The sequence below is a fragment of the Vanacampus margaritifer genome, chromosome 11, assembly GCF_051991255.1.
Source record: "Vanacampus margaritifer isolate UIUO_Vmar chromosome 11, RoL_Vmar_1.0, whole genome shotgun sequence".
NCBI classification, from domain to species: Eukaryota; Metazoa; Chordata; class Actinopteri; order Syngnathiformes; family Syngnathidae; genus Vanacampus; species Vanacampus margaritifer.
The window spans coordinates 18,203,291-18,264,238 of record NC_135442.1 but is presented as its reverse complement, the minus strand read 5'-3'; the positions used below and the strand labels follow the sequence as shown (position 1 = coordinate 18,264,238).

Here is a 60,948-nt window from a genome sequence, read left to right as displayed (position 1 = left end):
CTCACCGACCTCACTTCTAGCAAAACGGTCTACTGCCACTTCCTTCCAGCTTGAGTTGTGCAGCGCTGACACACTGCCACTTTCACTTAGAATCTGCATGCACGTGTGTGATTTGGTTCTCCGTGCAAAGTGCAAAACATATAACATAGCTATAACATAACACCGAAGTTGAATTTCCTCTCGTGAGATCAGAACGGAAAAAACATGACACATCAACTGGTGGCGGGAATGAGCTATTACAATTCGAAAACTTCTGAATAACACAAACGAAGAAGAATGCGCCACTGCGCCTGCGCGTACGTGGAACAACAAGAAGGCACGTCTGTCGATTTCACAAAATGATGCCCTGCTAATTTACAACAAAACAGGTTTGTCTAGCTTCAAATATTTTTTATACATATATTATTTGTTCTAACTAATCTCATACCAACTAATCAGAAATGTACCCGTTCAATATGTACTATCATCATGATCGGATTGAATGCTAAGAAGCCGAATCGATAGTGTCTGTTATTTGGTTTATTACTGCAGAATTGACACATTTTATACTCTTACACAAGAACGAGACTTCCGTGTTTTGCTGGTTACTTACCTGGCATTGAATTTACAATTATGAGTTTTTAGAGACTGTGCAAGACTGTGCAGTTAAAAGCTCAAATTAGTCGATTTTTTTTTTTTTAAACAGCCATGAATGTTTTGCTATACAATACTTTGGTAAAATTGCATTTTGTCCCAATGTTCTTTGTACAGATGAGAAAGGACTGTTACTTTTTGGCAAGGCACGTCAACTTCACAGAACATTGTTCACAGATACAAAAATGAAGCATACCAAGAAATGGAAGGTTGTTTTCCGGGGCTGCTTTGTTAAAGCTGACACAAGGTGTCATGAATGTGTGCAGAGTACAATAAAATCTCAAGCCTATCAAGCCATTCAAGAAAAAAAATGGTGCCGCCTGTGAGAAACTCTGGTCTCACCCAATGGCTAAGAGCAAAACATTGACCATTCTGATTCGTCCTTCTACGAGCCCTGATCTAAATCCTACTGAACTTTTCAGTGACCAACTATTAAATGCTCCGAGTTTTCCAATGGATGGCAGAAGATACATATAGCAGGTTCATACAACAGTCAGAATATCTTTGTGTTAATTGAACCTGGCTTAGATTCCATACTATGTAAAGTTTGAGATTTTAAAAATGTAAAGTATTTATAATAAACACAGTGTTAGGATTTGTAATGTTATGGCAATACCTGATTTATTTTGTTGCATTTTTGGAAGAAAATTAAAATGTTTTAAGTCATGAAGACACTATTACATCACCGATGTTAAATGGAAACATGTTTTTGTGTGTATAGTTTGTTTCCGGCAGGTTTATGTCGGCATGGCGTGCTGCCGTTCCTGCCCCCGGCTGTGCTCCCGCTCATCGGTCTACACACTGGCCCTGGGCTTAAGTTTTGTCGCCCTCGGCACAAGTCGGATCCTGCTGCTTAAATTCGCAGCTAATGCTGGTGATTGAGACTGTTATGTTGCATGTTCTTTAATCATTGCGATGGCCGTCTTATGTATTTTCTGTGTTCTATGCATAGACAACAAATATGACTTCCTCCCAGCATCTGTCAACATGTTGGCGGAGGCGCTCAAGCTGTTTTTCTGCCTCGTGATGTCTGCCAGGGTGTTTATTCAAGGTAAACATGAACTATTTGCATTTGTGATAAGTTTTTCGCCTTAAACATGCACTTTATGCTGGCATCTCTGTGGATGGCAAATTTAAAAGTGGACGTGTCGGGGCCACTATGGCCACCATGTTGTTAGACGCTTCTCCGACCGCGCCAGTACAAATGTATCCACTTAAATCGATTGAGCCATTTTACCACAATGTGTCAGATTAAATCCATCCAGTAAGGAATGGTTTTACACGGTAAATAAATATCTGATTATGAATGTGTACTTTGCCACGTTCATGGCCATCTACCTATTACTATTTGCTTTTTTAAAACGGATAGTCTATGCACATTTGAGCCGGCTTCCTCGATCGCCCCCGCTCAGTACATTTTGGCGATGTAATGATACTTATCCATTTTATCACATGTGAAATTATAAATACTATGGATGGGAAAGTATCGATATAGGTATTTGGCCGATCCCCAGCCTTATTTTAAGGTATCTGTACTCACAATGGCAACTGATACTCTTGTGGCCATTTTATAATCAGAAATGAGAAGAATAGAAAATTGCCATTAATTTCATGCAGTTTTAAGGAAAAAAATGCTATATTGAGCTCTATAGGTCTTTTATTTTGTATTAACTGTCATTGTGTTTTTGGGGGAAATGTTTTATATCAAAAGTGCTAGTTGTATCGGTGCTTGGTATTGGCATCAGTGACTACTCAAAAGTTGAGTAATTGTACTGGCATTGGTCTGGAAAAATTCAATTCAATATAACTTATTCAGCAGCCAATGTGTGTGAGTGAGTGAGTGTGCATGGTATTTGTTACATAGAAGGGCCAACATTCTGGGATTTCACAGCGTTGTGGGGCCCACCCGTCCACTTTTGATGGTTGGGGTTAGGGAAATTGTATATCAAGAAAAATTATGCTAATGCTTTGCTCATTTACCTAATTGCAATCAATGGTCCATCTCATCTGGTCACTTGTGTTACAAGTTCTAATAAAATCACTGTGTTTTCATCCTCCGTTCTACATGTTTTGCCAGTATTACTGGTTGGGATCATGACAAATGTTAAATATTTAATGTAGTGCTGTCAAAGTTAAAGCGTTAACTAATTAATTAATCACAAAAATATCGTATTAATCATGTATTAACGCAGATTAATCACACTATTAATTTTGACCACAGATTATCCTTTATCTTTACAGCCGATGGTTACGTTAAAGGTAGCACAGTTTGTTTTTTAGCAGCAAATATAACTACATGCATTTAAGTAAAGCATTTAATAAATGTTTGTGTATGACATTCAGAATATTTGTTCATGCTAAACTACTTGGGACTTTTATTTTCCTTTTAAATTATGTAAGTAATTAACTGATTAGAAAAAGAAGAGGATGAGTGTGCGCAGTGGTTAAAAAAATGTTGAAGACGTCCTCATAACATTAAATGTCGAAAGAATTAACACATAAGAGGTGCTCTTTAAATTTGGCGGGCAAAACATGTTGATTAAAAAAAAGCGATTAATAAAGCGATTAATCATGATTAATAAAAATTCAATTCAGCTTTAGATTAATAAAATTTTATACTGCGTGAAGCCTGAAATGATTATAAACAAACCTTTTTTGTGCCATAATAATTTTGTACAGTACTAGTGTATATATATATATATATATATATATATATATATATATATATATATATATATATATATAAATATCAGTAGTTAGTGTGTCAAGAGTTTAAAAATGTTAAAAGTAAAAAAAAAAAATCAAGATTTTTATTTTATCAAAAGTATTTAAATTAGTATCCTTATTTTAAATCTTTGAATTCGTACAAATCAAACAGATTTGAAGTTGTTTGGCTGTCAGCTATTATGTGACTGATGTTTTAAGTTTTTGCCATGGTATGTTTCTGTTCCTTTACTGAGGTATTTGATGCAGATATAGTAGTATCAAAGTCAAAATGTTGGTATCATGACTGACAGCACTCGCAGTATGAGGAAAGCGGGTTTCCCTGCTGTTTGTATGTATTGAATGTTGAATCTTGTCATCTCAGAGGGACGCACCTGCAGAGATCTGGGCTCCTCTTCTGCCTCCTCGCTCCTCACCACTTTGAAATGGGCCATCCCTGCATTCCTTTACTTTCTCGACAACCTCATCATTTTCTACGTGATGACCTACTTGCAGCCTGTAAGTCCCTTTCTTTGGGTTTGTAGCTACTAGCTACACACACACAATCCTGTCAATTCCAATACAGGAGTCATAATTAAATAAATTTCCTTTGGTGTTGTTTTAAATTGAATTGAATTCAATTTTATTCCAGACTCCAGGTCCACTCTTAAGAACAAAAAAAAAATTGCTTAGACACAGTTAATTTGACCTTTAACCTTATGTGTATAAACCCCCTGGTTATTTATACTTAACCTCGCGGACATTTTTTTAATTTCCCTATTCACCCGTTAGACTGTAATTCACAACACTGGTGGAAGAAGTTTTTAATTACTTCACATGGTCTATTTTTTTTTAAAATGACAGACCTTTGAGCTCCACTGTCCGTTGATTTTCTCCACTAGGTCCTGATTTTTGTTGTTGTTGTCCGTAGGCAATGGCAGTCCTCTTCTCCAACTTTGTAATTCTCACCACTGCTGTTCTCTTCAGACTCGTCCTCAAGTAAGCTACTCATCCCAAAACATCAGACCCTATTTTTCTGCCAGTAATATTAATTGATCACATACTTATTATAAATTCAAGTGTTCCATTGATTCACAACATCTTAAACTTGATATACGGAATATTATCTCTAAGAAGCCTACTAAAATTAACAGATGTATACCGGTGTATTATGCATTTGTAATAAAAGTATTATTTATTTTTGGTTTAAAAAAAAACAACAGCAACAGCATCGCACACAAATAATTTGTTATACAAGAACGAAGAACAACAAAATTGCACTAACAACAAAATTAGATAACTTTAATCCATCCAAACATTAACATATCAAGCTATTACTTTATGTAACTGAAAGGTACCTGAAACAAGGTGGCAAAAATATGCGTTTAATAATTAAGTGAGGTCGTAAAAATTGATAAACATATGCAAAAATGTTACATATGAAAAAAAAATGTTAATCCAAACATATAATGCTTCTATTTTACTCTTTGTTGATTTATTTTTGCTATTTCAGGCTTTTTGCTGTGGCTATGAATCTGTGTACTAATTTTAGGTGATAGCAGAATACTGACATGACTCACTGTTTTGTAGTTTCACCATTTTGTATAGACTTTTTTTTAACATTCATCCAAAATGTACGATGTGTTTTTAACTGGTATTTTCTACAATAAAACCTGTTTTTCTTCACTCCTCCGTCACCAGGAGGCGCCTGTCCTGGGTGCAGTGGGCGGCATTGGTCATACTCTTCCTGTCCATTGTCTCTCTGACAATGGGGTCGGGTGAGGGCCAGAAGTCAGGCGGGTCAGTGCTGGGAGTCCACTCGAGCCCCCTGTCCGCGCCGTCCAACTCCTGCCTGCTGTACACACAGCTACTCGAGCAGATGAAGAACAGCAGGTAGTGTAGTGACATCATGGAATTAGTACAGGTTACAGTCTCATGGGCCTTAAATGCACTTAAGCTTGGGTTTTATCTCCAGAAATAGTAATAATAAAAAAAATATTTAAAAAATAAATATAAATAAAATATATATATATATATATTTCTTTTTTTTCTTCCTTTTTTTGTTATAAAAATAAAAATCAATAAATATGAAAAGTGCAATTTAAGCATGATTAAGGAATAGAGGATTAGAGTCAAATAAAAATGTCTAAAATATGCAATACATTTTTTTTCCTGGTACTTTCAAAATGAAAATATTCCAATATAGTCCAAATTCAGATTTGTTTTAATTATTATTAATTTTACTTTAATCATCAGCACAGTGCTCAGCTTTCAAAATAAAATTACTTTTTCAAACTAAGTCTGAAATGCCGTGCATAATAAATCATTTGTCTCTTATTCTTCACTACAAGAAGAAACATATTAAAGACTGCTGCCCATTTTATTTGGTAGCCTTTTAAAATAAAATTATTTCCAAAATAAAATTATACTCCATCTCATATTGTACAACACAATAACATACAACATCTTATGCAGCAACATATTCCTGTTTATCACACATATTTTAGATTATAGTTAATCGTAACACCAGGGAACATCTCATATGAAGACTGTGTGCTTGCCTTTCAGAATAAGAACAAAAGTCGAACGTCTGCTGCACAATACTTAATTATTTCAAATAATTTCTTCAGTCCAGATATCAAAACACTTTAGACTTCTCTTTCCAGTGCTTGTCTTTTTAACAATATTATATTTTCAAAATAAAAGTCCTACATTAAATGCACACTATATAGTTGAGTTATTTTTTTTTAAATTTCAAACATCAGAGCACCTTGTAGTAAAAATGATCTTATCTACCATTTTGCTTTTATAAAAAAAAAAATTCAAAAGAGATGAGATTTGAACGGAGAGCTTCGCTGTGAGGTAGACCTGCGGACAACTCCTACATCATGCTGCCTTTGCCTTCAATCTTTTTACATTTATTGGGACACAGCCCTGCTTTGTGAACTGAATTTCCTATAGATGCCACAAGATTGCAGTAAAGACATTGTGGTAGCATCTGTATAAACTTGTATTGATGTGTATTTCAAAATAAAATAAATACAAATTAAAATCAAGAGTCTACGATTGGATTGCATTTTAAAGGTACTGATCAACTTTAACTACCTCTTCAAAATAAGAGTTTGAAATCAGATACCCAGAGAATCACTGATTTGATTCCAAATAAAAGCATGTTCCTTTACTCAATATGTGTGATGCCGTCCTCTCCCAGCACCAGTGCTTCGTGGGTGTCGATGCTGCCCGGCCAGGCTTGGCGGGACAACCTGGTGGAAAAGCTCCGCTCACTGGGCGTAGGCCACATTCTGCTCCTGCTGCAGTGCTTCATCTCAGCCATGGCCAACATTTACAACGAGAAGATCCTGAAGGAAGGAGACCAGCTCACGGAGAGCATCTTCATTCAGAACAGTAAACTGTGAGTCCGTCGTCGTCTGGTCAATATAGATCAGGTCTTGACTTTCTTTACTTTGTAATGTGGCAGGTATGCCTTCGGTGTGGTGTTTAATGGTCTGACCCTCATTACTGGACAAGAGTCTCGAGGCCTCACTGTCCACTGTGGCCTGTTTTATGGACACAACATCTACTCTCTAGCCCTGGTGGTCTTCACTGGTCAGTAACGTGCACAGGCCGCAATATTAGATACACCCACACAGTCTGATGAAATCTGAATGATTGACATTGTCCCATGAGTTTATTATTGTGTAACATTTTCATATGTATTGGAGCTAAATTGAGCAAGCAAACAAAACAACTTGCACGGTTATGGCACAGGTCTTAACGACAGTTGTGCTCATAAGTTTACGGTGGTATGTCAACTTAGGAGCACAACTGTATGTCTGCCAACTAGTGGTGAACGGTGATACATACAGTTGTGCTCATAGGTTTACATGGAAACAACACAGTTGTGCTCATAAGTTTCCATACAGGTTATGGAAACTTATGAGCACAACTGTGAATTGAACTAAAGTAGAAAGGCACAATGGTAGACAACCAGTCCCGTCAGGGATCCTCCTAGTTGTCGATACTGCACACAGTATGTACCTAAAAGGATAATATAGCACAGTATTTACTAGTATGGTTTTTCACAGTTCACCATCAGTAACAATAAAATACATCAGTCCAATAAATTATAAGCCCCCTCGTCAAGCCACCGGCGTCTCCGGACTTTCGCGTTCACCGGATGCATCTTGGTGGGAAAACGGCATCACGCCACCGATCAAAGAAGCCACGCAGCAAACATGCATCACAGGGCTTTTTACCAGAAGCGCCCCCTCGATGTATCTCCAGCCAGGCAACCATGCCATGAGCGTCGTTGGATGCATCTTCAAGGGCAAGCTGCGTCTGCGTGTAGGTAAGCATGAACTTGGTCCCATGCTATTTTTCATAACTTCAACATGACTCCTTTCACTGTGCATCAGCCCACATCATATGATGCCTATACTATTGCCTCGTGTGTCCTATAGCAGTGCACAATTTGTAAAAAAAAAAAAAAAAAACAACGTTCGGCAAAACCACAGAATAAATGAAATGATCAAAGATAAATTGTATGTCGTTCAATAAGGAACACAAGGCTTGTGGTAATAAATGCAAGTGCAGCAACAAAAAAAATATTTGTTGTAATGTTCCTTTTCCCTTACATTAGATTGTGGATCCAGCACCACAACCACTCAAGCGCCTCCTTTTTTGCAGTGTAAAGGAAGGTAAAATATTTTGTTTCTTCACATTACAAGAAGTAAATATGTTTATGGTGATTTTTATTCATTTTTTATTGTGCACATCAGGCAGCGGATTGTGTTCATCGTGTTGCACCAAGGACAATGCTTTCACCTCTACCACACCCAAAGAAAGTGCGCCATAAAGGTGGACAAAACTGCGCACATAACTGCGTAAATAACTCAGACTTCATAGTTTGGAAAAATGTTAAAATTGTAAATAGAGACTTGGATAAGTTAGATAATTGTTTTTTTGCATCAATATCCTTTTCTTATGAATTGTTTAATTTTATTTTGAAAAAAATTGTGTTAATATGTTTGACTTGTAATAAAAACAAAAATGTTTGCTGTCAAAGTAAAATTTTTACTTGAAATGCATCTTCACAAAACCCCTTGATTTCTCCGTTATTTTTGTCAAACCAGGATTTTCATTTAAACGTGCCACTCTTCTACTGCTGATTGCTCAATAATGACAAATGCTAGAGACAGACTTTTTTTTCTGATGAAAGATGAGGGTTTAGGTTTTCTTTCAAAAATTGGTTAAAATCCTGTAAAATGGCTGGCACTGAGGGGGATGGCAGAGCTGCAAATAACTGGCATTCAATGAGTTTATAAGGGAAATAGCACTCAATCATATTGTTTTCACATAATTCATTGCGGCTACTTCTGGTATTCACGATTTTGCCACCGGGGGGCAGTACAACACAGTCATGTAGAGTGACTATAAGCTGTAGTAATGTTAAACTTTTTTTTTTCTTTCTTTTACTGAAAATAAAGAATATATACCTGTGAGTTTTAAATTTTCTGTTTACATGTGTTGATGTACTGTTTTCAAATTGTAACACTGCCTAATAGATACTGTCCGCCAGCCAGTCTATGAACACGCATTGTTTGTAATCGATACCCTGTGCAGACTTGTCTATCAGCGATGTAGTATTTTTAAATACCTAATGTGTAATTCTCTTTGTTTTTGTTTAGTTTAACAGTAAACCTCAACTAGCTAGGAGTGGCATTAAACAGCTTGAAGTATTTTAGAAGAATAGTTAATTATCGGCCAAACTGTTCATCTGCAATATCGACTGATCGTATCACAAGGCACTACTGTAATTTGATAGACCTAAAATGTGTGAGCTAAAATACAATTAAATAATCTAACAAGGTTCAATATAAGTTTAACCATTTCAGAGGTGAAATGTTGTAGCAAAGTTGAAGGCTATAGTGTACATGTGAAGGACGGTTCATGGCCATCAAACTAAAATCTTCAACTTGCCACTTCCTGTCCATCAGCGACCCTGGGCCTCTCCGTGGCCTTCATCTTGAAATTCCGGGACAACATGTTCCACGTGATGACAAACCAGATCACCACCGTCCTGGTGACCGCCCTCTCGCTCTTCCTCTTTGACTTCCGGCCCTCTGTGGAATTCTTCCTGCAGGCCCCCGTGGTGCTGCTGGCCATCTTTATCTACAATGCCAGCCGGCCCCGGGACCTAGAGTATAGCCTGCAGCAGGAAAAGCTGCGGGTCATCAACGGGGAGGTGTTAAAGAGGTCCAGAGGGGTAAGGGCACACACACATGCACACGCCAAGTTCCCTGCAGGAAGGTGCAAGGATGAGCCATTTTGTCTCTTGTTTAGTCTTTAATGGAGGAATAACACACAGTTTGTTTTCTGCCAGTGGCGCTGTCATTGAGTAATCTGTCATTGAGTACTCTGTCGTGTTCTAAATGCTGTAGTAGGTCAGCTCATGTTACTGTTCTTCAAATTGTGCTTAAAAAACAACAACCTTAGATAACATTTTTCGTGTTTTTTATTCTTATTACAAAATAAGAATTGATGTATTGTCACTGCGCATTTTAATGTTTTTTACATTTCAATTAAGTATTTGATGTACTTTTTATGTATCATTTATTATTTTTATTGCAAAATATTTCAGTTATAAATTATTGATTTTATTATAATTTATAATTAAATGTACTTGATTTTGTGGCAATTGACTGTGCAGTAGGCTTTTTCTTTGGAGGGGGGTAATTTAATTAATAATTTTACTAATATTAATAATTTATTAATTATTTTTTAGATTGCAATATTTAAATAGTATTTTTATTTATCTGTATTTATTTAAATAAACTTTTATTTAATGTATTATGTCATTTATTCTAATCTAGCCATTGTCCATATGCAAAATTTAATAACCTTTTTTCCCCTTTACATTTGAACTATTATAATTCCTTGTAATTTGTAATGTATTGTTATTAAAATATATATTATGCATTTATTTATGGATGTTGTGGCCACTGTCTGGTGTAAATTTTAATATTTGACATTTAATTTTCCATTATATTGTAATATTGCGCTGTATCATTATTGTATTAATTAATTTAATGATATTATTTCATTGATTTTGTGGCCTGCTACGTAACTGAATATCTGACATTATAATTGGTGGAGAAATGGGCAATATTTAAGCCGCTGTCATACTTAATGTCAATGATGTACATTTCTATTAGAGCTTGTCATTGTCATTTTTCTGAATTATTATTATTATTAGTAGTGGTTGTAGTAGTATAAATGATCCTTATTTATTTACATTGTTAATATATTATTTAGTTTGAATTGATGTTATTTTACCTCACCAAAATGCAATATTTCATCCTTGGTGACTCACCTTGTTTCAGGATGGTGAGGAGCTGGAGCTGCTGACCAAGACCAACACAGACAGCGACTCTGAAGAGTCCTCTTTGTAGTGCACACAAGCAGACTGTGTGCAATGTTCACAGAGGATGCACATTATACACACACACACACATGCTGGCTGTAAAAATATATATATTTTTTTTTGCCTGCCGGAAAACGTGGAGTGACGACGTTGATGCTGTTTCTGAAACACACGAGACTAAGGCGTTTGTTTTTCCTGTGGTCAAACCTCAACACGCTTTCCGTTTGTGCGTGCTAGGAATAAGCCCTGCTACTGTCATTGGAAATCACTGGGTATTTTTCCCCTCTTCAGCTGCTGGAGGAAGCTTTGGATGACTGAATTTATCAGGATGTGAAGATGTACAGTATTTATGGAACTCAAAGAATTCTTTGGTGGACCATAAAACTCTTTGAAAGCACAACGACTATCATGTACTGTTTTTGCCACTTTGTCACTATTCATAAATTGTGCCTAGTGTGCTCTGCAATAAACTGCAAGTCATGCTTTGGTGTTGGATTGTGATGGGAGAATGGGGAATAAGAAAAAAGGGGGAAAAAAAGTGATTTGTTGAAAGTTTTTTCCCAAGCCTCGTCAAAATGCAAACAGCAACTCATTTTTAAAATTGTCTTACTCAAGCACAATTTTTGGGCAGAATGTATAAAATGTAGATGTAGAGTACAGTATATCCTCACAGGCCACATCATTAGGTACACCTGCACAGTTGAGATCCAGTATGAGAACAGAATTTAAAAATAGATCTCTCTCTACAATATTTTTTATAGACTATGCATGTGTATCTAATTTTTATTTTATTGTTCAATATTGTATATATATATATATTTTATTATGTTGAATATGTAACTATTACACACTGCTGCTAATAAGTATAAAACTAGTAGTTTATGTATTTAAAAAAAATACATTTCTAGTTGCATTTATTTTTTGGCTCGTGCAAATTGTAAGAATTTACACTTTGTAATAGGGAAAATGCAACATTTAATGCACCACCTTCGTTTTCAAAATCTTTTTTTTTTTTAAATCTGATATATTGTAATTGATTATCTCATCCATCCATTCATTCATTGTGCCTACAATGTAGCCATCCTAACCACTATTTCACCAGGTTGCCTGTTATTTTAATGCATTATTTGCCATTGTATTGGTACGATTATATAGTATATTTAATGTAATAAATTAACACACTGTCTTGAGTTTTTCTAATAATCATTATCTATAAAATTGTAATGTTTTTGTTCATGTAATGTGATGTTTTTTGTTTTTAATTCCATTTAGTTGTTTTGTGGCCTGGACAGGTTGCCAGCCACTCACAGGGTACAATGACAAACAGCCAGTCACACATTTGGACATTTTAGAGTGCTCAAATCCACCATCTTATTTTTGGTTATGTTAGTTTATAATAATGTAATATGTATTTTTAGCATTTTTATTGAATTTATTATTTTGTAAATTCTAAATATCATTATATTCACATAAAAGGCCACGCTGTAATATTTCATGTTAGTCAGATTTCACTTGTGTATCAAGCAAAAACACAAAAAACAACCAGTAAAATCCAGGGAAAAAGAATTTATCATAAAGCACAATAGAGTTTAAATAATAAAATGCAACCCCAAAAACAATCAAGCTGCAGCTGGAAAACTGCAACAACCAGGAATGCAACAGAAGTCCAATAAATACATGTATGACGTATTTGAGCAGGATACATTTCCCATCAGGCTCCTCTCTGCTTTTGTTGGCTGCGATTAGCACAAAGTGGCGCCATACTGGGCTATATTATATATGGAGGAAGTGGCTAGGTGAAAGCTATCATTTCAAAGCCTCCACTTAGTGCTACAAAATTACCCGATGACCTCATCCGCTCGGTTGGCGAGGCGAAATTAGAGGGCCGCTAACGTCAAACAGAAGGGGCGTTCATCAAGAAAGCCGCTAGTAACCGTAGCCCTGGTGATACCTGTCCTGATAGCCGTGCTCGTACCCGTGCTGGTGGTAGCCGTACCCTCCATACTCGTCCTCGGGGCAGCGCATTCCCAGCGACTGCTGGATGGCCATTTCCTGCCGGCGCAGCTGCATGGAGTCCACCAGGTCGTAGATGATGGCCATGGACCACATGGGCGAGGGGTACCAGGACTTGACGTTGCCGTCCTTGCCCACCAGCAGCATGGAAAAGTACTCTGGGCTGATCTGAAAGTAGTTCCTTATGTCCTTGACCAGCATGGCTGACAGGCCTTCGCGCTCCACCGTAGCGCTTCCTGCAAGGGACACAGACAGCCAAGTTAGGAGTTCTGTTTTTCAACAGTTTATGGGTCACTGCAGAATTGGAGGACACTTTCTGTCCCTCACATTACATTTCTATTCATCTACTCACACAGAAACATACAAGTTACATTTATAGTTATCCTGTGACAAAATGTAGCTGTAGTAATAAATGTTCATTAGGATACCAAATGGTTCTATAGCACCACCTAAAATGACCAACATACACGCATCAAATATAACAGATAAAATCCGTTTCCAATCAGCTTTTTGAAAAAAAGAAAATGTAAGCAACATGACTCAGCAGAAATGACATCCTCGTTTTCATTGTTTTCATCTGCGTACTGGGGACAGACAGACGGGGTTGAGTTTTTTTTTTTTTAAAGACTTTTTTTTTTTAATAGAAAAAATTAATGGTCCTTTTACCAAAAATGTGTGTGCCTAAATTGTCCTCCAATTCTGAAATGACCCATATTTAATGGCATGTTATGGAGGTTTATGGAGGGAATCGCTGCAGCTGAAATGATCCAACATCTGAGGGGTTTCTGTTTGGAGAACCGGTCGTGCAGAGAGGGTTTTTTTTTTTTTTAAGGCAGAATGTGGTGCAAGAACGGCTTGATGGAGAAAAGATGTTCTAGCAAGTCGGACGTGTTGCTGGGAAGCGTCCCGCAAGGTACAACAGTGCTCTGCTGTTGCTGCTACGGTAACAGATGGAGGCTACTGTAAAACCTGGCAAAGTGGAATATTGCTTGCTATAACTTTCACACAGCGACCGGATGTCTAGAAATAAGATATTTAGAAGTGCAACAACAAAATTCACAGCAGGTGTTCAAACCATTTCCAAAGACGTCTACATCTCTGCCTTTCTTCTTTCTTATCTGCTGATGACACTCTAAGCTCAGTGGCCATTTACTCTAAAAACATCCTGTTTGCCACCTGGCAGTAGTGATGTACTTTTCATCAATTATCAGGTGTTAGGTGTGTTGATGCCATGATGTCAAAATGTGAACAGCATGATGAAGATGAAATTTGAAATAGTATAACCATTTTGTAATTTTCTATTGTAGATTTTGCCCTCGGCTCGATGTTAGAGAACAGCAAGAAGCACTGAAATGTTGAACAGTTGAGCATATACACAGTAGAGATGGTCAAATTAAGTTCACCTGTGAAAGTTATAGTGCATTTTTAAAGGTTCTTCCTTAAATTTCACCCAAAAGCCCAATATCTCGTAACTTTTTAGGAGTACTGTAATCTGGTCCAAAGTGTATGTGATGTTGGCATTCACACAATATTTCTCGGTTTTCTAGGTCCTTACCATTAAAAGGATAAAGTTCCAAAACTCCACCCATGTCCAACACCTCTGTCCCAACCAACTTTAGAATGGAGATGTGCCTTAAACCTGAAAAAGAAAAAGACAAATTCAACACCCATTAAAGAAAAGCATACATAATATTCTGCAGTATAGCATCTGTAATAAACTCATTGTGCCTGTTTGTTATTGGAACCTTCCTAAGCTTAGCGATGGTTGCTATGAGGAGAAAGTGGTGCTAGTGGGCAAGGATTGTGCGGAATGTGGCCAAGGAACTTTTTCATCCGAGACAAGAAAAATCCACATGAAACGTGGCAAAGTGCTAAATATCAGGATGAACCCCCTTTTTTTCTTTCTTTTTAGTCATTTAGCCTCATCAGCAGGGTAGGTCTTTCTTTGGAACAAGAAGTGAGGGGAGCAGTCTTGAACCCCAGCCAAGAACAACATGAAGTCCTCACAGAGCGTCTCAACATGCCGATAAGACTCCCCACCCCACCCTCGAGCGACCAAATCCAACATTAAAAACGGACATGCTTTGTCAGGGATTTAACTAAGTGGTGATTATTGCCCTCAATTTATTGATGCACTTAAAATAATTCCCATCTTGCAGGAGTTACATGACATTGCATTGTACTAGACCATAGGTCTCAAACTCAGGTCCCCGAGGGCCACAATCATGCATGTTTTAGAGGTCTCCCTCCTCTAGCATACCATAAAATCCAATCCAATTTAATTTAAATCAATATTACATACAATGCTACAGGCCTATAATTATACTGCAATGCCACTAATACATTTTTGACACATTTTTCCACCAAGTTGTATGATACATGTTTTATTAGATTCCCATTGTACTGTATATGCTTCCCAAATATCTCACAATGTCCCACTTTCCGGTAGATGTTTGTTTGGGTGGCAGTTGCAGTAGTACTCTTCAGTCAATGGTGTTAGAGTTGCGGATTGGTCGACATTGTACACCTTCTTCCACATTACAAAGGAAACAAAAGTGTGTGTGGAATAAAAGAATAAAAACACAGCTTTTCCTGACCAACCAATGAAAGGATGGAAAATGCTGATGTTAATGCTGGCAAGCTACCGCTATTGGCCAGAGGTGAACTTAAAATCTCATTGGTTGAGGAATCAGCGCCTTTACCAATGTAGTTAGTTAGTAGTTACGTCAGCCATGTACTGGAATCAGTTTAGCCAAGAGAAATACTTCAAAATGAAGGGAATAGGCTCTTGGGATTAAAGTAGGGGTGTCAGGCAATGTTTTGTTTTTTAATCGTAATTAATCCCATGAGGTTTTCATATTGTTGTTATCATAAAAGTGGGAAAAAATGTTAAACTAATAGAAATATGGTTGCATCTTGTAGTGATTGATACAGTAATTTCATAATAATTCATGAAATTAAAGTTAGAGTTAAAGTTAGAGTTAAAATTAAAAACATGTACTGTACTGTAGAAATTAGCGCAATATTGATTTGTGTTGAGGTCATTTTTCTGCCACTAGATGGCATGATTGCATTTGTAAGACATTGATGACAGCTCAGTGCATTTTTTTTTTTCATATAAAGAGCTATCTAATCTTTAACATGAAGTAACTGGTGAAATTCTGCACATTTTTAAAATGGTAAAATATCACTTGACTCCAGTCTCCACAAATATATGCATTATTATTACATTTATTACTGCTACATTTTGACGTGGACATGTCTGCTGCGTTGCCACTGGAATTCCCTCAGTACAGGCTTTCCAAGTAAGGGACGGTGTTAATCGCGTGTTTTAAAAAAAGAGTGGCGTTATGGGAACTTTAAATTAACTCAAAATGAATGCACACATTTTTGACACCCCTAAAAATAAAGTCATGTTCACATTTATGTATTTGATGTGCTTATTTCTTTGGTCTGTGGGCTGGTGGGAACATTATCAGCACTCCACGGCCATTGTTACAAGTAAATGGAATATCAAACTGCCAATAAGTGGCAGAGGTGTCGCCAATGTACGAGTGGCATTTTGTATCTCAGAAGAGTGATTCCATTCATGGTTGGGGTGTGGCTTTAACTTAGACAATAAATAACTGGTTTTCCACACAAAAAATCACTCAGGCTAGAGCAGCCCTATTTAGAATCCTGATAATAATCCTGGCCATTTGAATCAGGTGTGTTGGAAGAAGGAAACATCTTGGATATGCAAGATAGTGGCCCTCATGGACCGGCCTATGGCAGTAATCATGCTGTCTAATCAGCATCTTGCTGCCGGACCTGAAAGGTGGATGGATTTCCTCGGCAAAGGAGAACTTTTCATTCACATAACTTCAGACAGATTTGGGAACAATATATGAGAGAAATATGCTTTTTGTGCACACAGGAAAAGTCTTGGATCTTTGAGTTCAGCTCTTAAAAAAATGGGAATTAATCTTTGGCCAGTTTAAAAAGCCCCATTAAAAAACTCTCCTTTAAAGCTGGTGTACCACCCGCTAATATTACATCAGTTGTGGAGCTACTCACCCAGGTTACAGGCCTGACTGCCCAGGCCATAAAGCTGCTGCTGATAGGCCCACTCCTCATCGTTGGGGGTGGAGATGATAAAGAGACGTCGCCTCCAGCGAAACCTACGATTAGGACAAATTTAGGGACCTACGTGGTGCTTTGGGGCAGCGGTGCATGCTCTGTACAATTACTATTGTTGACAAGCGCCATAATACCAGCCAAAACCCTCACAGAAGTCCAAGTCTCCATGGCAACCGTAGATGTTTAGGAAAGTGTACACCTGCAGTAATTCAGTGTTGCAGGGATTGTTGTAGTTTAAATGACGGTAAATATGCAGAATACAAACAGACTGTCGCAATCTGCCAATTAGGGTTTCTAAACACTATAAAGTGGTTGAGTTTGTTGCAGAGCACGGGAACAGAGTCTTGAAAAAGGGAAACAGACTTCGGGGACCACCCAAGCAAGGATGCAATCATTCAAGATTCACTTCTCAGTTCTTACCTTGAGAGGAAATTCTCTAACGATCTGGGCTTGTCCTCTTTCTTGCAAACGACACCATCTCGCTTCTGCTGCTCCATCTCTCGGATGCGGGAGGAGAATGTGTCGATGTAGTTGAACACGGCTTTCATGGCAATGGGAACCTCGTAGGATTGCTAGCAAAAAAAAAAAAAAGTCATTGATCAGCCAAGCGCTTCCAAAGGACTAGTTGACAGGTGACAGCCACTGAGTAAATATTACTTTTTATTACTATTCTTGTGCAAATGGGTGACTGGTAGTAGAGTGGTTGGCATAGTTGACATTCTTGCAGATTGAAAGGGATCGATTGCTACTTAGTTCCCTAATTCACAAACACCAATTTACTGGCGACTTGTCCGGGATGTAACCCACATTTCACTCTGACAGGGCTGGGATAGAAAATACCACTGTTGGTGTAGTGGTTCACATACTGTAGCCGACTTGGTGGAGAGCTCATTCCTATTCAAAGCCATATTCATATTAGATAACTGACTGGAATTCAGTTACTGACATTCTAGGACAGAGGTGGCCTAGTTCGGTCCTCGTTTTCCATGTCCCCCTCCTTCAGCGCAGCTGAATCTAATGATCAGCTCATCAGCAAGCTTTGCAGAAGCTTGATAACGATCCTGATCATGAATCAGATGTGTTAGTGGAGAGAAACATGGAAAACAGGCTGGATAGTGGATAGGACCGAACTTGGCCATCACTGTTGTAGGATGTCATCCATTTTTTTGCAGATGTTCAGCGGAAGTATTACATCCAATTATTAGTGAAATCTACATACAGTAGCTCTAACTTTAATGTTGGGCCAATCAAAAGGTATGGATAAGATTGTGACATACCACCTAAATCCCACATCTCTGCAGGCACAAACCATGTCTATTTCGAGCTCTGCCACTTTTCATGTAAAGGTATTCATATTAGGGGAGGCAACCCTGGCAAATTATTTGCAATTTGGACACATTTACCTCTGGTCAAAAGGTTTCAAAGTGGATCGTTTAAGACTCTAAGTCACTGCGATTGACTGTGATTGCCTTCCACTTAAATCCTTGTCATATGTGAAAATGATATCGCTAATGTCTGTTTTTTAGTGGGAAGTTACGATTATGATGGGGTCTTTGCAAAAATGTCCTCGGTAAGGGATCCCTGGACCCAAAACATTTGAGAGCCTCTGTTGCTTCATTCAAAAAAACATTCACATAATGCAACCAGACCTGGGTGTCATGTGTAGCCTTTCAACTGAACTCAGTGAGAATGGAGAATTCCATTAGGAGTGTCGTGGTCCATGTATCTGACTTGGCATGGAAGTTAATCCAATCCGAGCCCTATTCTCAGGTCTCCCCTGCATGACTTTAGGATAATCGCTATAGAAAACATACGGGCACAGCTGGTAAGCAAATTGATTCCAAAAAGCAAAAAGAAAAGTTTCCAGTGAATTGTTTGAGTATTTTCCCTATAATTGCGGTGTGGCCTTTCACATATCTGACATTCTTGATCTCTACTTTTAGGAAGCAACACCCGGAATGCTGAGCGTCGTATCCAACGCTTCCAAACCACATCCAGCGTTCATTCCTCAGTCGAGGGTGAATCCGCTGCGCTCCCACCCACCCACATCCTCGCAGGTCCACAGACGCCGCTGTCAGCAGAGTGAGCGAACACTAGCCTCTTTGATGCACATGTCCAAAAACAACTCGCTGACATTTTTTTTCTTTTCTGGCAAGTACGCACACATACAGTATACCAAGTAGCCGGCAAGCAAATGAGTTGTGAGAATTAACAGTGTTTTCGTCAAGGCGGTGTTTTGGCAGTGCAGCATAGAATGGCGTGAGAGGAATGGGAACTTGATGGACAGATTGGTGGAAAGACTTTAGAGGATTAACATGAGAAAAAAAGAACTGTTAATAGAATAACATTATTGTGGATGACTCAAAAAGCTACTAGCAATAGTTGTGTAACAGTTTTAGCTTAGTTTTGATACAAAACAACTGGCTGACAAGTTGTAATAGACAGGAACATCATTCAGTATTTTTTTTCACTATCGGAGCTAAGAACTTTTATTTCCCGCAGTTCCTCCTAAAGGAGTCCCAATGATAATCTAGATATGATTGAACGGTTTTATAAAGTATCATTGTGATGGTGATCCCAGCCATCTACTCAACAGAGGAAGTGAATCCTTATACACCCACTACCTTAAAAAAAAAAAAATACAATACGTTTTTTGTTATTTAAAAAAAAATGCAGATCAGGGTGATGACTTTTCAAAACACAGTTTTCAGCCATTTTGTGTGGGTGAAAAAAAACATTTGTTTTGGCTGTTAGCTTTTGTATGCCACTTTCCCCCTTCAATTTATTGGTTGATTTTCATATTGCTGTGAGGGAGTACTTTGACCAAAACAGGTATTAATGGCTCTTTTTGGAAAATCCTACAAGCATGAAGCAAGGCTTTCCTAAACACTGCATTTGCATTTTTGTGTTTGCAATCTTTATATGGCTTGTCGTATTTATACCCCAAAAACCTGTGATTAGCGACTAGTCGACATCATGCTCTAAACATCACTGTGGAGTAGTAAAGTCGACTAGTCTGTACAACGCCTAATATTGGGTTCACTGAAGATTCTAAATGATCCGTAAAGTGTGAATTAGGGATGTAACGATATCCAAAGAGCATGATACGATAAATATCACAATATGAAGCTCACGATACGATAGTTATCACAATATTGTGGGCAGGTTGGCGATATTAAAAAAAGCGTCTGATGCTTTATAAAATCTCACAATGTTGTAAACAAAAAACAAAGTTCATATTGGAGAAAAAAGGACAATATTGTGTTTTAATTTTAATAACAGCAGTGACAAAGACATAGGTTTAGTCTTGTCATGCCATGCCTCGTTATTGTCGTGCTTATATTGGCTTAGCACCGCAAAATATCATGGTCTATGTAATTCACAATGCTGCGTTCAGCTGAAACGGTCGAAAAGTAATGTTTTTCGACTGAGATTTTATAAAATATTAGCTGGTATGACTAATTTATGGGAGTGATAACTGCCACAGTGGACAAAACATTCCTAATTAAAATTAATCTGCACTATTAAACTAACCACCAGAGTGTGCTAGGACTTGACAAATGGAATACAACCTAGCCTTTTTACAGATGTGCTTGCTTTTAATATCGTGACATGACGACCATGATATTGTGGCAATTTTAATACTGCGATATCACGATATTGCGGATATGGCGACAGGCATGTTGGTCCAAGCAGCTCACCTTGACTCTCATGTCATTGTCAGTGAGGACCATGTGGAAGTCATCGTGGATCATGCTGAACTCCTTCCTCAACTCAGTGATCAGATCCTGGTTCACTAGGTCCTCCTGACGAAGTCCCTTCATCGGCTTGTCATTCTCTGAAGAAGAAAGCCAGAAATGTCTTGAGTGGACAGGAAAGGAAGTAAAGATTTGTTGGACAGCAGCAAAGTCAATCAGGGACAAACTCAACAAAGAGCTGCTTTTACTCCCTGACTGCTTGGCGAGGTGGGCTGTGACTTTGGAATTGACTTGACGTAGCTGGCATTTGGAGACACGAAAGCATTTTAATCATCACTCCCTCCCACCAAGAGGTGATTAAGTCAAAAGCAAACCAAGTGTGTCAACAACAAAGTCAATTTCAATTCCAAAGTCACATCCCACCTCGCCAAGCAGTCAGGGAGTGAAAACAGCTCTTTGTTGAGTTTGTCCCTGATTGACTTTGCTGCTGTCCAACAAATCTTTACTTGCTTTCCGGTCCACTCAAGATCAGAATTTGTGTAATCTTCTTCAAAAGACCTCAGTTAAAGAGTATGGGAAGTACAGACCTGGAAAATGCATGTAACAAGTGAGGAAGCTATTTTAATGTTGGTAATTGAAGCAATATATCTGATCATTCTAATTTTATTTAAAGGCTTGGAATCGCAATTGCAACTAAGAACATCTTTGGAGTCATTTAAGGTAACCTAAACTGCATTTTGTTTGGCTAAACCACTGTGAGCCATTCATTAGCTATGAAAATAATACATATGCTACTCGTGTTGATAAGGGGTCATGGATGAATGTTCAACTAAACAGGCCCAGATTCCACTTTGAGTATTTGAGACAAGATCATCACTAATTGAATCAATGTACTTTTCTTAACATTTTTGTTTGCTAGTATCCTGGTGAGCTAAGTTCCTTAGCTCATTAAAGGTTGCGAAACACTGATTTAAGCTACCATAAGCAATACAAGGCTGGCTGTTTGAATAAATGTGAAGCTTGGGACTTAGGAGTTAATGAGTTTCTTTTCATAGTGTTGATTGTTGTGTTTTTTAAAATGTTGATACGATTTGAAACAAGACAAAGTATTCTTCCAAAAATTGCATCTTCTAATGAACCAAATTTAAGACGGTGAGGTCATCTTAATCCATCCGGGAATGGAGGCACAAAAAGAAGCACTTGTTTGTACACACACGTTTTTTTCAAGTGGAAAAACTGTGTGTGCCACGGATGGGTGAGATCACCTTACAGCTTTTCAACCCAAAATTCCGTGTTGTTGAAACCTTGTCTTGTGGTGGAACATGCAGACTCATAAAGTTTTACAGAGTCACACTCTAACCAAAGCTTTTTGAGACCATTATGGAATGTAAGAAACCTGCCTGTAGTTTACTGTAGGAAGATTAGTTACAGGCCAGCATGGTATGTTTGTCTCCAATGTTGGAAAATTCAAGATCTGGATCTAAATCATGATCAAATGGATATCAATTTGTCTTTAGTTAATAACAAAATATTTAGGTTGCTGGGTAATACTGAAGCTACATGCCAGATTTCGCTGAAAAAAAAAAACTTTTGGAGATATGCCCATGTTTAATTTTTTAGATATGGATTCAATAATTTTCCTTTGTTTTTGAGGGAAATCCGTTGGACACCACCTTTAACACTTATTTCACAAACACAATATTAATCAGAATGCTGTTTTTAGACTAGTGGGGGAACATATAACATGTTATTGTAATGAACTATTTATTTATTATATTATTAATAATAATAATAATAATAATAATAATAATAATAATAATAATAATAATTCTTTGGAAATAATGAAATTATGTATGAAATTGCTTCTGTTCACTTCAGTGTGTTTTTATTTAAATCTGATCAATTCTTCAATTACATAAATAAATAAATATGTTTACTTTGGTCTCTGTGTGCCCTGCAATTGACTGGCAACCAGTTCAGGGTGTACCCCGCCTACTGCCCGAAGCCAGCTGGGATAGGCTCCAGCAACCCCCGCGACCCTTGTGAGGACAAGCGGTAAGGAAAATGGATGGATGGATGGATGTTTACTTTGTTGAAAAGCAAGCCTAACGTCTCCATCTCCAATTATTATTATTTTTTGAATAATTGTTATTTTGTTAATTGTTAATAAAAAGTCATTACCTTCAGCAATAAATGCTTCTTATTGGACTGCAATGGTTTGTAAGTTGTTTTACATTTTTCAGGTTTGAATGAACTCTTTAAAAATCTAGGAGAGTTCAGGGTAACGTGCACTGCAGTGGAGTGTTCACAAAGTTACAACCTTCACCCACACGTTCACTACAAGTCTGGAAAACATTCACTGAGTGGGCGTATGACTCAGCAAGAGCAAGCACCCGCTGACTGTCGCCAAAAAAGTTATGGGAAGACTTTTGTGCATAGTCTGGCCGGATGTGAAGCACACGTGCGCTCCTTACCTAACTGGAAGTGGTCAATTTTCATGGTGGAGTTGACGAGTGAGCCGAAGATGGTGATAATGGAAACTTTCCGGATGGCCATCTCGCACACAGACTCCAAGTACTCATCCCTTTGCTGGGCATACATCTTGTCCTCCTCGCTGGGTGATGTCACCAGCTGTGGTGGGGGATGAGAAAGAAGGCGGGGTGGGGGAGTTCATACGTAGAGGTCACACACTGCAGAGGTGGTGTTTACATTAACCTGCAAGTGGAGGATGGGCCATATTTTCCCAGCCTGTCTTTGTGATAACAATCTATATTGGCTGCAAAACAGAGACGCACAGTCTGCTCTCACACAGCTGCGCGTAGCTGACAGCTACACTTGAACCTTCAAACCCAAACCCTGACAACTGGGGTGCTGCATTAAGGATTACTGGAGTTTCTTTTTTCTTGTGGACATAAAGCTTACTTGGTTCATTAGTTCAGGTCTGTTGATTGTGTGGAACTGATTATTGATTGATTGCATTTTGAAGCAATTCATGCAACATGGAGTGCAGCTACAGAGGTGGTGTTTAGTTGGCTTGTGCATAAGTTTGCTGTCTAGCCCGGCGACATCAACTGCGGGAAGTTGAGTGACATCTACACAGCCGTCTGCATAATCAGCATTTGCATCAGCGTTAGTCTACTCAGAACGTCACTTGGCTCAAAGCAGGAGTTCAGAGATAACAGTCTCCTGTTACGCAATATTAAAAGTATGATAGTCTTAATAGATAATAATAATAAATAGAACTTGTCCCTGTAACTCAGGGATAGGGAACCCTGGTCCTCGAGAGCCACTGTCCTGCCTGTTTTCCATGTTTCTCTCCTCAAACACAGCTGACTCAACTGATCAGCTAATCAGCACGCTCTGTAGAAGCTTGATAACGATCTTGTTCATCAATCAGGTGTGTTGATGGAGGGAGACATGGAAAACAGAAACAGAAAATACTACTAGGATTACTGGTGGTTTACTTGGTGGTCATCTATCTTATTTTTTGTTTGTTTCATATATCAGCTACCAGCTGGTATTCCTTCTGTCAGTTTCTCAACCTAAATTATAGTAAATCAGCCATTTGTTAACCAATTAAGTGAAATTTCTGCCTGATGATCTCTCATAGCACACTAAGGCACACTGTTTGGTTAGGTATCTAACTATAATATACTTCGGTATTTTCTCATGTGATATATTACCTATATAAGTAGAAAAACATGAGTGGTGGCTCTTATCTTAAAGAATCTAAGATGTATTGTGCAATGTATATAGGGCTGTCACTAGCAAATCTTTTCAGAATTGATTATCTTATTGATTATTCAAGCAATTACTACTACTTTGACGCTGACAAATGTCAGTACATTAAACACGGAAGTGGCCAAACATTGTTTCCAGATGTCACAAATACGGTTTTAAAATAAGTTATGATAGTTTTGAGGCAGAAATGTTTCTGTCGACCCACAAGAATTCTCTATACCAGCAGATTCAGAGAAAATGAATCTAACAAGGCTGCATTTACAGACATACGTTTTGCCGGGTGTTTTCTGTCTTCAGCTACTCAGATATTGTGATATGTCACAGGTCACATAGAATGTGCCCTGAGATCAAGCTTTTGGAGGGGAATGGGTTATTGGATACAGATGTTGGCAATGTTGGGTTTTAAAGCAGACCCTAGCAGTGGGGTTGGTCTTCTCAAGCATGTATGATGGACATGAAGATGTGGTGAAGGTGAACGGGGTTAAGGGTTTCTCTTACCAGAAGTCGTCTCCGGTTCTCAAAGTAGTCTAAGAAGGACACCAGCGATCCCTTAGGAGGAGGCGTGGGCTTTTTCGTGGGCTTCGGGTAGTCCTCTTTCTCAGGGTACTTTGACAGCTTCTTTCCGTTCTTCTTCCCACCACCTTTGCCTTCTTTGCCGGCCTTTCCTCCCCTCCTCTCTGCCTTCTTGGCCGCCTTTTCGCTCTTCTTCTTTTTGTCATGCTTGGCCTTTGCCTTCCTCGTGGGACTGACGTCGCCAAAGCTGTCGACCTCCTCGGGATAAATGACGGTAGGCTTTCCGGCTTCATACTTGTCCTCATACTCATTTGTTAGCATCTGCATGGATATAGTTTGTTAATGAACAGCAACAAACCACTTTTTTTTATTGAAATCTATATTTTATAATTCAGTCTTGGTCAACTGAAGAGATTACCAAAGTGCAGTGCGTGCAACCCCAGGTGATAATTTTGTCATATTTCAATTATGTTTATGAGTCATGCCTGTTAGGATGTTGTGTATGGAGGACCAAAACTGCCAAAATTCAAAATACATAAATGACAAAATAAATGAATAAATGACTAAAAGTGAAAAAAAAAATGGATATAAAAATATAATTCTAAAATTAAATCTCCAAAAAGTATATAAATGGAAATAAAAATAACTATATATATATATATATATGACTTGTTGTCGAGCAACTCAAGTCCCAAGTTGTGGTGAGAGTGGACAAGATAGTCGTCCATTGCTGGAGCTCTCCATGCAATCTGGCGAGACTTCTTTGTTCGCCGGCCGCTCACTCGACCAATGAAAGGTAGTTTGCAACAGCGGAGTCCAACCCAAGACACGCTTAGGACCGCCCCTTCATTTTAATAACATTTCGACCTGGCAGTATGGATCAAAAATACCAAAATTCTAAATTAATTAAAAATTAAATACAAATGTATTTGTGTCTGTGTGTGTGTGCATATATATATATATATATATATATATATATATATATATAGGCAGTTTTGGTCCTCCATAGTTGTGTGGCATTTTTGAAAAAGGACAAGTTCAAGGTCTACTAACTGCAGTAAAGAAAAAACAAAATCAGTACTCAAGTGAACCATAGCAGTTTCATCTACTCACTATAAATTTTACTTGCTTATTAATACCAATAGGCAGGTGACATAATGGTTATCATGTCTACCATATTCTATAGTTCTGAGCTTCTGGGTTCAAATCTGTCCTTCTTGTGTGGTGTTTACATATTCTTTTGTGTTTTGTTTTTTTTAGCTTCCTCTCACATTCCAAAAACATGCATGATAGGTTTATATAAGACTCCAAATTGTCCATAGGTGTGAATGTTAATGTGAATGGTTGTTCATCAACAAGTGTATGATTGGCTGGCGATCAGTCCAGGGTGTTCTACTCCCCTAACCAATGACGACATTGAGGACAAGTGCAATAGAAAATGGATCAATGCATGAATCATGTAATGAAAAAGACCCCAATTGACACAACCCCAGAAGAAATTGATGATGATCAAGCATTTTATTCTGGCAATTGGTGACCTAATAAAAATGATTTCACAATGCATTCTGGGTCCCAAACCTGAGTTTGGGAAACCCTGCCATGTAAGAGTCTGAAGAAGACAAGTATAAGCTATATATACTTGAGTAGTTACACTGTATAACTACTCATTTCTGCTCTCCACATGTACAAAAAAACTGTTTAAAATGGTTGAAACCATTTAAATGTTTTAGAAAACTACAAACTTGGCAGTCCTAGAGCTATCGCTATCTACTAATTTTGGAAATGATCTTAACACTGATGGATTTCCATTTGTACCACAACGGCCCATGTTCCTTAAGCCTCTGGCAAACTGATGGAATGAAGGCAAAATGGACATATCTAATGTATGAGCCTTTAAACTCCCAATTTTATTTATTTTTTGCCACATGTACTTCATTTTGGAAATAATTGCTTTAACGTGATCAACGACCAGAAGAAAGCTTAGCACGGGAAAATACTACTCACCTTCTCCCCTCCGTTCTTTTTCCTGGTGGGTTTGATCTTGGATGGTTTTCTTGTGACGGGCACCAGCTTGTGGATGCGTGGATCTTTGCTGTCCTTGTCCGTGTGATTGTCTCCAGACGGGGTGGTTTTGGCGGGGTAATGCTCCCGCTCCTTTTGGTTGTAGTAATATGGGTCCTCTGTTGTTCTGGGGGCAGGAAGTAGCACGTTCTGGGTGTGGGGTTTAGTTGGTGTCAGGGTTGTGGTGGTGGTTCGTTTGGTGGTGGATCTTCGTGTGGTTGTCGTGGCCTTGGTGGTTGTGGCTCTTGTTGTCGTGGTTGTGGCTCTTGTTGTCGTGGTTGTGGCTCTAGTTGTCGCGGTCGTGGTAGTTGGCCGGGTTGTTGTTGGCCGAGTAGTTGTCGTTGCTGTGGTGGCCGCAGATGTAGTTGTTGTGGACTTTCTTAGGAATTTCTTTGCTGGTTTTCCTTCTACAGGTGTGCTCACTGTCCACAAACACAGCAAGTGAGTCTCGCTACGTAAAAGTCTGGTTTCAGTTCATGATTTTAACATTGGGTTGATTCTTCTTACCAGTAAGCGTGCCCGCCTCCACTTGACCCTCAACGCCGGCTCCTTTACATTTCTGGACAAAGCCTTTTTGGCGAATCTTCTCCAGCCTCCTCATCGGTGATTGGTCGATGACCTCATACATGGCCTCCAGCCTCACAGGGTACGGGTATCTCTCCTCCACCTGCAGGGTCTTTTTCAGCAGCACCATCCCAAATTTACCTACAGAATATAATGGTACAACACTATGGTAAAACTACAAAATATCCTGATCCGACTCGGGTTGAGCTTAGATCGAGAACAAATTAAACTTTAGGATAAGTCTGTTATTGTTAAAAGAAAACATGCAGTACAATTATTCATGCACATTTTTTGTAAACACTGAACACCGTTTGACATATTGTGCCTATTTTTTAATCTCCAAAGACAATTTTCATTCGTTTATGAGCTTTTTAGAAACACTGAAGACAATTGTCCAAAAAATAACATACTGTAATACGATTTGTAAACATCATACAATTTGTGAAAATGTTGCCATCAATGAAGCAAATGTGGGTTTTCATAAACACAAAAAGATCATTTGTCTTCACTTAACCAAACATGATATGTTTTTTGCAACCATATAAGACTATCTATACTCTTCAAAGAACCTGATGTAAACAAAAACCAAAGCAAAAGTAATCCTCAATAAACCCGACATACATTTCGCTGGCGTCGGGTCAAAACCTCATAAGTCACAATTTGATAAAATTCATATTTAAAAAAAAAAAAACACCAACATACTATTGGTCATTCCACTTGTGTGGGTATTTACAAATTAGTGACCAATCTAAAGTGTTGAAAATTGCTTTCCTTTCTTTGAGGATGAAATGTTAATGGTTGAACAAACATGCCATTTTTTAGGTCTCCTGAAAAATGGAGGTACACGGTTTCGGCACGACACCAGCGATATTTTTGTGAATGAAAACAATTCTGTCTTCAGTGAACCCAGTTCACATAAACATCAAATGCAAGTAAGTCTTCAGGGACCCTAACGCATGCTTTAGTTTTACCATCAAAGACGTTTTAAATAATTAAGTTAGTCAAGTATATATTTTTAGGTAAATATACAGTAGAAGACAATTTAGTTTATGGTCCTTTTACAAATGCTTTTGGAAAATCATGCATATAGCTGCTGTCTGTTTTTCTTTCATATTATAAATTCCAAATATCCCAATTAATAAACATTTTACTGCTGTTAACTGCTTTGCTAACTTTAGCTCTCTCTGTTGACATATTTTTGAATCATGCCACCATTTAGTGAGGTTGAAAAAGAAACAACACTATTTTTTAGATAAAGTACCGAGTAGTAAGTACAGATATATTCTCAAATGTAGGGAGTAAAACTGAAATGTTGTCAGAATAAGAATTTCTTAGGTAGCGTACAGATGCCTAAAAAAAAAAAATCTACTTAAGCAAAGTGTTCAATAAAACTGCTCCAGTGAACCCCCACTATTCTCGAGGGATAGGGAATGAACCATGCCACCTTTGACGGTTTATAGTTGTCTGTAGATGCCATAAAGTTATATTTTTTGTCAAAATGAAACTCCTTAACTCACTTAAATGTAGTTCCTTAGAACCAATGTCGAAGATGGTGCTTAAGTAATGCTTTTATTGCTTTGGCCTGAGCACAAAACAGCGAATAGGTGTGTTTTTCAGCAAATAACGGAATATATAGGCTATTCCACAAAATAAAAAACAAATCCAAAGTGTACCTTTCTCCAGTTTGAGGAAGCTCATAAGTCTCGGGATGAGAGTGGTGTCCAGTGGCTCTTCCATCACTTTGCCCTCAGTAGTTATCCTTCGCACCTTGCCGCCCATCTCGCCCTCTTGGTGGAACATGACGATCTGCTGGACGTGCCTCTCTGCCAGCTCGCAGTACACGTCGGATTTCAGCAAGGACATCATTAGCCGGTAATATCCATCGGAATCGTGAGGCGCCGAGATCACCAAGACTCGGTTTTTGCCAGCGAAACTGGCTAGCAGGTTGGGCGAACCGGCGCTGCTGGGCATCCGCGTCACCCTGGCCCTCGATCGGGGGGCACGCTCGTCTTGCAGCATCCCTGCCTGGGGGCGCCCCCCGGCCCCTCTTCTTGCCCCCAGCATCCTTCTGCCTTGCGCTCCACCAACTGTTGGTGTGCCCTCATCCGCCTGTACACCTTCACCCTTCTCGTAGCTATGCACGGATATGGCAGAACCGAATCCGGGGCGCACACGCGCAACTTGGCGCCCCCTGCCTTCTCTGCCCACCTGCGGGCGCCCCAGCCTGGGTCGCCGGCGCAACTGCGCGCGAATGCGATGGCTGTGCCTGTCGACCTCGCTTGCCCATGTCAGGAGACACATTAGCGCCAACGTGAGAGTGAAAAGCCGCCACATTGTGCCAGGATGTCACGAAACACGTTCCCAGTGGAAGTGTAGATTCAGCGCGCCTTTAAGAGCATTTGAAGTACAATTGATAAATTGATTAATTCCAGCTGAAGATGAGCATCTGACAGTGAGTGTCTCACAGCATGCCGTCCACTGTGGACGTCTACTTACAAAATATACAAGAGTTTGCAATGTTTCTCGTGCGTAAAAAAAGTGGCGACTACACCCAAAAATGCACCACAAGTAATAGAATCCCGCAGTTGTTGGTGCTATTCATCATTTCTGACAGGAACAAATTCAAACCTGTTGTAGATCCACACGGCAGATTGATGAAGGTCTTGCTTTACAAAAGAAATAGAAAAAGAAAAAGTAAAAAAGAAAAAGAAAGTTGTGGTCCACGTCACATCTTCGAGATTGACTCGCCACAATAAATCATAACACAGAAGGAGTATTCCCTCCCCCCCAAAATATCCTCCAGGTGAAGCTAAGTAGAAGGAATTCGGCGAATGACTGTGTTCCGTTCCCGGGTCCTTCACAAATGTCCACAATGAAACCTCCTCAGTATACGCACTTCTCCGCCAGTTCGGTGTGAAACTCCCCTTTCCCGGCGCCTTTGAACTCAACACCACCTCCAACCCCCTCTCGAAAAGTATAAGTTAATAAAAAGAGAAAAAAAAGAAGCATACTCGTGCTGCATGCCCACAATGACCACAATGGATCATTCAGTGTCAAGTTCCTTCTTTTTCAGCTAACATAGAAACGCCCCTAAAATCACATATTTTTCTTCTTCCCCCCCCCCTCTCCTGTCCATGTGGATATTTGTTTTATTTATAACTGGAAAGAAAATCAAATACATTCTATTAATTAATATTATCATTGTTATTATTTGCCTTAAAATGCCTTAATTATTAAAATTTTTGAAACACTAATAATAAAACGTTCTTTCTTTCGCCACACATATAATAAAAAAGAAAATTATTATTTATTATTATTATTTATTTTTTATCATAATAATAATAATAATAACAACATTATTTTAGCATAATTTATTGTGGTAGTATGACATTTTCATTCAGCTAGGAAAAGTTCCAAAATTTGAATTGAAAATGATATAAGAATATTTGTATTGTCAACAACAATGATGCATGCATAGATATATTTTCATATACATATATATATATATATATATATATATATATATATATATATATATATATATATATATTTATTTATTTTTTATTTTTTTCCATATGATGCAGAGCAGTTGTACAGACTTATAGAATTCAATCAAAATGGAGCATTATTTTCTTATTTAAAAGGGGTGTATTTGCACCGACAAACATGCTGGGACGAGCCAAACAAACAGCTCATCATAGTTCATGTCATAATCAGAATGGCATTCCTCTACTTCCCGAATAGTAAAAAAATAAGAAAATAAAAATAAATGTCTGCTGACACTTTTAGGAAGACGGGAAGCGGCCAATCAGCCTGGAGCATCCTGTGAGGATCTTCCTGATGTTAGCAGATAAGAGCAGCTGCACTGCTTAAAAACACTCTCAATGGGAGTACACAACCCCCCTTCTTGAAAACCCAGGTCAAGACCCTCAGATGGGTGGCAGTAAGAACTGACTCCCACACAGTTTTGGCATCCAGGACATTTTTTCTGTATGTGTCAGGTGTCAAGCACCATGCGTGTGCCGGACAGGAATGAACTGGATCGCATGCCGACAAACACCGCTGTAGGGAACACAAAAAATGTGTTTAAGCAACAATGTCACATCATGACCTGAATGATTTAGTTTTTGTTGATGCAGCAGTGTGTCCAGTGAAGAGCTGTCTTCACAAACACTATGACCCATGACCTTGGCCCTTGAATTTTGAACTCTCTGTCTGTTTATCAGCCCATTGAAAGTCCAGTAGCTATAAGGTAAACTCAACCTGCTTTTCATGATTGGTTTCACATTTTAATTTATTTGCAACCCTATAAGAAAAGTCATATAAAACAAGAATGAATTCTAGTTAACATTTTATTTTTTCTTAAATTTTGCTGAGCATTTGAACTCACATGGATTCCAATCGTTTTTTTCATATGTCTAGACTAATATACTTTTTTCTTTTTTAATTATTTATGTATTTGCTGAACGCGTGAACCCACACGGAATCCAGAGCTTACATTAGGTTTATGACTATCTAATTTTATTTTCTCTCGGTTCTGAGGTTGGGGGTTGAATCCAGGTTCCAGCCTTAATCTCTGGAATTTGCATGTTTTTTTATATATATTTTTTTATATTTTTTATTTTTATTTTTATTTTTATTTTTATTTTTATTTTTATTTTTATTTTTATTTTTATTTTTATTTTTATTTTTATTTTTATTTTTATTTTTATCTTTATTTTTATTTTTATTTTTATTTTTATTTTTATAAGTGAACACATTAGATCAGAGGTACAGGGAACCCTGGTCCTCAAGATCCACTTTCCTGCCTGTTTTCCATGTCTTCCTCCTCCAACACAGCTGACTCAAATGATCAGCTCATTAGCTGTAGAAGCCTGATAACGATCCCGTTTATCGGATCAGGTTTGTTGGTGGAGGGAGACATGGAAAACAGGCACGGCTGTCAATAGTTTCTTGTGTCCTGCGATTGGCTCGAGACCAGTTTAAGGTGTACGGTGTCCCACACCACCTCTTGGCCCAAGTCAGCTGGGATAGGCTACATCACAGAACTTTAAGTGTAATGTAAACTTTTCTTTTTTTCTTTTTTTTTTGCTGAGGATGTGGACCGAATTGGGGTCTGTTGCTTCCACTTGCCTTCCGTGATGACTTCATCATTCCATGGAGGTGAGCCGCAGTGCACCATAACAACTCTCCAAGTCACTTTACTTTCTCACCTCCACACCATTGTTGCTTTTCAGGGTTGGGTTATGAACTAATTAACTGTAATGTACACTGAATTTATTTCATTTTCCCATGTCAGCAGAACAAAAATCTGTGGAGCACGTGTGCTCGCTGTTAAATATGAAGGTGTTAAAGTTTATATAAAGTTTTAAATGTACAGTATGTGATAGTGTGTGTGTGTGTGTGTGTGTGTGGGGGGGGGGGGGGGGTTAATATTAACTGAATTCTTGCGGTATTTGTGAGTTCACAAACTGCTGAGAATACAGTACTGAGTCCGTTCGGACCAATGACAGAGTGACATTGTGTTTGGGGCGTGATATGCAGCTGTGACGAAACCAGGAAGCGCGAATGCCGGGGGAAACAATCAATCCTAAATTTTCTATATTTAGCTGATAAAGATGTTTGTTTTTAATGGTTGATGACTAGATCCAACCAGAAGAAGAAAAACATACACAACAACAACATTTACCTCTCAACAGGCAAACCATCGATCTTCTGAGCCCACCTGATATATACCATAAATCCAAAACAAAACCCAATGCACCCCTCAATTTAGTCATAGTCAGATATTCATACTACACAGGCAGGTATAGTATAATGGGGGGGGTTAATGTCAAAATTCACCTGCCCATGAATAGAAAAGGGAATAGAAAAGGATAGGGAAAAGAACAATTACATAATATAGTCAGAGATGAACATAAGTGGTGCGCAGGGCTTAAGGTGCAAAATGTTGCCTAAGTGGAAGCGGGAGAAAAGATCTCTCCAGTTTCAGAGGCTAAGCCCGTATCCCACTGTTTGTGAAGGTGGCAAATGTTAATTTCTCATCAGGGTTTGTTCAAGGTCATCAGCATTTGTCAACAGTTTGAATGTTTTTTTCTTCTTATCGCAATTTTGAACATGTTAAAAATGTCCTTGCAACAAGAAAAACTGTCTGCGACCCTTAAAGTTGAACCCTGCCAACAACAAAAAATCTATATTGATCGCTGTTCAGTGGGATACAGGCTTTACACAAAACTGTTCCCCCCTCACCAGACCTCATAGAACCAAAAAAAAACAATTATACACACCGATGATAGACATTTACTTCTCCAAGGTGGCGCAGTTTGCATTTTGCTGCCAAAAAGTTGATATTATGACAAATATTAGGTAGGCTAGTAAAGCTAATCAAATGTGCCAACTAGATTTTAGTAAACCAAGACTTGTTCATGTTTGGGTGATTCCACCTCAGTTCACCCAATGAGTGAAACTTTACCTTTTCAGATTTTGTTGAAATTTTGTGAGTAGTTGCAAACGTTAATCCGATCAAGCTGAAATTTTAAATTTTGCCTTTCAATCCTATGAAGTGGGTGGGTATGGCTCAGTGGTAGAGTGGTTGTATTGTAATCCTGAGGTTGTAGGTTCGATCCCAGGTCATTATGACCATGTGAAAGTATCCTTGAGCAAGATCCTGAATCTCCTGATACTGTGTCATGAGTAGTCAAAAATGTAAAGCACTTTGAGTGCCTTATAAGGTGTGAAAATGCTTTATAAGGGAAGTACCAATTACTCCTACACCAAGGGCTGGGCTTTCAAAATGCCATTTTTCTGGGTGATCTGAGGTGGAATGATTCGTTTATGTGAACACAAAAATTAGCTATGGTGGGGTTTTCATGAACTGTTTAGGTTGACCTAAATTTGATTAGTTGCTCCAGTTAGTAGTGCTTCCTGTGAAAGCCGTTTCCAGCACTAAATCCATCAAAATACACAAACGAGCAACTACTGTATGGCAGTTAAAAAGGCCAAAAATGTCTTAATGTGGAAAACTTTGTCACACAATTTGAATCTTCCTTTTATGACATTTGGTGAGACATTTTCTAATTATTTAAGCTGTGGACTCACTAGCAATATTTACTAGGGGTGTGCCCAAAAAAATCAATTCTCATAAGTATCGCGATTCTCATTTAGTACGATTCAGAATCAATTTTAAATGTTCCAAAATCGATTTTATTTTAATTATTTTATACTGTCTTCTCTTTGTTTGTGTGTGCCTTTATTGGGAGCGCTGTTCATGTTGTACCCGATTTGGCCACTTAGAGGCAGTGTGGTTACACGCGGTCTGATACACTGTTAAAGTTGTCGCCACATTAGAGAGTAGAAGTAAAAAGTCACAATCAAGTTATTCCAATAAAAGTTGTTTTTTTGCAGCGTGGAGCCGTTCTTTTGAGTGCTAAAAGTGCCGTGAGTAGAGCACTAATTAGCAATAGCAAGTCAGACTGGAGTAGATCATTACGATTCCTTGAACATCTTTATATTGAAGCAAAAATCATTGTCAATCAAATCACTTTGAATCAAAAATCGAGTTGAATCGCACAACTGAAAATCGGAATTGAATCGAATCGTGAGACGTTCAAAGATTCCCACCCCTAATATTTATTGTTGAACGTAACCAAATAAATCCTTTATTGTGAATCAATTCAAGTGTCAAGAGTATCTTTTGAAAATAGCAATTGCTGTATGTTACATTTTGCACAGGTATGTTCTAAACAGAATCACCTTTCCAGATCACCTTTATTTTGTTAGGGCTATTTAATTAGGTAAGGGCTGAATTAAATTATATAATGTGAATACATCTAAAGAGCGCTTCTCAGGTTATTGCTGCAGACTACATCTATTAATAATGCATAAATTAGTTGCACGTTTATGGCAAGAAATCCTAGAATCACAACTACCAGTCAAGAATTATAGGTCAGGAAAATAAGCACCGAGGAAGAACCTTTGGCGCTCCTTAGAAACCAGACCAAAATTGTTATGTGCATCCCTTTCCATGACCCACCGTCGTACTCAACACGTTCATTGGCACGCCTGAATAGATTCTTCAGTGGCGTTTGCTCAGCTAAGTACCCTCTTAGTGCGTTCGCCTACTGATGTGTACGCATGTGTATTAAGATGATTATGTGTAAACCAATCTGATGACTTCCATTGCAGTCCATTCATCAGCAATAGGAAGCCTTTCAATGTCACAGAAGGCTTGTGGTGAATGAGGAAAGTCTGCGAGTGAAAACCCAACCAAATGTTTGGTCAAGCTAATGACTTACAAAATAAGGCTTTTTAATACTATTTTTTCATTTTTCTGATACGCCACAAAAAAACTCCTATGTGGTCTACAGTGCTTGGAGGTGACCAGACCTTGGATTAGATGATAGATAACTGATTACCTGTACTGGCTTTTGGACCCAGTTTGGAAAATTGAATTTGGATTGCAGACTACCTCCCACCTGGCGAACGACCCCAATACAGAATACATAACTTGTCTGTTGTCTCCTCCATCTTAACTGTCCGCTTCAGTCTCCATCTTGTTATAGTATAGCTCTCTATATTAATATAGCTACTGTATATCTCTCCAGCTTTATCTCTTCTTAGTGCCTAAGAAGACTTTTGCCCTATTAGAAACAAAGAATTACAGCAAAAAAACAAAATGACACTTTTAGTTAACACAGGGTGGTTTGGCTCAGACGCACACTCCGGATGGATGACAACACAATCCCAAAGATAGCACTTTAAGTGGAAACCAACAAATGGAAAGAGGAAGACCACATGGAAAAGAAAAATAAACATCGACTTTAAAGACAAATACATTTCATGGAAGCAAGCAAAGACCCAGGCCTGAGACAGAAAGCCTTGGGAAAAAAAAACTTACATGCTAGCATTACTCACGTTACATGCACATACCTTCACTTATAATTGTCACAATTCACACGTTTTTCAAATTACGAGTCATTGCTTGGTCACTTTTTTCTTCGTGTTGCAAGCCAACATTAGAGTACCAAGCAAGCTTCATATACACTGAGAATCTCAGTTGCCCTTTACTGAAGGGAACAAACAATCAAACATAAAAAAACAAAATGAGCACTAAGGCTGAAACTAATGTCTAGAAATGAACAAAAAAGACAGTCAGAAACAAGACTTGGGGCTTTATTTTCGTTGACAGGCACAAATGTGCTTGGCGTAAAAACTAGTGCATCTTTATTTTTTAAGTTTAGTTTACCATGTTTGGGATTATGGCAGACCGCACTGCGCCTTTCTGGGGTTTCCGGTGGACCGAGAGCGTTTTCTTTTTTTTTGTGTGTTTTTTTTTTTTCTTCTGTAGAGCTCAGTATTGTTCATTCGGTAATTTTGCGATTTGACATGTCATCATCATTGCTCTCTCTTTTTTAAAAATTTTTTTTAATTTAATTTTTTTTAATTTTGTATGTGTATGTGCGTGCGTGTGAGTGTGTATTCATTAGTTCACCTAAAACCTATTAAAAAATCCCATACCGTTCACCTAAACTGAACACTTCCAGCCAGAGTCGTGAGGCCGTCAGGAGACCCGAGGAAGGACCAAAGAGCCCGAGAGCATTTTCTATTACATACCCGGGACATATCCGACAATTTAGTGACAGAAAGTAGACTAGCCATTAGATAGCTAAAAGCAGGTCTAATTTGTGGTGCAGGTGGTGTAATGCCAGGGACATATCCTACATATTAAGGCATATTTTATGAGAAACATCTCTCAAGATTTTATGACTGAAGCCATGATTTTAATGCGTAAATCAAAGTCAAATTCCCACATGAACATAGTGAGGATGTTGATGTCACATAATATAATTGCATTTTCAACTGCCTTAACTGTTCAACCTTACCAGTGGTTTGCGCTTCAATGATCGACAAAACAAATTTGTCGAAATACATCATTGGTCATTGTTGCCGAAATGGTTGCGATGCAGCATTAGATGAATTGATGGGCAAATATATCGCAATTAGCAAATACTGTATATACACAAGTGAATCCACACAAAGCGGGCCCACTTGTTAGTTCCAGCGCGTCGAAGATTGGATAATGACTTGCAGACTTCCACGTTGAGAAACGAGCGAGTGCTGGGACTGTTAACCTTGAAACAAAGCATATAAATCTCAACATTTCTCATCATCCAAACGCATGATTAAAACAACCCCTCAAAGGCCTCAAGGAGGCTAATGGCAGATGTACGGCACATTGTAATGGAGCACAGATGAAAATGCGAATGTAGCCTTGGGAAGAAATCCGTTTTTTTTTTTTTCATGTTTGATATGCATCTTGTGTTGATGTTAGCCTTGTAAGCTTGTTTAGTCTTGCAAGTTTTTGGAGTGAGGTTATGTACTTTTTAGCACTCTTATTTTATGAAAATGCTTATTAATTCTTAGCATATATGGGGGAATTTCGACCCCTGGTCGCCCGCCAGTGTTCATTCGGTAATTTTACCGATTTGACATGTCATCATCATTGCTCTCCTTTTTAAATTTTTTTTTAAAAAATATATATATTTATAGGTCGCCGGCTACCAGGGGTCGAAATCCCCCATTAAAATAAATGGCGTGCTACCAGGGGTCGAAATCCGCCATTGAAATGAATGGCGGGCGACTAGGGGTCGAAATTCCCCCATAGGAATGAATGGCGGGCGACCAGGGATCGAAATCCCCCATTGAAATGAATGACATCGACAAGCACACTTAGCCCCCCCATGTTGACAATTTAGCCAGACGTATAGTACACTGTTAGCTAATGCTAATCTGCGTTATCACTCTTCTTCTTCTTTTTTTTTTTAAAGAATTACGTACAAGTAAAGGCCTTTCTGCTAATAATGGCTGTCTTTGACTTTCTGTCTCAATTGAAGTCTCCCAAAAGCTGTCATAAATGTAACCACAATAGGTGCTTGAAGGATGTTTTTCCCCCCATTTGTGAAAGCAGCATCTATCTGCCAAGCTGTTGTCATAGCGACTTTTTCATTAAACACAGATGAGCAGATCAATGTTAAATGGTGCAATGGTTCAGAGCTAAAAAAACAACAACAACAACAACCTGTTAACTGAGGAAGGTCTTGAGAAAGTGTTAGTTTTTTCTTCTGGCCACAAACAAAATGAAGTTGTTACTTTCCTGGCGCAATGAAGCTTTGAAAGTTGTTTGCAAACATATCCAGTTTACAAGCTGTCACTCTGTCTAAAAGATCTGAATATTTCACAGCAAAATATGTCCATTGCTGGTTTTGCGGAGACTGAGTTCTTAACACTGTAGGAAATATGAGGCCACCCATGTGAAGGGCTCTTCAATAGAGTAACCAATTAAAATGATTCACTGAAGTGTAGCATGTGCATAAATATACTAAATACTTTCAGGCCTTTGGGAACCATATCGAGGTACCACATTTAAAAATAGGAAATACTGTACTTAAGTGTGTTTTGTTAATTTAGTTCCACAGATGTGCGCCGTGTTTTTTCTCTCAGCATGTGAGGGGAGCATAGTGGAGTGCGAGGGCAGGTCTATATAGTGTTTGACTAGTACATTCCACAGTGGGCTTTTAGAACAACATTCCCTTCATGGACCTCATGGCACAAAAAAACGTCAAGTGCCCTCAGCCACTGCTTGACGATGCAAACGTGTGTGCCCTCACATTGCACCTGCAAAGGGGTGACATCACAAGATAATGAAAGATCTGGAAAGCCCTTATTAAGGCCTTCCACACGTATTATGACTTCATGTGGTTAATTGTACACTAATATGTGATGTTGTTAGATGAGGTAAGCTGGGGTAAGCATGACCGAACACTTCCATTGTTTTATAAATGAATGAAAATGAAAGGATTTTACATTTTATTCTTGTGTTGCCTATCACAAAGTATTGATACTGTAAGTCATGCAAACCCTTGTCAAGGGATTCAACATGATATGATGACAGTATGACTTCATGTGATTTCGTACAGATAGATTTTTTTTTTTTTAACCTTTTCTGTAATGTACTTTAAAGCTAAAACAAAACCATTTTATTTACAGTTGTGGCAATAATTGCAGGAATAATCCCAAAAATAATAACAGCTCAAGAAAGTCATCCTCAAAGGCTTTCATAGGAATTTGACTTGATGTGGTTTGTTGCACATGAAGTTTTGACCCTTATACTAATGATGATATACATTGATGGGGCTACTGTAAGTATAATTAAATTTTAATTAATTTATTTGAAAAGGGAAAATGCACATTAATGAAAAGTGCCCAACACTATTTTCATCGACAGTCCCATGGGCAGACATAAGAGCCAGCCTAAATTGAAATACATTAAAATCACATATCAATTTACAAAAATATACAATATTATTATAAAAAGGCATTTATTGTACAGGTGATAGAGCTCATATAAATCTGGCTCATTTAACCACTGTTTGAGTTTTGTTGTTGTTGAAGACATGACTGAACAATTCCATTGTTTTGTAATGATTTGATTTTATTGACAGATTTTATACAAAATAAAAATGAAAATCCCAAATGCATCATGCATTACAGTAGTGTGGCTTTAGGACACATAAAAATATTCATATATTTTATACAGACCGACAGCTTGTAAACTGGGTATGTTTGCACGATCTTGTTCACACCAGAAAAAGCAAAACAAAGGTAGAATGAATCCTTGCCCACACATGGTGGCTTCAAAATCTCGTGTTAGACTCTTGAGGCATAATTTTCCCGCAAATTTTGGTTGAACTCCAATTGATATGACTTTTGGGTTTGCTCCCCTAAAGGAACGCTTTAAATGAATCACAGTGAGCGTTAACTATTAAACGACAATATGTGTCTGCTTGAGCCTGGTTTACTATTATAAAAACATTGAGAAAAGCTCACATGGGACACATTAAAAAGTCAAATGGATTGATTTTTTTTCCCCGTGTGCCTTGCAGCTGGCACACACACTTGCCTTATTATTGAGTTGGCTCTACGCAAAACAATTTGTAATAAGTCAAAGTCAACAACACTTGCAGCATGTGTGTGCCTTTGAAATAAATATCTGTGACCATAACAAAGAACAGATGAATTCAAATCACATTTACACCACCTACTCCTGCAGCACAGGTGGGAAATTAACTAATAACCTACAAGCATTTTTTTTTTTAATAAATACTTCTTTGACATTGGGAATGCAAATTTAAAAAGTAATAATGGAATTGACAGCATTATTGTCCACGCTTTGGTTGGGTTAAGGTTCTATTACGTTTATGTTCTGGGAAAGTTCATGCTGCCACGAATTCTCTTTTATTGCATGGGAGTGTCATTTTTTGAAGACAAGGCAGCAAAGATACACTCCTACAAACATCTGCAAAATCTCAAATTTCCACCAAAGCTGGGGGGAAGCTGACTTTCACTGACTCTTCCCACGTGTTTTTTGTGTACTTTTAAGAGCTCATTCCTGTTTGTTAATTTTGTCTTGACAAGCTGGATGGAACTGGTGTTTTTTCCTAAACCACCATTCAAGTTGTTAGACAAAGTGTAACTTGAAATATTATACAGAGATTAATGTATAGATAAGAATATTAATAGTCTTGTGTGGCACACTCAGCTTGCCCTCATTGAAGGTTCGCCATTGGCTTGTGTATGATGATGTCACAATTAACGTTTCTTTTATTGGTTGGACTTGGAACTTCCTGCTTATCTAAATTAGCTTAGCTAGTTAGCTACCCATTAAATATCCATGATTAGTGTTATGTTAGTGCGTAATGAACAGTGTTGAGAACGTTACTCATTACTTGCTTTAAAAAGTAAGAGTTAGTAATTGAATTACTTCATAATAATAGTAACTCATTACCAGGCAAAGTAACTATTTTCACTACTTAAAAAAAGTAATTTGTTAAGTGATTTTTATTTTTATTTTTTTAATATCATTATTATTATTATTATTATTATTATTATTATTATTATTATTATTACATTTTATATAAGGAATTCAAATGTCCAGGTTATAGGGCGTTTATTTATTTTTGTGAATATTTATGTCACACAAATGCCTCACTCCATAATTACATATAATAATAATAATAATAATAATAATAACAATAATAATAATAATAATAATTCATTAAATTTGGAGTGGTGATGTATGTTCTTCTACTGACAATTACTACAAAATGCAGAATAATAATACAAAATAAAATAAATACTGGATAGATGGTCTTTTGTGGCACATATGTCAAGTATAGGTAATCTTCTGCTCCATTTCCACTGTCAGATTGACAAATGTGTCATTATTGTGGTTTATTTCTTTTTCGTTAAAGCGAGATTCTGTTGTCTGTTTTTTGGTAAGGGTCGAGCAAATGTTGGGCAATAGTTCAATCAAGTCAGGGTTCCTTCAGTATAGATTGTGGTTTTTAGAGTGGCTTGGTTCATTGCAAGAACGGGTAGTTCAGTCGGCAGTCACGGCACAAGCTTGGTCGGTAACTTAAGATGGACCTGCATGATCAGTCACTGTTGTGAAGGTTCAAACTCACGTTCCTCAAATGTGACCGGATCGTATGGCTTATTGTTTTTCCAATAAAAATCCAGAAGCTAATCCTCTGAGACATAGATCTAATGTGAATTGACGTTATGTCACAAAAAAGCAAAGACAACCAGACACTTTTGTGTATACGCCGACCTTTGCCGAGTGTTTCCCAAGTGACTGGAGGGAAGAGTGTTGTAGCATGCTGATGTCCTCAATGATAAGACTGGTTGTTTGGGGAACCCACATACAGTATGTACAAAAGAGTCATTAGGTAGGACATTTTGTTTTATTTACCTCCACTTCCTTGTTTGTCAGTCAGGACGTTTCTTTGATTCTCAATGCAACTTTATTTATCGAGAACGTCATACACACACACACACAAAAACACTGCTGTACATGGACCAAAACAACAATACAGTTAAAACAATGAATTAATAACATACAAACAGTAAATGCCAAAAAACACTAAAACGATACAGAGTCTCATGCTGAGTTAAAAGCCAAAGAATAAAAATGTGTTTTAAGGTGAGCATGTTACACTCGCGCTGTATTTATAATGTTTCCACACAAAACATTTGCTTTATTAGGGGCTCTCGAGGACTGACCTTAGAGACCACTGCACTATAGCAATAATAAACATTGCCAAATGAATACCTCACTGACAACGTCCATCAAAATTGAGCATTATTGTGTTTGTATTGATTTCTGTAGATAGTGTAGGTATACCTAATACCATAGTGACGTAGAGTTATTTTTAGGGAGTTTGGAGCTTCTGATGTTGCTTAGGTTTTGGAACCAAAACACACAGCCATAATCCCAATTAGAGCCAAACTAAGCTTTCCCAAGTGTTCCGACTCAGACTTGTGTGATGCTGTGACAACAATGCTATTATAACGCAGAGACACAGACAGTCCACATCGTACCGCTGTTGACATTTCACAGGGACAGTCACGGTGTCATCGCACAACTTTCTCACACCATTAATCAAATAAGAGCCCGCTGATGTGAGTGTTAAGCAATGAGTTGATGGTGGTGCATCGGTCTGTTCCCACTCAAAAAATTGGCACCCTTGCTGCAAATCATGTGTCCTGTGTGATACAAGCAAAGATTGAAAATGCATAATGGAGTAAAAATAATGGAAATATTTTTAATTAAGAGCAATTAAGTATGTACTTTTTCTTGTCTTTGTTGTGTTTTTTGGGGGAGGAGTAATTTCCGCTGCTTTTAATGAAGACATTGGGGGGGGATCACCAGAAGAGCAGTAGATGGGAGATATTTCAACATGCAGATTGTGTCTGACTCTTGAAGTAAACGAGACAAAACTGGGTGCACTACATGGTTGCAACCAGCTGTAAGCTGCTCTCGAATTGAGGAAGGACATGACATCATCGATGGGAAATTGAGCAGACAATGGCACCGGTAGCATTATTTTGCGCAGCATGACATCCGATGGAAACAGGAGTGCAGAAACTTCAGGGTAGTAATTTGGCTTCCTCAAGACAGCAATAATGGCAGAGGGTGAGGACCTCATCCATGAGGGATGTTGTCGGTTGTTGATCATGGAAATGGTAAATGTAGGGGATAATGTCAGTAATAAAAAAATATTCATATGAAAACTAGATACTTAGGATTTGCTCAACTCGTGAAATTGACATTTGTACAACAAGGGGTTTACCTATGGCAAATAACAAAAATAATCATGCATTTAAACTAGGGATGTCAGGCAATTAATTTTTTTAATCATAATTAATCGCATGACTTCAATAATGTAGTTAACTCACGATTAATCACAAATTTTACATATGTTCTAAATGTACAATAAAATGTGCAATAAAAAATTGTATTCTAAGCTTTCATACTTTTGTTTACATAAAAGTGAGAAAATATGTTAAACTAATTGAAATGGGGCTACATCTTTTATTCATTAATACAGTAATTTCCTAATTCCGAAAATTGAGTAAAAATTTAAAACGTGTACTGTACTGTCAAAAAATGAATGTGATATTGATTTGTGTTAGATGGCATAATTGCATTTGTAAGACATTGTTGACAGCTCAGTACATTTTTCTTTTCATATATATTCTTGCTAATCTTTAACATGAGGTAACTTGTGAAATTCTGCACATTTTTAAAATGTTAAAATACATCTTGACCCCAGTCTCCACAAATACATGCATTATTATTAAATTTATTACTGCTAAATTTTGACGTGCACGTTTCTGCTGCGTTACGACTAGAATTCCCCCAGTACAGGCTTTCCGAGTAAGGGTCATTAATTGCATGTTTTGTGACATTAAAAGAACTTTGAATTAACTCAAAATTAACACACTAATTTTGACACTCCTAATTTAAACTCAGTCAAAGACAGTCAACCGTCATGTGGACAGGCTGCATAATACAATTGATGGCTAAACTTCACCTTAAGATTCCTGTCTGAGCTTGAAAAAACTGTAGGGCCACTTTGTCTCTCAGCTGAAGGTCTAAGCCCAACATCTGGTAGTAGACTTCTTTACTTTAGGGTCTAAAAATGTTAAGGTCATATTTAAAACACCACCAATTAATGACCGGCTATTTGCAGCCAGTTTTCAGTATGACCATAATTGAGGGTTGGACTATTGGGCCATGGGGGAGGTCACGTTTTGTGCCGGCAGCGGCTTTTCAATACATCTGTATCATTGGGAAGAGGAGAGGCGGCCAACCACGCAGATGGTTTGGCAAATGAGAGTCATGAGTGCTCTTCAATGGCGGGCCTGTGCTTTGCGGGCTCACAGATGGTGCCGAGCAGGCTGAAAAAGCTTCTCACTGTGGCTTGTCTGATCCATAAATGGTACAGATGGCCATGTGAGCAACTGCTTACATTTGGGCTCGCTATAGGAGCGACAATGTTGTCGGTTTCTTGGTAGGGCCTCCCAGATGGAAATGTAAAGAGATTCTTGGTGTATTACAATGAAATATGCAAACATCTCGAATACTGTTTTAGCTACCTTTGTCGCCATAGTCATTTAGAAAAGAAGGGAAAAAAGCCATATCAATATTCTGCAAGATTTTGTTCAGATGTTGTTTAAGAAGAATGTGGATAGGTGAGAATCTGGATGAAGTTTAACATAGATCTTTATTTTTTTGTGTGTGTTTAAATCAACAACCTCCTTCACACAGATCATACAAAATTGCCATTACAGCCATAACTGAATACTTTTCAATCAACCTGCGCAGCCATTTTGCCACTTGTGAAAATGACATCGCAGGGCCTAAGGCAGTGGTGGGCAAACTCGGTCCTCAAGGGCCGGCGTCCTGCAGGTTTTGGAGGTTTCCCTGCTGCAACGCAGCTGATTTCAATAAACAAGATCGTTACCAAGCTTATGCAGAGCTTGCTGATGAGCTGATCATATATCAGCTGTGTTGCAGAAGGGAAACCTCCAAAACCTGCAGGACTCCGGCCCTTGAGGACCGAGTGTGCCCACCCGTGGCCTAAGGGCTCAGGTGATGACCAATCATAGCTCACCTGATTCCTGGGTTTGGTCATGTGACGTTTGGAAGCTGAGCTGAGTTGCAAAATGTTCAACTTGAGAGTGGCGTTGCTGTGCCGTCAGACAGTACATCCAATAGGGGAGGGGCCGGCACAACGATTTCAATAGCGAGAAAAGCATCTATGCTGCTTTGTGGTAGGCCACAGCAAACACTTCCAAATATGGGCAAGCGGGCACTGGAGCGATGAACACTAAGAATACCAAGTGCAGTGTGAAAAGGACTTAAGAAGCAAAAAGGAACTGGCTTTGTTATGAATATAATATGAGAGTGTCATTTGCCATCGGAGCTTGACCAAGGCCCGGCCCAGCCCGACTCCTGCCGAACATGTAGTTCTGCTACTGATGATATTTCAGTTTGCGATCTATATTCAAACTAGATTACCGGACTAGTCCCTCTAAATTGTGGGCCAGTCTCTTGGGGTAAAATGTAGGAAAATAATATTTAAAAGCACTGCATCTGCCCCAAAAGAGGCCGGCCCACCGGGCATCTGCCCTGTATACCAGGTGGCCAGTCCTGCCCTGCTTGCCATGTCATTAATTGACAGTAAATATTCATTGATATATATATATTTTTAATTCACATTCTGTTAGTTATTTCCTTTGATCACAGTGATTTTGTGTGCAATGGATGTGCAGTTTATGTGCACTAATAAAATAAATACCTGTTAAGAATTTGAAAAATGTTTTGTTTTTGCAATTACGTCAGGTTTTACACATGAGAAACTTGCAGGGTTCTGTATAAATAAAGATGACTTGACTAACTCTGAAACAAAGTGTTTCAGAAATATCCGTTAATCTGACTTCTGCTGACTTTGAATGGGAATGTAGCACACGTTTGTAAAACCTGATTTGCAAACAGTCCAAGTACTAAATCTCGGAACTGTTGTTACATCCTGTCAGCACCCAGTAGTTGCTCGGTGTCTGAAACACCTTGGTCTTTTCGGCATCCATCAGCTAAATTTAATCTGCAGAACCAACCAAACCTGCACCACGTGTGTTAAAACTACACAAACAAACAGACGTGTACAGACTGCATACTGTACTCACACTGTTGCTGTATGTGTTGAAAACAAACACACAAGCTAAACTTAGGATAAAGGCTATTTCTCTATTGTGAAACAAGCCTACGTCCAAACTGCTCTCTCTCTCTCTCTCTCTCTCTCTCTCTCTCTCTCTCTCTCTCTCTCTCTCTCTCTCTCTCTCTCTCTCTCTCTCTCTCTCTCTCTCTCTCTCTCTCTCTCCTCTCTCAGTATTTTTCCAAGACGTCTGGAAGTTTGGAGGAAGCCAAGGAATTTGGGGTGGACTGTTTGTGTCATCAACAGTCTTGAACTTGGAAAACATGCAGTAAATGCACAAAATGGCACAATAGGGAGGCATCCATCTAATCTTCTAATATGTTTTCTTTTTCCTTGAACAGCAACATGTAATGTGAATAGCAGATTTCACATTCTCTTTCCAGGAACTGACGTTGTGGTGCACTCTGAGGGGAGCAGTTTCCAACCCCCAACTGAGTGAGAGATGAATCACTCGTCTTACCCCACTAAGGCTAAAAAGTTACCAGGTAATTATGATGGCAGGAGCGATGCAATGCTTTCAACACCTCAAAATACTTGGTGTCAAGGGTTACAAACTACAGTGATAACTCGAAATTACTCAAAAGGCATACAATTCAGAAACCAAACAAAAAGTTCATGAACAATATGCCTCCTCACAGAAACATGAAAAAATAGAGAGAAACCTTACTTGAGTAAGCACTCCCATGCGCACTGTTAGAAATTGGCAGGAAACAAAATACTTACTTGGATGTTTAATTTCAAACTTGATGGATAGGCAGGCATATTAGAGGCCCAACTATTTGTACACAAACAATAATACATCAATTTTCTACATTATGTCCCCTTTAAACAACAGAACAAATACAAATGAAGCATTACGCTTTCCCCAAAATTTAAAATAAGTAAATAAAAAAGATAAGATTGTCAAGTATAATTCATACTTGACAGTCTTATCTTTTTTTTTCTTTTTTTTTTTTTATGGTATCATTGTTTTGGCCATCATTACATTGTACAGATGAACCTAAGGCCAACGTGTGTACGGTACAGAAAGTAACAATACACTGCTGCCATCTACTGGCCACCATTTTCAATTAGCACTTTTTCCCCACTGGCTGATGTTGCCCTTACAGAGTTGACTGTTTTGTTTTGACTAAGCTGAAGTCGCCTCCTTTCTCCTGGCCAAACCAAAAACTTGAAATTCTTGTTTAACGTTGGAGTGATTTGACCAAGAGAGGGCGCTATGACACAATTCGCATTCCATTCTGACCTGAAGTAACCCCATTTTTTTGGGAGCGGCAAACTCAAGGACATTTAGTATTTAAGATCATTTTTTAGATATTACTCCTGCAATTTCTAATGGTAATAAGTAGTTTCTTCATAGTGAGATTAGCTGAGTTTGTCTGCCTGACTGTCTGTCAAAGAGATAAAATAATCAGTCAGTCTGCTTATCTATCCATATATCCGTCCATCCGATGACCAAATATCAAATAAATAATACATTTGACTAGAACAGTATTTAAGATGTTATCATTTGTTCATACACACTATGAATACATCACTGCAATTCACAAGTGTGTGAAGATGATAATAAACGTCATGTACCCCCCCACCCCCCACAAACTGATCTGTTGCATGATAGGTATGATTAGAGTTCAGTTGAAATCGATAGCCATGTTATCTATATCCTTTTCCCCCCCTTTTATTTCTCGCCAAAAATGCTTAGACAAGAAGAAACATGCCTTGTTTCCCTTCAAGCCATGAAGATGATGTTTTATGACTTGAAGTTATGCGCATGCCTTCTATTGTGCAAGTGTTCTCAGAGGGCTTCAGGACGACATTGTGAATGGCGCTCATGAGGGCTACAAGCCATCCGTGGTGTCAGTTCAAGATTTATCTCCTATGCATTCCCTGGCTCTCCTCTCCCTTTTTTTCCTGGGGGGGCCTGTTGTCAACTTTGACCCGCACAAAGAGCTTGTTATAAATGCCTGTGTAATCCCCGTGTCTATGTTTGCCAGTGTACTGCGGGAAGACTTAAAAAAAAAAAAGTGGGGGGTGGTGCTTGAGGCGCCTCTGCCTGGTCCAAGCTTCCAGGAGATCCAAGTGTGTCCTGAATGAAGACAGATGATCCAGGGTGGTCTGACACTCTGACCCATCTGCTTGTCTCTTCACCTCAAAACCAACATGTTCACCTCAGCGTGGAATGCAAAGGAATGCTCGCCGCTTCTCATGGCTAACGAGTTAGGATAGGAACCAACTCGCCCCATGGAGAGGGCGCGGGAACGTGCATGTGCTGCCGAGCTCAGAATAGAGCGCTTCTGAGAGCTCATTCTGGTGCAGAAAGATGGCTGACATTGCTTGTACATGGCAATATCCAATATTTTATTCTGGGATGCTTGTTTACCTTTTAATCCCTGAATCCCGAGTCAATTCGAATGGGTTACGGATTGTACATAATGTTAAATTAAGTGCATTTAAATAGCGCTTTATTTACACCATATGTTGTCCAAACCGCTTTACCAAGTCTCATATTGACTTTCATGAGTGTACCAAGACTGTATGCAAGTTTTTAAATCCATCTGTGTTGTCTATTTATGTCTATCTGTTGTACCAGGTAGCTAGCTAGCGCTAAGCTAACCTAGATGGATTCATCTCTCCGATGCAGTGTCCAAGTTTGCATACTCACTTCGTGCTAGGATGGCGTCAGAGGCCAACAACGAAGTAACGACACGTGTGTGTGTCTGCTCTTGTTTTTGTTCCACAGTGGGACAAACATTCCGGGATTTCACAGAGTTGTGTGCCCCACCTGTCCATTTGGGGCCATTTTGCTAGGCCCCACAAGTTTAAACCTCTTTTTGAGGGTCAAGACTTGGTCTTAGAGTTTAGGTTTGAATTGGGTTATGGTTGAGGTTAGGGAAAGGAATAGGGGTAGCCAATCATTTTTGATGGTTGGGTGTTAGGGGAAGGGGCTAGGAAATGCATTATGTCAATGAGATGGCCCCAAAAAGATAGTAAAACAAACTTGTGTGTGTGTGTGTGTGTGTGTGTGTGTGTGTGTGTGTGTGTGTGTGTGTGTGTGTGTGTGTGTGCACGCTCGCACCAACATGGTAGTGAGGATTTCGTAAAACTAATCTTTATCTAAACTAGCCTGACAAGCTTTTTGTTTTGAATTGAGATGAGATGACCCAGATAAGATGAGACATCAGTGCCAAATCTGTCCTGCGACTTACTGTGGAGACAAGGAATGTGGAGCGGCGCTGTGGCTCCGCTGCCTCTGAGGCGTAATAACTCAAGCCCACTACACATCTTCACCAGATGGACACTTGTTAATCCACATAAAGGCTTCCTGCGGAATTGGAGTTGCTCACGATGATGAAGCCTTCATGAACTGCAAGCAAGCACCACAGGTCAGAGTTCAAGCTACCGACTTGGCCCCTGCTCCGCCCTAGGCTCTCCACACATGGAATCCTTCCCACTCACAGTACTTCAGAGGGAGAAGCGAGTGTATCATGACCCGATGGAGCCATTCAACACCGTGGGGGGCGCACACACAAGGTGCTTGAGGGATGACGTCCCCACACCACCTCAGAAACCCCTCCTCACCCATCTTACCTGATGTTTCTCTCTTCCAAGGAAACACGTCCGATCACAACAAATCATTCTACAATTGAACACAATCCAATCTGATGGCCGGTGGTTGTGTTATTTCTTTAGCTAATGCTAAATGCTATCTTAGTTGACAGTTTAACAGCGCTAAACAAAACAATGCACTCACCATTATTCAGCCTTTTTTATTCTGGCCTGGTAGCCTTTGGAAGCTGGATGTGCCGTTTACCTTGCGGCGGTCACGCATTGTAACATTGGAAATATGCCGCCAGAAAAGCTCAGCTTGTCATGGGTCGGACAGACGTGGCAACTGCAGCATTAGTTTAGTAGGACTACATTTCCCATGATTCCTCTTCTTTTATTTTTATTATTATTATTATTATTATTATTATTATTATTATTATTATTATTATTATTATTATTATTATCCATCCATCTTCTTAACCGCTTGTCCTCACAAGGGTCGCGGGGGGCACTGAAGCCTATCCCAGCTGGCTTCGGGCAGTAGGCGGGGTACATCCTGAACCAATTGCAGGGCACATAGAGACTAACACAGCCATCTACACTCACAATCACACCTATGGATAATTTGGAGTGTTCAATTAACCTCCCATGCATGTCTTTGGAATGTGGGAGGAAACCGGAGTACCCGGAGAAAACCCACGCAAGCACGGGGACAACATGCAAACTCCACCCAGGAAGGCCGAAGCCCGGACTCGATCTCACGTCCTCTACACTGGGAGGCGGACGTGCTAACCAGTCATCTACCGTGCCGCTCCTATTATTATTATTATTATTATTATTATTATTATTATTATTATTATTATTATTATTATTATTATTATTATTATTATTGTTGCTGTATTAATTGGCAAAGGTAGAACATACTGTATATGAAATCTGTGATTATGGAGTGACAGATTTGTGTTACACAAATATTCACAAAAATCAATGAAAACACCCTATACAGCCTGGACATTATTTGAATTACTTGTTTAAAATAATAATAATAATAATAATAATAATAATAATAATAATAGAAATAACTGGTGATCAATACTCATGCATATTATGACAATTTAGACCATTCTTCTTTTTCAGACACACATGCGGTCTTAATCCTGATGCTCGCTCAAAGTGACCATTCCGCATCTAATAGTCATGTGTCACATTTAAGTCATGTTTTTCCTCAACATTTTTACACGTTTTCAGACGTCTGAGAGCTTTTCTCCTCCTCCTCTTCTTTGCTTTCTATCCCCCCTTGCTTACCCCCACCTCCCTTTCCCCATGTAGCATGCGGAATCTCAGCCCCATCCACCTAAAGTGTCACTTAAGAATGTTCCATCATTTAAACAGGGGGAGAATGCTCCGCTAATATATAACCAATTACACTGGTCACATTTCCTGTGTCTCCTTTGAGCTCTCTGCGGGCTCAAAGTGCCAATCAGGCTTGGAATGCCAGAACATGGCTCTTATTTGCCAGGGGTCAGCGCACCAGTAACCTCACATTCTAAAGGACCATTGTTCCCAGGGCCAGAAAACTGGAAGAGACGCACACACACTCACATCCAGGGTAAAAGACACACACACATACGCACGCACACACACACACACACACACACACACATACACTGCGGCCTCCGGAGACCCCACATCAAGGGCCTGCTATGTTTAAATGGCATCTGTCTGCACAGTCACCCGCTATGAGAGGGATTAAGCAAGGTGTGTGTGTGTGTGCTTATATCTGCAAAATAAAAGGCCACGTTTAGGACTTGTTTGGACAGGTATTAGGCTCATTTTACTAAATCCTACTCTCTCACGTGACACGTCTGCTTTTTGAACTCATCTGTTAATTTTGCTTCAATTTGTTAAGCATTTGTTAACATTTTTAGACTTGAGAAGGTAAGGAATAATTGTTGTTGTGCTGCCAGGCCCCTACTACTGTGTGATGGACTTTCAAGTCCTAGCATTAAAATATAAAAAATAAATTAAAAATAATAATGCCAGTAACATCAACATATTTTACCCAAGCTGTCAGCGAACCTTACTGGAGCCCCTATCAAAGGATTAACTGAGTTCTTTTTGAGTGTGTGAATAATTTTCCAAAAGAAGCACGGTGGTAAGAAAAGAACGTGAGAAAAAGAAAAAACAGTCTTCACCGTAAGTAATCAGATTAATTTAAAGCAGAAAATATTCAATTGGCCTAATTGGCCAGCAACCAGTTTAGTGTGTAGCCTGCCTCTGCCCACAGTCAGAAATGTCTCACCTACGATTGTAAAATGCTTAGAAAAGACTAAATATATTGAAAATTAATTTGAGTAATTTCTCCAAGACCGTGTAAAGAACATTTAAGAGTGGAGCTTATGATACACTAGTTTTCAATAATTCACTCAAGAATTTTGCCCAGCGTCTAATCAAGAATGATGCCCAGTAGCCCTGTGGATGACTAAAGAGAAGAGTATCTGTGGTTTTATTTTGATAGATTTCACTTCCTATTTTTGTTACCAGTCACATGATCCTTTGTAAAACTTTCAGTCAGAGTTGGCGTTTTGTTAATAAAGGATTTATTGTGAGTGGTCATCTGTGTATCTTGTTTGGAAAGAAGAAGCACTGAGTGGAGATAGACAACAAACTGCTATGTTAGCATCTCATGCTAGCTGCTCACTGGCCAGCTACCATACAGCTGTACAAAAATTTAAGAGATCACCCTTGTTTTTTGTTTTGTTTTAGTTTCAGTTTATTTTAAATGCCTAATACTACAACTGAAGGTCCATTTGTTTGAACCAATATATCAATAACAACTAAAACAGCTTAAATTGAATTTAAGAGCTGCCAATACATCATTGATTTAATCTGATGTGTGAAATGCAAGAGTTACTGTTTCTAACATATTAGTATTAGAATTCTTAACTTGTGCTTATATATTTGTACGACTTTAAATGCTACTTCGACGTTAATAATGGTTTTATCATTGCAACAGTTTCAATATTGATAAGACTGAGATTTGTTTTTGTTTTTCGCTCGGCTGGCTTGTCAAGGGAATGTAGCTGATCCAAGGTTACTATGGCAACAACAGAGCTGTGCTATTCTTCAATCCAAGCCAGGGTGTCATTAACACTTTTTATTTTTAAGATGTGTAGTTGTCTGTACCTAAATTGTTCTATATTGTGGCTTTAAATGACAATGTTCATTTGATGTTGTTGGTGATGTGAGAGTCCAAGGTTTTGGTCACATCTCTGCACACACATTACTGTCCTTGCACAAGGAATAGCAGCGGGCGCAAAATGTTCTTTAATGCCTGGCGCCTTTCAGAGTGCTCACTGTTTGTTACATTTCTAAGCGAAACACTTTAAACCGATAGACAATTTGGTTGTATGAATGAGCACTTGTCACTGCAATTTTGTGTATGTTGTATAAAAACACTGTCCGTATGTGCCTGTAATTTATCCATCAATATTTGCTATTCATTTTCTGTGCTTTTAGTTAGTAATTTCAGACAACATATCGAGCAGTTATAACACTTGTTTTTGCTCCCATTTATCATGAACTGAACTCAACGATCTAAGACTTTTTCGCTGTATACAAAATCCCTCTTTCGTGCAAATATTGTTTACAAATGGGTCTAAATCTATGTTAGTGAGCACTTCTCTAATAATAATATATGTTAATCCATCCACATTACAGGTTAGGCATATTATGATGCTGATTAGGCATGCTTATTGCTCAGGTGTGCCTTAGGCTGCCCACAATAAATACATGTTGTCTGTTTTCGATCCACTAGCATGTAGCATGAAATATCTTAGCAGTAATGTTATACATTTGTTTTTGCAATAGAAAACTGAGTTTTGATTTTGACTTGACAATAAATATTCTCAAATCTACGTTACAGTAGATTTTTTATTTTATTAGAATTTTTTTCAAATCAATTTAGCATTATTAAAAGGCAACCTATTCAGAAACACAAAATTTAAAGTGAAATCTATTTTAGTGTTTGAAAGTGCCCCACTGAAAATGTTTCTAGACAATTAAATACAATGTGAATTTAAGAAATAAAAACGGTTTATTTATTTATTTATATAAAAAGAAAACTAATTGTTCATTAATAATATTGATGTTTATTTATTTATTTTTTTGTTTTGTCTTGGTCAAAAACTTTGCTTCGGGTCCCTGGGATTAACCTACAAAAAACTGCTCCTCAAAAATAGAGAATAAAATAAAGTCACGATTAGCCCGATTGCTTCGCAAATAATTTTTTTTTTATCTTAAGCCTTCCTTACCAGATTGTTGAAAGTACCCATTTCTCCATAACTAGCTGCGATTTATTTTAATAATATTGCATTTAGGGAGTTAACTGCATTTCTTTGAGCCATCTGATTCCCAACCAAGTGGGGCTGTAATTTGGACAATGTAATTTGTAAATTGAATATAACATTTTATTTATAATGGAACAAAGAAAATAAATGTGGAGACAACTGCACACAACAGTGGATCCAGTTAACGCAAATAACAAGCTAATATTGGTAGCACTTTTTCTATGAATTAAGTTCATACTTATGTATTTATTTATTTTAAAATAAGCTATTAAAAACACCCCAAACAGTCAATCAGAATTTGAGAGTAGTTAAAATTGTGTGTAATTATTTTCTTTTCTTTTTTCACAGTTGAAAATACTGTCAACTGCACAGCTAGAAGACCAACGAAAGCATTGGTCTTTTTTAACAAGTATACTAGCAAATGTGTCATTAAAAATACTTTTGTCAATTTTAATGAAAGCGCAAAGTGAATTGTCATTAATATTTACAGGCATTGTTGGTGACATTGAGTTCATTAAAAAAATAAAAAATTAAATACATACCAATATAAAAAAATAGATTTACATAAAATCAGTATGTGCCTAACCATTCCAAGTTCAGTGAACTCATGACATTTTCCCATTTTACCATAATGGATTGTTTTAAACGGAACGTTTGAATATTGGGCTTCTCTGAATGACTCAAAAATCACATTTAATCACACACACACACACACACACACAAAATTCAAGATATACATGTTTATTTAAATGGGGAAGTCAATAATATGTTCTATGCAGCCCCACAAGTGTAACCACGGTATTGTTGCTTTTGTGGAATATGAATTAAGCAGCAAAATCCATCCATTTTTATCCATCTCAGGGTGTGGCCATTTTACAACTGAAAATTACATCGCAGTTGCTCGGGGCTCAAGTAACAACCAATAACAGCTCCGTTTGGGGAAAATCACATGACTAAACTCAAAAAACAGGTGAGCTTGTGATTGGCCATTACCTGAGCCCTTTGCCTCTGTGATTTCATTTTTAGTTGATAGCAAGTGACAAAATGGCTGGGGTGGATTTTGCTGCTTAATTCATATTCCACAAAATATTAATTAGGATATTGTGGTGAGATTAGCGGTGCCGCATGCAACTTATTGTAAAGAAAACTTTACAAGTTGACTAACTTCCCCTTTAAGATCATAATGAAGAAATAATGTGCTCTGCTGTTTTTTTTGTTTTTTTTGGTAAAACAGTCGATTTTACAATTCATGGAGAACAATTGTGATGTTTCGGTGTTGAAAATATTTGCATTAAAGAGCTTTTGCATACTTGCACATTAACCGTGAAAGTTAATTTAGGAAAGCTGTGACATAAACCTTAGATACATTTGTTACATGATTGTTTTCGGATCGCGACAATACAGTATACTCTTTTTGTCACAAAATGTGTGTCAAGGGTCCTGTTGATATTATGAATGGAATATAACACTTTTTAACAAAATCCTTGTGAAAGCATATCGAGGTCTCTGTGCTGGCCATCCTGAGAAGTGAATGGATTCCTTTACGTGTCGTCCATGCAGGAATGCAGATGCATCCGCACACAGATTCGTCATCACGGCCACACATGCACTGCAACAGGTATGCAGCCACATTAAGAGAAACCTGACCTACCTGATGGATCGAAACTACTCCTACGCCTACGTTAACCCCTCAATGTTAAGCGTGGGAAACAATTCCTCGGCCTTAGCCGCTAATTCTTGCTCAAATAGCTGACATGGACGGATAGATGGCGCATTGTCACATAGCTGCACGGCCTTGATAGCGTTGCGTGGTCTAAATAAAGAATGAGGAGGAAGAAAAGTGAAAAGGGAGGCAAAGGTTGAAAATATACTGTTTTATGAGTTTCCTTTCCTCTCTCACCTATAAGAGATATGCAAGGGCAAAGGTTGACAGCCTTTTCAGAGAGACATGATTGCAGCCTTGATGCCTTTTATTCACAAGTATGTGACTTTTCTCTTTGAGGGGAAAAAAAGAAGCTGCAACAACTCCTTTCTATTACAGCTTTTCTCCGCTGCGACGAGACCTTGTCGATATGAAAAGAAGCCTCCTGAAATGCTTGTGTGCTTTCAAGGTCTTCCTGCCTTGAAAGGCTTTTGACTGATAAAGTTTAAGCAGAATTTTTTCTTTTCATTTATGTACCTGAGCGCTTTTAATTTACATATTCTTAAAGCAGTGGCGGTGGATGTGTGTCTGAATTTCTTGCTGAAAAGCTGTGTCATGCTTTCATGGGCGCACAGGTTGTTATTTGGTGTACTTTTGGAGGTCATGAAGCCCGGGTCGATGCCATTGACGCGGGACGCCACGTGGCTTGCGAAAGTTCTCTTTGATGTCGGCAATTAGACGGCCAACGTCGAGCGCGGCTGCTCCCGGCTCATGGGTCACGTTTGCCAATGAACAACATTTGTCGTCTGGAGCCTTATCAGCAAAGCTGCGCCATCATTGGAAGGAAAACCAGGAGTGATAATGTGTGATCGTTGAAAGCCAGCATCAACGTCGCTATACTGGATTTATGGAAAACTCTAACATCTCTTTTACATCGGCTGGATTTATATTACAGGTCAAAGTGTCCCAATCCAATTAAATGCCTATATCTTATTTTTTGGGGACTACTTCTATGCACATGAGCAACTTGCATGCATCGAAAGCAAATTTACACGTAACTCCAGTGACACTAATAAATTATACCTCAATTATTATTTAGCCTATTTAAGGATGGGCAGACTCAAATGTAATATACTGTATAGCTTACTGTATATCATACGTATTTAATGAAATATGCTTTCACTGTATTTTGGCTAGATTCAGTTCCATATATGTATTTTTTTTCTATTTACACTGCCATAATCACAACAAAATGCCACTCGAGAGCCAAAAAATTGGTATTGTGTCACTTGAAATTAGCAAGGTAAATCCAGCCATTAGAGATCCCACAAAACAGTTGCAGTGACACGTAATTCATTTTTTCACACAAAAACATGGTGAAAAACAAATCCAGTGTCAGGTAGTATTTGCAAATGAAAATCACTCTCAATTGCCTTATCCAGATAAACCAAGGTTTAGTGTTTCATGATTTTTTTTTTATACCATTTCATGTGCATATTGATCTGTTGATTGTGTAGAATTGATTGTTGATTAATGGTGTCATGAAGCAAAATGGGGAGTGCACTACTTGTATGCAACTAGCAGAGGCGCTGTTGATCTGGTCCCAATGAGTTTGCTATCTAAAGAAGTACAACATGACATCAGCTATGGGAAACTTGGCTGCTACTCAAAACAAACTAGCAGAGGAACAACAGTTGAGAACAGTCAGACGGAAGATTCTCCCAGTTTCTTGAAATACTGTAACAAAAGGAAAATCAATTAATTGACCAATAATTTTCCCCATTGTAAGTGAAAGACATTAATTGAAATGTCCAAAAGTCCAATAAATAGGCCTCGATATATTAAAAAGCAAAAACAAAAAACACACACACACACACACACAAATAAATAGGAGGAATACAATTTTTGATTAAAATCATTATTAGAATACATGCAGCTAAGAAAAAGAAATACAACTGGATCCAGTCCCAATAACAATATAGCGTTTCTGTGTGATGCATGAAGGACTCTGACCTGCTAAATGAGGGAAATCCCAAATATGGAAAGCGGACATTTTACCGTGACGAGGGTTTAGGTCCAACAGGACAGAGGTGCGACTATGTTGGCCACCACGCAGCAAAATTACATTGGCGGGCGACTTTGATGGGCTGTCAGTGAAACTATATCAAAGTGCACACAGGTAATAAAGTACTACACGGTCACACCCGAACAAACCTCAACACCGGCTCGCTCACCTTTTGTCCTTATCGTTGTCGCAAACATCACAAGGCAAGCCCATAAGCTCTCATGTAGGACAGGAAATGACGGTGATAAAAAGGTGTAAAAAGGTGATAAAAAATATAGTTTAATAGCTCTATAATAAATCTAATGCACCCAAATGCAAGATCTTACCAAACTGGAAAATGCAATTGCAGTATAAATTGCATGTGAATGCTGAAATGATGTATGAAAAATTAAGAAAGGTTGTGAAATGATGTGGAATGCTCTGGAATCATGATGATATGATTGATATGGAATGATATTTGACAATGTGGAATTATGTAGCGAGAATCATGTTGAATGGTTTTGAACAACGTTGAATGATATGGAATGTTGTGGAATACTACCATATGGAATTACGTGGAATGATCAGTTGGAAGGGTTTGAATCAGTCATACAATGTGAAAATAGGAACTTTTTGGCTTTCATCTTGAATGTTTTTGGGGGGGAAACAATTGCACTAGGAAGATGCAAAGTTCAAAGTTGGAAAGGTTTGAATTAGTCTAAAAATGTGCACATTGAGGAAAACAAAAAACAAAAGCTTTGGTTGTATTTCAAAATTTTGAAGAAAAAAATGCGGTAGGGATAGCAGTAGGGATAAGCTGAACAGTTTAAGGTTGGGACGGTTTGAATCAGTTAAAAAATGTAGAAATTGGAAGGGGGAAAGGGGGTGAGATTTAAGCATGGGCTTTTATTTTGAAAATTTGAAAAAAATATTGCAGTCAGGATGAGCTGAACAGTTTGAAGTTTTGAATTGGTTTGAATTGGTCGAAATGTGTGGAATTAAAGGAAAAATAAAAAAATGAACATTTTGACTTCTATGTTGAATTTTATGGCTTTTATTACAAAAGTTTGAAAATAAATGTGGTAGGGAAGAGCTGAAGAGTTCAAAGTTGGAATGGTTTGGATCGTCAGAGTAAAGTAATTTGATTTGGAATGTTGAATCTCTCATTGTAAATGAAAGGGGATTTTGTGGGGCTGAATGTAGAATTGTGGCAAAAGTATACATTTTTGGAATGAGAAAAATGGTAGCCCTGAAGGTGTGAATTGTTGGAATATGTTTAAGTTGGAATGTTGAGAATCAGTCAAGAAATGTAGTTGTAGGGCCAAAAAGAGCGGAATAAGAAAAATTATTTTGGTAAAAAATATGCAATATTTTGGTGGAAAAATCTAGAATTTTTGTAGTAATTGAGGGAATGTTGAAAACTGTTCCAAAGCTGAATTGAATGAGCTGAACATTCTGAATTTAGAATGTGAATCAATTGTTTAATGCCTCATTGAAAATGAATGGGGACTTTTTGGATAAATACATGGAATTGTCATAAAAGTGGCAATGTATTGAACGAGGAAAGTAAAAGCCTGCGAGGCAGGAATTTCTGGAATATATTAAAGTTAGAATGGTAAGAATTGGTCGAAAAATGCAGAAGTAGTTGAGGGACGAAAAATGACAGATTAAAAAAAGTAGAATAACATACCTTTGTGCGTGTGTACACAATCCTCAAACAAAGTAGACTATATTTATTTTAAAAGTTTAGTTGTGCATCAAATTCGTGCCATTTACCAAAGTCTTCATTCACATCCGATGATCCGATGAAGTGTGATGCTTTCAAAGGCAAAATTGTTCAGGAGGAAATTATAATGCAATTGTTCTTTACCAAGTAGCAACGGCAACTACTGGCCTGGTGTAGTTGCAGTATTTCACTGCTTTGAGTTGTTTTTGCATTGACGTTCGGGAATGCTGATGTTTTTTTATGTCAAACTTTTGAGAACGTAGCATATAATATTAATAATTCATGAAGAATACTACACAGAAGATCACATGGATTTTTAGGAAGGTGTTGCTTACTGGAGTATTTATGTGCTTGCCCGCTTCTGTCAAGCCTCCTTTCCCAGCTGGAGCACCATTTGTTAGAACATTTGCTACCCTATGAGTGACACAATTTGAGATTTTTAATTTATTGGATGAAAAAACTGTGCCTCGTTTATCTTAACTGAAAGATATGTTCTGGGAATTTCCTACCTTTAATGTGTTATTAAAGTAGATATAGAGCTAGAGGTTTATTTTTTCTTCTTTCCTTCTGGTTCCCTGGCAGGGTGACGCATCGGTCGTAAAAAACGAGAGCATTTCCGCCAACATGGAAGATTGTTATTTTTTCATATTCTGATGGAACATCGTGACACACTGCGGTGACTCACGACATGTGTCTGTGTTTTTGTTCCTCAAGAGCAAAAGAAAAACACCCAACTAGGGCCTACTGACCTTTTTTTTTTTTTAAACACCAGCTGTCAAGTGCTGCTTTGCTTTTTGAAAATTTTGTACAATGATTGTGCAAAAGCAGGCAGGCCGTACACTCACCACACAGGCTGAAGTGAATTAAAAGAGTAGCCGACGTTGGAGGCTAGGCGAGGTGCTAAGCGGGACAATGTAACACATGACTTACAGAGCGGACCACCTGTTCAGCCAAACACCTGACCCAAGTGGTCGGACCTTAAAACAGGTTTTCAAATCTTCTCACCAGGGGTACAATCCAATTGGATCATAAGGATGTAAAATACAAGTTCAAAC

The 60,948-nt window shown here is 38.3% G+C and overlaps 2 protein-coding genes across 5 annotated transcripts; one reads left to right on the top strand and one right to left on the bottom strand.

Annotated features, from left to right (window-relative positions):
* Positions 1-281: 281 nt before the first annotated feature.
* slc35a5 (solute carrier family 35 member A5) lies at positions 282-21,622 on the top strand. 4 transcript variants are annotated; one of them, XM_077580177.1, is made up of 11 exons: positions 282-368; positions 1,355-1,507; positions 1,586-1,684; positions 3,722-3,855; positions 4,268-4,335; positions 5,038-5,229; positions 6,548-6,748; positions 6,815-6,942; positions 7,621-7,684; positions 7,976-8,033; positions 8,119-9,320. In XM_077580177.1, the coding sequence occupies exons 2-10, from the start codon at positions 1,381-1,383 to the stop codon at positions 8,025-8,027; spliced, it is 1,065 nt and encodes a 354-aa protein (XP_077436303.1). In that variant the 5' UTR covers positions 282-368; positions 1,355-1,380; the 3' UTR covers positions 8,028-8,033; positions 8,119-9,320. The 4 variants fall into 4 exon arrangements, with proteins under 4 accessions (XP_077436303.1, XP_077436302.1, XP_077436301.1 ...); XM_077580176.1 differs by having other exon boundaries at positions 8,115-9,320; XM_077580175.1 differs by lacking the exons at positions 7,621-7,684; positions 7,976-8,033; positions 8,119-9,320 and adding exons at positions 18,835-18,973; positions 21,263-21,622.
* ccdc80 (coiled-coil domain containing 80) lies at positions 12,311-30,391 on the bottom strand. The gene is made up of 10 exons (XM_077580173.1): positions 29,142-30,391; positions 27,412-27,609; positions 26,848-27,326; positions 24,829-25,164; positions 23,064-23,220; positions 20,593-20,729; positions 17,312-17,463; positions 16,829-16,932; positions 14,328-14,411; positions 12,311-13,008 (listed from the first exon to the last, which is right to left on the bottom strand). Exons 1-10 carry the CDS (start codon positions 29,800-29,802, stop codon positions 12,686-12,688), a joined length of 2,631 nt encoding a protein of 876 aa, XP_077436299.1. The 5' UTR covers positions 29,803-30,391; the 3' UTR covers positions 12,311-12,685.
* Between the last annotated feature and the right edge of the window lie 30,557 nt (positions 30,392-60,948).

What these genes read in the sequence shown, in the direction of transcription:
- slc35a5 (XM_077580174.1), top strand. Translation starts at nt 1,381, where the DNA reads ATGGCGTGCTGCCGTTCCTGCCCCCGGCTGTGCTCCCGCTCATCGGTC. An exon ending in TGATGACCTACTTGCAGCCT is followed by an intron (nt 3,856 to 4,267) that starts GTAAGTCCCTTT and finishes TGTTGTCCGTAG; the next exon opens with GCAATGGCAGTCCTCTTCTC. An exon ending in AGCCCTGGTGGTCTTCACTG is followed by an intron (nt 6,943 to 9,332) that starts GTCAGTAACGTG and finishes CCTGTCCATCAG; the next exon opens with CGACCCTGGGCCTCTCCGTG.
- ccdc80 (XM_077580173.1), bottom strand. Translation starts at nt 29,802, where the DNA reads ATGTGGCGGCTTTTCACTCTCACGTTGGCGCTAATGTGTCTCCTGACA. An exon ending in GGAGGCGGGCACGCTTACTG is followed by an intron (nt 27,327 to 27,411) that starts GTAAGAAGAATC and finishes GTTTGTGGACAG; the next exon opens with TGAGCACACCTGTAGAAGGA. An exon ending in AAAAGAACGGAGGGGAGAAG is followed by an intron (nt 25,165 to 26,847) that starts GTGAGTAGTATT and finishes ATATCCATGCAG; the next exon opens with ATGCTAACAAATGAGTATGA.